General features: G+C 37.9%; 2 protein-coding genes across 4 annotated transcripts; one reads left to right on the forward strand and one right to left on the reverse strand.

The window, feature by feature from the left end:
- Nucleotides 1-2,565: 2,565 nt before the first annotated feature.
- On the forward strand, nt 2,566-39,110 carry PPARA (peroxisome proliferator-activated receptor alpha). Of its 3 annotated transcripts, XM_010575290.1 has the most exons (8): nt 2,575-2,636; nt 22,569-22,647; nt 23,029-23,273; nt 25,960-26,120; nt 27,496-27,634; nt 30,178-30,380; nt 33,312-33,759; nt 35,470-39,110. In XM_010575290.1, the coding sequence occupies exons 3-8, from the start codon at nt 23,066-23,068 to the stop codon at nt 35,715-35,717; spliced, it is 1,407 nt and encodes a 468-aa protein (XP_010573592.1). In that variant the 5' UTR covers nt 2,575-2,636; nt 22,569-22,647; nt 23,029-23,065; the 3' UTR covers nt 35,718-39,110. The 3 variants fall into 3 exon arrangements, with proteins under 3 accessions (XP_010573593.1, XP_010573592.1, XP_010573591.1); XM_010575291.1 differs by lacking the exon at nt 22,569-22,647 and having other exon boundaries at nt 2,566-2,636; nt 35,465-35,588; XM_010575289.1 differs by lacking the exons at nt 2,575-2,636; nt 22,569-22,647 and adding an exon at nt 17,488-17,639 and having other exon boundaries at nt 35,470-36,030.
- Nucleotides 39,111-47,003: 7,893 nt separating this feature from the next.
- On the reverse strand, nt 47,004-65,726 carry CDPF1 (cysteine-rich, DPF motif domain containing 1). The gene is made up of 4 exons (XM_010575292.1): nt 65,700-65,726; nt 55,358-55,481; nt 53,064-53,175; nt 47,004-47,153 (listed from the first exon to the last, which is right to left on the reverse strand). The coding sequence occupies exons 2-4, from the start codon at nt 55,468-55,470 to the stop codon at nt 47,004-47,006; spliced, it is 375 nt and encodes a 124-aa protein (XP_010573594.1). The 5' UTR covers nt 55,471-55,481; nt 65,700-65,726.
- Between the last annotated feature and the right edge of the window lie 597 nt (nt 65,727-66,323).

Here is a 66,323-nt window from a genome sequence, read left to right on the forward strand (position 1 = left end):
GGGCTGCGCGCCGGCTGCCCCGCCGTCCGGGGACCGCGGTGGGCGGCAGCCCGGGGTCAGAGGGGCTAAAGGACGAGCGAGAGCCGGCCCTGGCGGAGGCTGGCGTTTGTAGGTAAAGAGCGATCTTGGAAACCTTGTGGGGAGACCTCAGGGTGCTGGGGGGGGGGGGAAAAGAGGAGAAGACGGTGTCCTGTCAGGTAAGGTGCCGTCTTGCAGCTGTCGTGTCTCTTAAACGCAGCACACGTTGTCCTTAACCTGGTTTGAGAAAGGAACCTGGGCGCCTGGCAGAAAGTACGTGCTTGGAGGTGATCTTTATTGGCTTGGCTTGGTCAGGCCGGTTGTGCTTTTACCAGTCGGTTGGTCAGAGGAGAGTCCTGTATCCTTGGAGTGAGGAGTGGGTCAGTGGGAGCTCCCCCTGTGTTTGCTTTTGTGGTTTGATGAGAAGAACATGTTCTTGATTGTCCATCCCTACGGGGCTGTCCAAAAGCAAGTGAAAAAGAGAGCATTCAAAAAGTAATGGGAAGAAGTGCTAAAAGGTACTGCCTTGTATTCCTGTTAAGATCAGCATAGCCTCACTGACACAAGTAGCTGTTCCTAAGCTCTCTGATGGAAGAAGCGTGAGTACAGGATTCGTCAGACAGGATTATCTGCAATAATGATGTTTGGCACTTTGGTGGCATTGGAAGCCTTAGTAGTACTGCACGAATAAAGACGTTGCATAAGCTTTGTTGGGAAGGAAAGTTTTAATCAAACTGTACATGTATTATAGAACGTGCACAGACTTTCTTGTTGGCATCTAGCACTGATTACTGGGTTGAAATCCGCATGGTCTTTGCAGGTAGCAAAACTGATACGCTATAAAAAGTGTTTCCTTCATAAATTCAGAATCACTGGCTCAATATTGAGGCTACCTGGTCTCATGCTGAAACTGACGGCAGTTGTGGTGCATGTGATGTGGTCACAAGTCTACTCAAAGCTAAACCAGTATCATAACCTTTGTTATTTGGCATGAGCTATCAAGCAGCCATTGGCTCTTAGTTACTTGTAGTGGCAACTTTTTTGGATTTTAAGTAGGGCAATGTAATGTTTCAGAAGGATGAGAGTGTGCGCAGACCTTATCAGAGGTTTGTAGAACTGCGCAGCCAGCACACTCCCTTTCTTTTCCCATGTTTGGAAGGAACACTTGGCATAGTCCAAAAAAAAGTTCTTATCAATCTGCTGATGCCTTATATTGACTGTCATCCTCTGCAATCAGGTGGCATAGGGAGTTTTGGCTACCTATTACAAACCCGTATGGCCTGAAAACCTTGTGGTTTTCTCACTTGCTTTTCAGTCATTCTTTAATGTCTTCATTTTCTATTCATACCCTGCAATACTGTAGTCTTCTTAAAGGGCATTATGAATTTTAAACCATGGAGAAATGGTTGCATTTCAGTTGTGCTTTTGTGCTGTTATGCTTTTAATATGTGCTGAGTGTTATAAAAATATTAGAGAAGATAATGACCTACAGGAGAGTAGGTTACATGGCCTAGGCTATTCATCTTGTTCTAGAAAATAGATTATAGTGCTCACTGTTGACCCAAAGTGGTCAAGGAGGGCAATGTAAATTTTCTTAGTATTTTTTTAGAAGCAGCTCTTACTTCAAAATTGCAAGTAGCACTATTTTTCTCTTTACTTTGCATTCGCTTACCTGCTAAGATTTGAGTTCCGAGTTCTGTTTCTTTTGCACATGGCATATTTATTGCAAGGTGGAAAAAAGAGAACACCATACTTGTCTTGGAAAATAAATGAAGTTGAATTCATATTTATTATAAGTACAAACATATTTTCTTACAGCATTTTTGAATTTTAACATTTTTAATTTAATCTGACAGCTTTTGCAAAATCTCTCTGAATCTTTAACTTGTTTGGATTTTAGTTGAGTGGACAGGGGAGTCAATTTAATCAAACCATTAGCTATGTATGCTTTTTTTTCTTTTAACAAGCCTTATAAAGTATATAAAAGTAAAATCTCTACTTTTGGGGTATAAATGGTACTTAAAAGGCCAATTGCAAAGACATCTTGTGGCGCATGTGTGTATGCACCTTGCAAACTGTAACTACTCTAACAGTTTGTCCACATAAAGACTCGGACATTTGGGAGAATTCTCTTTATGAGTAAAAATATTTTGCTTTGTAAGAGATAATTAAAATAGCACAAGGCTTTCACTGTAGTGGTCTTAGTTGAGTGCTCTTGAATGAAGAAAAAAGATCAGAATGATACTGGGGTGTACCAGTTTTATACCCTAGTTAGCTAGATGTCAGTGTAGTCCTGCTGTAAAACTAGGTATTGTATTAAAAGCCTCAGTCATTAAAAAAATAATCATAGCCCAAGTGAAATGACAGTGGTTTTTTCTGAAGAAGCATAAAGAAATATGAAAAAGCATTGTATTACATGATATCAATATAAAATTAGAATAGTAACTTTGGGAAATTTGTTGATTTTTTTAAATTTTTTTTTTTTTTAAAGAAAGAATGTCAGCAGCTTTTTATTAATGAAGCACTACTTGTTATGGCCAATGTGCACATGAAATGGAAAGGAAACAGATTCCAGAAAACAACTTCTGTTTCAACCTTGCAAGATGCAGCACGAAGTGGTGAGTACATACATGGACTGTGAGCTATCTTGGCATTGTTTTTGAACAACTAGATAAGAAAAAAACATTTGAAGCAGAATTTCTGTAAAGGGTGATTAATGTATAGGAATGTATATCTGGCAAAGAAAGAAATCTAAGCAAGTAGTGCCAACAAATAATTGATAAATTGAAAATACTAGCACAGTCAGGAGAACAGAGTAAGTAAAATTTCCTCATGTTCTGATATCTATTGCTGTGTTAGACTTTTGCGTAAAAGTTGTATAAAGATGTTATTCAGCAGAATTCTGAATTCTTAATATTTTAGGAGTGCTCAGCATTTCACATTAAATATTGAACGACTTTTTATGAAGTAGAATGCTGAATATTCACCGAATGAAAAAGTACTTATCCAGTAAGGTTAGGCTCTAAATCATCACTATCCTCAGCATAAAACTAAAATATCTCAAAGAGTGTGATATGTGGCATGTTTTAAAAACATTAAACTGATATGAGGAGATTGTTGTGTGACCAGATTGCATGTGGAATTGAGATGTTGCCAAATCTGATTCCACTTCCTCATACCAGTTCTCATAGTTTCTGCTTATGAAACAATATTTATTTATAAGTGCATTGCATGTGTCTTTTACGTATCTAGGAAGTATAATTTCTGTGTCCAGTGAAGGGCTTCTTGTGTACAGATTAATACAAATTATAAAATACAATTCATTGGTATTCTAATCCTGACTGAGGCTTGAGTTGTTACGTGACTGGTTTATGTGGTTGTTTTCTGTGTTTTAAAATGCTGTGAGCATAAACTGTAGGAATTTTTTTTACTTTGCAGATTGAAAGATGAGAACTACTAAACAGGCATAATTTGTTCTGTGGTACTATATTAATCTAAATTTATTGTTTTAAGTTAAGTTGTCTCATGCCTGTGGAAACACTAACAGTATGAGATAGATTCGCAAGCATTTGGCAGATTACCTATCCCTTTCTAGAAATGCTGATATACTATCATGGCTTTTAAAAAATGTATAAACTAAGAAATTATTCATTTAATCTTTCCAAATAGTAAAAGAAACTTGTTCAAAGATGTGTCTGCCTTGAGGAGCTCAGAGTAGTTAGCAGCTACTGAAGTTGTAAGGTTCTTTGGCATTTGTTTCCAGGCAGCTGAAATACATGTGAAAGTGAGTTAGTCCAATATTTTTGTGTTTCATATTTTCGTATCTCATTAGTCTATATTCAGTTTGTTGATAAGTATGTAAAAGGAAACCAGAGCTGCTGTTTGGTGTGCAAATTAACTGCTGGTTGAGTAACTTCTTACTCATCTATGAGTGTATAATATCCTGGAGCTGAGAGCGTTTATTGTTGTGAACAGTTCAGAGTTTGTTGTGTTTTGCATGGAAAAATGGTACCACAATCCATCCTAATTTTACTTAGATTTAACAAAAACATGGATCGTTTGAAACTATTATACAGCCTATGATTAAGTTTTGAAGGCAGGGCTTACTGTCTTGTTGTATGTATCCATGCATCCAGCACAGGTATGCTGTCTGAGTAAGTTCTGTTATCTGTCTGCATATAGACTTGTATCACCATTCATTTTTTGTTACGCAAATAAGAGCGCTACATGCCTGTTTTGTTTTAAATAATTATTTACTGGAAATGCTTGATACAACAATTCACAGAAGAAAGCACTGCATTTAAACCAGAATATGAATGTTCAGATGGTAAGAAAAGCTTTTGTTTATTTGCAAAATCTATTTGAAAATGAAGACTTGAATTACTGTTGACATTTCCTAGCCTCCTGTTAGTGTTACTGCTTCAGCAAGTAAGTTATAAAGTACATGGCATTGGAGTCATGGTGCAGGTTCATATTAAACAAAACCAAACCTTCTTGCATCTTCATTCAACATGTATGGAAAATGTTCCCTGGAGTAGTAAGGCTGAAGAATATAATACGGAACCATTTGGATTTGAAGGCGAGGAAGAGGGAGAAGGTGGGTGTTGTGTCAACAGGCTGCTTTGGAGACTCTTGGATTTATTAGCAGGCAGTGCTTGACGGCATTCTTTACAATAAGGCTGATGAATACTCTTATTACACTGGTTGATAAATTCACCCACTCTGATGTTAAAATAAAATAAAATTAATTGCAGCCAGCAGGTTGTAGTGAATATTGTTGGCTTATTGGCAATTTTCAGGGGAAGATTACAAGAACTATGCATTGCTAGCATAAAAATTGTTTCTAATAGAGGCTGGAACTAGATTCTTGATGAAGGTTAGGAGTCCTAAGAATAATTTTAAAAAGTAGCCAATGCAAGTATGCACAGAATATTGGACACTGAAGTTTATTCAGCAAAGTTGAAAATGGTTAAGTGTGGGTTTTCAAATCTTTTTTCTTAGTCTGTAGGTAAATGTTCAGTTTGGAGCAAGTGTGCTGCATTGTGAGGGAGTTTTGAGTGGTTTTTTTGTCAGTGTAAGATGCTGTATGGATGTAGTTTCACTATGAGAGAGCTATGTAAACAGGAGAATGTTCTGTCTGTGGTTGTTTCTGACGGTTGTTGGAAAATTTGCTCTGTGAGCGTAAGGTAGACTTAGGTTGTTATGCTGTATATATGTGAAATTTAAAAATGGTGTAATGTGTTTATTCATATTCCACATAGCTGCCCACAGAGAAGAGCACATAAGAAATCTGGACTGGTTTTTTACCTCTGAAATTAATTCTTTTATATAAAATTTATTTATCCTTATCCACCTCGGGACAAAAGAGTGCTGTATGCAGTTAAGCAGGCCAGTCTGATTAGAAGCAAATCAGGTAGCAGCTTCAGTATCTATGTAACTAGGAGACAAGCAACACAGGATACTGCTTTTGAAAAAAGCGGCAGCTGTACATTTTGTGTACTGTGCTTCCATAGAGAAGTAACTGTACATAAATAGGCTAATATTTTCAAACAGCTGTCAAACGTTCAACTTAAATGTATGTTTCGGGCACCTGATCTTCAGCATAGTGAGCTGCCATAATTCTAACTAAATTTACAAGGAGTTGCGTTTTCTCAAGATGATAAATCCTGTAATAAATCCCATGGAAATGTAATAGTGAATATCCTTTAAGTATATAGAATTGTTCAGTTTGCAGCTATCATGTTTTATTTCTCTTCTACGTGGCATGCGTGTGTATGTATAGATATATATATGAGTGAACACACGAATATGAAAAAAAAAAAAAATAGAATAGGGTGTCCCCTCTCTGTGTTGTTCCTGATAGCCCTGCAAATATAAGGCTTACAGCGAGAGGTGTGGTTACTCAGCATGGCCTGACCTGATCTAGCAATTGTTGTTAAAAGATCGGTCAGGCTCCCTCTTCATGCTTCTTTCCTTTGCTGTCATCCATGTGTTTCTACCCTTACTTTTTGCTGCCCCTTTAGTGAGTCTGTTCAGCTATCTCTAGCTGTGTTTTTCCTGTGTTACATTTCTACTGGCTTAATAAGCTGAATTGTTTCACTGAGGCTATGTCTACACTAGGGAATAAAATATACCGGGGACTGTTCTCTGGACCCGGAACAAAGTGGCAAGATTGCACACACCTAACAGTCTTCCCCCTGAAACAGCATGGTCGCATCCAGACTGCCAATGGAGAGCAATTTGCTGCTTTGCATGTGCTGTGCCCTTAACTGTGCTTGTGCATTTGTCTGGGAAAGTGCCAAGCTGGTATGGGCCAAAATGGTGTCAGAGAGGACGCTAACAGCATGGCTCAAGCTGGTGCTCTGGCCCTGTTTTATTTACTATTACAGATGTGACCAGAGAGGTCAGACAAGTGCGAGAGCCAGCACAGGCGGGATGGAGCTGTGTGGCTGGAAATGAAGAAGGGAGAGGGAAGGTGCAGGGCTGACAATGTCAGGGAGCTACGGAAGGGATATCCTTTTGATGTCAGGGAGCTATTACATTACTTAAGCTGGCTTGCCTAACTGTACCCTTAACAAGTTATGTTATTTTGCAACCAACAACTTCAGTTTGGCTCAGCAGAGGGCTGCAAGTACTGTCCCCCTATAATTGCTTTTTCAAAAGTCTGATTCAGTCAGCTAAAATGCCTTACAAAGTGAATTAAAACTGCTACATGAAAGTACATATATGACTTTTCAAACAGGTTTTCTTATCCTGGCTGTTTCATTGGGCTGTTGTTTTTCTGTAATTCAGGTGCTTCCTTAGTTAAAAGAAGTAGGGAGGAGAAGTGGGGTGCCAAGCAGGCAGCAATGGTGATACTATTGTTAATATGGGGCTGTTAAACAGGTAAGTAGACACCCTTCATGTCATATGAAGGATGAGCAGAGAGCTTAGATGTCAGGAAAATAATTGGTTATATTTTGACATTTTTTGATCATGCAGGAGTATGAGGCTTGTGATCTCTATACTGTAGCAAGTGACTTGATTTAGAACTGTGAAGTCATGTGTCCCAAGTATATCCTCTATCTGACATGTCAGTAGCTTGGAAGTACAAGTACTTGATGTCCATTTGCCAAAAAATGTGGATTCATTGCATTCATACCTGTTGCCAAGACTCCTGTCAGCAATGCCAATTCAGTGTAAACTTTGTTTTTGTGATACATTTATCACAAAGAAAAACTTTTTAAGGTAAGAATTTCTAAATTACCAGAACAGAACTGAAGGCCTTTTTCTTAAAACAAACAAACAAACAAACCAACAACAAAAAGTGAAAGAATTCTGTTTCACATTCCACTCTGGGTACTCTGAGTTGTGGCATGCCATTAAATCAAAGTTAGTTTATTTTTAGCAGTCTTTATTTATTTAAATGCAATGGCTGAGCAACAAGAGCCTCTGAAAAAAAAATACACTGAAGAATAAGTAAACTACACAAATCCAGGTGCTGTTTATAGAAGACATTAGATTTTGTCTACTGGTAGAAGAATATGAAAGCTAGCCCATTGGTATTACTCAGTTAATTTAAAAAAAAAAATACTTACAAGCAGAAGGGGCCTAAATCTGTAATATCTTGTTTGAGGGTCATTTTCTTTTATAGGATATAAACCCTTCTGTTAAGCTGAATTTAGGTTATCAAATACGTCTTGTTATTGTGTCTAGGCAAGGGAATAAAGTTTATCAGTGAAATAAACCCACTGAAAATACACAGTGATGGTGTTCTCTGCTAAGAAGGCGAATTCAGGCTTCTTGAATCTCTTCCAGAAACAGATGTAAATTCCACTGTAGCTTTTCAAATAGTGAATAATCATGGTCTGTTATGTTTGGTGATGAATCATGCAAGGGGTTGCAGATGGTGAGAAGAGTACAGCTGTGCAGATACTAGAGGGGCGGAGGTAGAAGACTAGAGGACCCGAGGGGATGAAGGAGGTGATTTGAGGATGGCTTGACATGGCTTATGAAAGAGAAGGGTAGGACAGCTGAAAGAGTATGGAAGCTGAGTGTGCCAGGGTAAAGCCAAAACTGAAACGTGAGATTTGGGGATGGGGAGAACGATAGAGACTGAAAAGGAGGTATACTTGAGGCAGAAAGATATTTTTGCTTGTTGTTGATCTTTGAAGCAAAAGTTGCAGCGTCAGATACCAAAGTAACTGGACTTTTGTCCCAAGCCAAAACAAGAAGGACACCAAGCTTACACGTGGAAGCTTAAGCTGTAAATGAAAAGAGAGAAGTAAAAGGCTTCATGTTCCTTTTAAAGGAATGCTGGTCATAAGTAGGAGGGCTATTGTAGTAACAGATACAGATGCAAAGTTGTGGGGATTTTATTTCAATTGTTCTGAGCAGGACCTGTGTAATGGAACCAGGGTGGCAAAATTTAGGGGTTGGCCGGGTAGAGAAGTTGTGTCTGACTAGGTGTTCTAAAAAAGGGGGATCGCAAGGCCTAGGTTACGGTTGAAGGGCAGGTAAGATTCAAGTGAAGATTTTCATGATCTTAAATCAATATGCTAAAAAGTCCAAACCATCTTTCAACTTTTTGCATTAAGTAATTTTAATTTAAGATATCTTTTTCTTTTTTCTCTCTCTTTTTAGATTAAAAGTATTGTTCCAAAACAATAGCTCTTTATTCAGGAAGAATGTTGCCATTAAGATGTTTGTAAGAACTAGTATTTTTGTCCACAGCTCAGAAATCCTCAGCCAAAGTGAATATTTAACCACTATTTCAAGGACAGCCAAGTATTTTTTCTTAATAAAGTATGTGATTAGGAGTCAAAGTGAGGGACTCTGGAAAACTGTAGAATACTCCAAGTACTGACATAACTTCAAGCATGCATTGTACTGTTTTTGTGTTCTACAAACCTTAGTAAATATAAACCAATATTGAAAGCGAACATCCCCCACCCCCCCCCCCCCAAAAAAGGGGGGGGGGGGGGCAAAAGTCCAGATCTGTCTTGGAAGAGAGTTATGCTCCGAAACTGCTATACTGGAAACCGTTTTCAGGATTGTATTCTCATCTCTTTTAGTCTAGTTACCTGAGAAGGTCAGGTATATGCAGTATGGTATGCTGTCCTCTTCCTCTACCCGTTAACTTTGAAACTGCAAGTCTTGTCAAATTTGACAGAGGCGTAGTGGTTGCAAAGGCATTAAAGTTCTGTAATTTTTATGAAAGTTGGTAACGAGAAAGAAGAAAACAAAACACATTATTGACCCTACTGAGGAAATGATGCAATACGAATTCAACAATTATCTGTTCTGTTTGGCCTGTCAATTCCCAATCAGCATAGGAGCACTAGTGAGCCAGTTGCAACATGTAGCTCTGAACCAGCTACAGCATGTTTGCTGTTTGCGTAGTCGGTAGTTCAGGGACGCTGTGTGGGGAGGGGGAACTGTAAGTGTAGTGACAAGAGGAAAGAGCAGGGCGACATGATAGGACAATGTGGGGTGACAGTGGTATGAAAAATTTACGTCTTTGGGAGCAAATCAATAGAAGTCAAAGCTTTTTTTATTTCTTCTCCCCAAAGTTGCCCTTTTCCCAGTGTTTTAATGCTGGTAATAGTAAAAACCGATATGAATTCTACCTTTCAAATCTGAGTACTGTCACAACTTAATGCTGTCAAGCTTTTATGTTATTTAAACTCACAAAATTATATACAACTTCAAAAATTTCATTACCAGTCAACAAACTCAAAACTACTTGGTATCTGTAAAATATTAGATTATCTAGCAGAATAATAATATATTATTATTATATATAATATGTGGCCTTGACTTAGGCTGTATTCTGTTGAAGTATTTGTCACAGGAACATTTCTTTGCTCTTCTGTCGAACAGTAAGCTAGGTTAAAATCAAACAGGAATAATAAATATGCTCACAGAACAAAAGATTAGTTAATTGGTTTTTATCCTTCATTTTACTATAAATGTAAACTTAAGGCAGGTATTTTTATTTATAACACAGCAAGGAGTCTAAGTTCTAAAGAGTATTATGTTACTACCAGTCCTGCCAATAAGGAATTATTGACAATATATACCAATTGCTATCACACATAAAGATCTGTGGCTATAAACCAAAAGAGATTCTTTTATCTTGGTTTATAAGAACACATTTTAAGGTGTCCATAGATATACATGAACCCTAAAGATTGTTGAAATATTATCAGGGTTTTAGAAAGTGCATCAAAGTCTTTGCTTGACTCTATAAGTTAGTGACAATTGTTTTTTCTTCCTTTTCATAAATATAGTCTGTCTAAAATTTCACATTTGTTAGTAAGAGTTACTGGACAGCTTTGCTTGTAAAAGTTATGTCTTTCTGGATAGAATAGAACATATATGTTGTGGTGTGGGGTTTTTTTGGTTTTGTTTGGGGGGAGTTGTTTGTTTTGTTGTGTTTTTTTTTAACAAGCACGTGAGCAAGTAAAACTTCTGGGTTAGAGAGGTTTATGTAATAGCACAGTCAATATGTTTAATGGAAAATGGCCAAAAATTTTGCCTGGCGCTGCCTCTGTATGTATTAGATTATAATTTTAATTGACAATTTTAGTTGCACAGATGTCTTTAATTTGTTACCCTCTGAAGTTTATTTTTACCATATGTAGTGAAAATGTACTCTGCAGGAGACTTAGCAAGGGGCTTACATTTTATTTACTTCAAAAATTGATTATATTGGAGATAATCATTTAGTCACCACACTAAAATGCAATTTGTATTTGCCTTTTACCCTCAGATATTTTTATTCTTCAACAAATGAAGTCTCTGTAGACTATCAGGGTATAGTTGGAAAATTGTTGAGAAGCCACTTTGCATAATCTGAGACGCCGTGATCACATGTGTAAGGAAACAATCACAACATTCCAATTTGGTCTTGAGGATCTGGTTTCCAGTGAGCAGCATGTTAGGACAGATGTGTAGGCTGTTTGTAAATGCTGTACACATCAGAATCAACTTTGACTTCACCACTCAAACTTATTTTTACATGTTATTTTTAGAAAAGAAATGGATGATGGTTTAAGACATCTGAAATATGTGCATGCAGTTCATAAGACATAGGTTTGTGGGGTTTTTGGTTTGTTCCTTTTTTAAAAATTCTCTTCCTTCTGGGCATACTGTGCAACCAGATTTAGCCTCAAACTGAGCACTGATTTCTGAAGTCAAGGTATCCCTAACTGTTAATCACTTCAAAATCTTGGCTTATGTAATTAGCTTGTCAGACATTTGTAGAGTATTGCAAAACTTAGAAAAAACAGGTCACTTCCAAATAAATGGGTAAGGAGTTTTGGGACACATGGGGAAAGTAAGAGAGCTTTGAGTTCATTACACAGTAATAAAAATATAGCAAATACTCAGATGACACATTTGTGTGAACGTGACCTTGGATCAAATAGCAAATACTTAAATGTCGTGTTTGTCTGAATGTAACCTTGCATTGGTTCAAATATCAATTATAAATCAAATCCTAGCTTTTAATGTACATATAAAGAAAACATCCTCTTAAATGATGCATCAAATCTTTCTTTCTCAGTAGTTGTGGTCTTCACATCTAAGTGTTCAGCAAACACACAGAGCATCTGTGTGCTATACACTATATTGTTTTAGCTTCATTGCCTACAAGATACTGTCATGAATGATTTAGAATCTCTAAAAGTTTGAAGCACAAATTGCTATGGCTGCTATGATTAACATGTGTAATCATTTGAATGTTGCTCAAGTATGGAATAATTTGAGTGGAATATGACAGTGACTTGAAGAGATACTGACATTGAAACACACTGGATAAAGAGCAAAATGTGGAGATTCTTTGGAGAGAGGAAAAGAAAAAGGGAGAGTGTGTCGCAAGCATAAAGGTATATATAACAGTGAAGTGGGGTTTTTATTAGAAGCTGTGGTGAACTGTAAGTAGTACTTGTGGAGCTGTATTTGATCTTGAAAGAGAGCACGTATCAGAGAACCCAGAGTACTCTATAACATAGTGGTTGCTAAGATGTTGCCATGGCTTAGTTTCTTGCGGAAGAAAAATCCTATTGTTCTTTTGAATCTCTTGTTAATAAAATATACTTGCTTTATTGATCATGCCTCAAAAATACTGGATATTATTAACTCCAGTCTGAATATTTGCTTTGCATGCATTAATAACTAATGTAATAAATTGAATAAACCTCCCTCATACTGTTGTCCAGGCTGATTTTTTTTTTTCAAATGTCATGTTAATAATAGTATGCTTATTCTATAGGTTAAGCTTGTAGTCTATTCTCAACCATGTGTCAGAGCTCATTATTTACTACAAAAGTGGAAACAGAGGCAGGATACATAGAGAAAGAAAAAAAATTACAAATTGCCAGTTTTTCAGGATTTCTAGGCATCTTGACAATAAAAGTTGAAGCAAGACTGAAGACTTTAACACAAAGTTTTCCACTTAAGTCTTTGACAGTGCTTGCTTGGTTTAGAGTCAGGAATCATCTAGACATCAGACTGGATTATAATGTTGTTTAAAAAAAAAAAACAACCAAAGAAACCCAGAACCACAAAAAAACCCAAACGAAAAAAAAAACACCCCAAACCCAACAAAGAAAAGACCCCACTGAAAACACTTGAAGAAAATAGTAAAGTGAAGGAGAACATTGTAGGTTACCAATAAACCTAATATAATATTATATAGTTTGTTAACTAATATTACTGTTGACTGATACTGAAGTCCTGACTAGTCAACTCTTACAAGAATTTAAAGGATTCAGCAGACATAGATTTAAAAGAGGTATTTGAAAGCTTTGCTTTGACATATAGGTACTTCTGACTTTTGCTTCAGTTCAGCTTTCATTAGAAAGAAATGCCGGTCTTCCTATTCCCAATTACAGAAACCACCAAAGTATCCACTTTTTGGATATGAAAACTCACATTTAGAGGAGAAAAAAACAAACCAAAAAATCTCAATGTCATATTGATATTCTATGCAGACTTGAATCTGTCTGAGCTTGACATCAGTTCAAGCCAACAACCCAATCTGCACTCTTTTTACTGAAATGAGGTAGGAAAAATAGATTTTTCTTTTATTAGCAGGACCTTGCTGCAAATTTGAGTAATGTCACATTTGATGCATCTGATGTCCATTTGTGTGGAAGAAAGCAAGCATGACTTCAGATAGATGTAAACTTGAGGTGATATACCTGTAAGTCTTGTCTCTAGAGCCTGAAGGCAAAGGTTGCAAAACCTTTATGTCCCATTGCTGATGAAGTCAAATCTGGCTCCTGTTGTTAAAGGGGTTAGCAGTGGCTAATTTAAAGACAGGCTTCAGATCTCATTGTACTGATAACCTAGAACTGTGGTTACATCTTAAGTAAGTTGAGCTCTGTCTGCTAAAGGTTGAGTAGTCTAATGTTGTGGATCAAATATGATGAAATATATTTTCTGGTCTAATATAAAGTCAGTGTAAAAGTCATGTATGTAAATGTAAAGTGTTCTCAACTGAGTTCCTAGTTACCAAGTTCTTGAGGAGCTTGTTGAATTTAAAATTTCCTATTAGAAAGCCTTTTGATGCTAGAATGTTGTTTTATTCTTCACAAGCAGCTGAAGTCTTTCTTTGAGTTAGATTCTACTCTCAGCTTGAGTTTCCAACATTGGAATTACGATTTTATTTATTTAATTTATTTATTGGAGCATGTTGTTTCAACTCAAAGTAAATGCCTGTATCTTCCATTTACTGGATTTCTGTGGGAGTTTTACTGCTTGGAAGGATGATGAATAACTGTGGGATCTGCATGATCTCCCCAGCCTATATGACAGTTCCGTGGCCCTGTCAAAAGATGATACCGCTTAATCTAATAGAGATGCTGTCTGATCTGTAGAGCAGTTTTCAGCTCTCATCAGAGACTTACGAGCCATGGCTGCTTTACTTCAGGCAATGCAAGTGCCTGGTTTAAAGGCCCAGCCTGTTGATAGAATCACTGGATTCTTCAGAGGGGATTCAGGCTGCACATAGCACATATATTTATTGGCTGGGCAGCACGGGTATCCCTCTCCCCAACCACTTATTTCTGCTCCCTCCATTGAGCAAGCACAAATATTTGTAAGGCTTTGCAGTGAACTGGATCAGAGAAATTATCTGATTGAAAAGTACTGCTTTTTATTTGTAATCGTGGCCTCAAAGATCAGTCATGCCTCTGGAAAGTCCCATTGATTTCTGCTCAACCCAAACATGTAAGTGAGGTGCTTGACATTAGGTGAGATGAATACCCCTCTTATGTCTGTTTGGTGAAAATTAATTTCTGCTTTGTAATTTTTTTCTCCATTAGTAATTGCATCTGTTGTGTGAAAGTGAGAGGGTATGATATTTGGGATGAATAGTTTAATTACCTCTTGAATAGTTTTGTTGCTGTCCTGTTATTAGTTACTTCTTAAACAGTAATCTTGGCAAAACAATTTTTAGAACTATTTAGAGTATAATGAATGCGTTATGTAATTGAAAGAAAACATTGGAGGAAATCGTGAATATATAATCATGAAGGTATAGAAAGCAGCTGCATAGCTTTAAAGCAGAAATGATGCATTTAAAAGGGGAATGAGGGGCCCCATTCAGGGACATTTATCTTTCTTTAATATATTCTAGGCAATGAGACTCCACTTCAGAGAGTCAGGACCCATGAAGTAGCTTCTACCCTGTGCCATTAAATCTTGGAAAGAAGCTAGAGGGAGATGCCAACAGGGATTGAAGCTGGCTCAGTAACTGCAAAGTAGTTGAATAATGACTGTTAGCGATTATGTCATTGTTCTCTGTATTCTTTTTCAGTCTCTGCTTTCCCCCACTTCCTTGGGTGATAAGTTGCTTTTTTGCTGTCTTTTTCTGTCTGTTTCTATGTAGGGTCTGCCCAAATTTTCATAGCTGAGCAGTGTTAAGTAATCACTTCAATAAATATTTTAGGCTTTTTGGTCTTTGTAGGTTGTGATATTGGTGGAAATGCTCGATTTTTAACTGTGTCTTTGTATATACTGCAATTATAAGCAATTCAAAGTTCTCTTTCATAAGGAGATATGGTAGTATTTTGTCTAGCAATCCAAGATGACTTTGTAAGTCTTGCCTTTAACTGAGTGTTTTTATAATCATACAGATTGAGGTTTTAGATTTTTGCTTGGGAGGGACATAAATGTTAAACAGATGTTCTTAGAGGCTTGAATTTCTATTAATGCAGATTCTGCATTATGGCTACTTGGCACTTGAATAATATGTAAGGAACCTTTCATGTTTACTATGGCTACCTCCTCTTTGACAACCCTTGTTTGTTTTCTCTACACAATTTGTATCCTGATTTTATGCTTTTCTGTTGGTAATACTCTTCTTGCCATATTACAGGTGTTGCTTATGTTTGTATCTCCTTACATATGTTTTTACTTCTAAAAGTGATTTGCACCAAGAAAAGTGTGGATTTGTAACACTGACTTGTAAATTACATTTTTTAAATTCTATTAAGTCATTTCCTTATTTTTTCAAAGTAAAAATAACTGAACAACTAACAAAACAGTGACATTCTAAGAACTGCGATTTTTGTTAAACTAGTGGGAACCTGCATGCCAAATACCATGTATATTGCATGATACAAGAGTTTCTGGCAACATCACCATACCTTTCTATGCAGCTGGAAAATATCTGTTCTGCATGCCACAAAATAGACTTAATTTTAAAATCTCGACACTTTGCCTAAATAAGCCACGTTGGCATTATCATTACATTTTCTTTGACTTGTGGTGGGCTAATAGGAGTTGGTGCTGCAACATGGAAGAGTCGTATATGCTCCTGACAGTCTGACAGAGTACATCTAGTTGAAGAATAGTTCTGCTTAGTGTTAATGTACATATAGTCTATTGCTTGTGTGGTACTGTTCCCGCCTGACCTGTCATTAATCAGCACTGCTCTTGTGTGCATCTTCTTACTGCTGACAGCATGTTAATTCATCTGGTTTAGTCCTGTCTTTGAAAGCACTTGCTTATGGTGTTGGCTAATTACTTGTACAGAAAAGTTGATAAAAATTGTTAATTTTCAATAAGAATATCTTGCCCTTCCTCTCTCTTTTTGGATCATGTATTTTAAAATCCAACAGGACAGAAAGTCCTGGGACCAAAGAAATGCTGCTGCCTGGCTCAGTAAATTCTGCTTGGGTTTGGCTGAGTAATGCAAAACCAAAAAAATATTCCTATATTGTTTTTACCACTTTTAATATCAACCAGCAAAATATTTGCAGTGTTTCAAAGCTTTATCCAACTCTTCCCATGTGAGATCAGAAGTGTTGTTATCTCTGCATCTTCTGATGCAATTAGAGAACTGTGTTCAGGGAAGGAAAGTAAAACTCATCACGGTCCCCACTTTCTGAAGCCAGTGGACTTGCCTCTGTGGCCTTTATTCTTCCTTCAGGAAATTCTCTAGTGTTCCTCCAGTGCTGCAAGTACTTATGGATCAGAGAAACAGGATTGTCTTTTCTCCCTTTTTGCTTAGACAAAGAATGTTCTTCCTTTTTGACGAACCAATAAATTAACAGCTTTTTTCCTGCTGCAGACTAATACAAGCAAAGTTGCCTTACAAGCTGTGTAATTCCACTTCTGTTTAATGCACTGCCTAATTATAATGGGAGTGATTTGGGGAAAGAAGAACATCGAGCAGTATATAGGTACATTCCACCACAGTGCATAAAAAAATAAGGTAGCATAATCAAGGTTGCATAGAATTTTTCATTACATAACTTTTAAGAGTTTAACTTTGCAATTTTAGTATCATTCTTCAAAATTAGGGTATGTGAATTTTGATTTGTTTAAAAGGCAAGTATGCTTGTAAGTTGCATATGATATCTTGGAGTACAACTGTGTAGAGGGAAAAAATAGAGTTTTTATGATTTTTTTTTTTTTTTTGGGGGGGTGCAACTGGCAGTCTTGTTGAAGAGGTGGCTCATGAAAATTTTTCAACTCATGCATAGTAAATTCTCTTTGTTTTAGGTTCTTAATACTTTGTAAAATATAAAATATTACTAGTATGTAAGGTTACAAAGTATGAAAACTGAATCAAATGTCACAGGATAGAGGAGACAACATGCATCCTTTCCAAGATAGGAGACTGGACTTCATATTTTAGGTGCCAAATTTTATTTTCAGTTAGTTTTATTTTCAGTTGTTTATGTGTTGAATCAGGGTATTGGAAATATCCTGTAGCTTACATATTTCAGGTTTTTCCTATACACCCAAGTTTTCTAAAAGAATCTACTGCACCTGGTAGTTTTAAATGTGCTGTGTTCAGCCACAATGTTCTCAAAGTGACCTAGAGGTAATGATTGTTTCAACTTTAACCTTGATATTTGCAAGCAAGCCCTTTACACGATCAATTTGTTTATGCAGCAAATCCAGACTTTGGTACTGCTTCTCAGAGACCTTTGCATCTGAGAGACCTGTTTCCTTACAGGGATTATCCCTAGTGTGGCCAGTATTAAATGTGGAAGGGCCAGGGGTTTAGTCTCCCACCATCCCATTCCAAAAATGAAGCAAATAACCGATCGTGGCGTGCTTAGGTATTTTTCTTCGATAATCTGACTGCAGTTTCTTTAAGACCTGTTTCAAGTTTATAGGTAAGTTACTCATTGGGCATTTGCAGTGTGGTGGAGGGAAAAGAGGACTTCTGAAAATAGGCATGTTTTAGAGCTAACAGGCTGTGAGAGAGCACCAGCAAAACCTGTTTATCCCTAAAACCATAATTACATGAAATTGTGTTCTTATTTTTCTATGTCATACTCTCTTGTTTTCAGTTTACTTTGCATGTGTTTGTATGTGGGTGTAGGAAAGGGGGTATGGAGACTAAAATATTGTATGGGAAACTGAGAAAATCCTCTGCCAATGTCTTTGTGGCACAGAATTTTTCTAAAGCCTTAAAAGTAAGAAGAAATGTTGGCTTATGCAGATGCTTGAGTGGAATCATCATGCTGCAGCTACCACATCTACTGTTGTAACATGTACAGCTTTTTTTGTAAAGCAAAATACTCTCTGTGAATATCACTTAAAGGAACTTCATACTCATTACCCTTTCTATTTTAGAAGCTTTATATTCATAGAAGCAAGGATCAATGCATATTAAGTGAAACCTGCCAATGAAAGCATATGCATGTGTAAACATGCACAAAATACAGAGAAGACAGAAGGCAAATTGTTTATTGCATGAATACTTAGATATTTTACTTCAAGGTTTTCTGTGCTTATGAAAAAAAAATTAAAGATAACTTTTCCAGTAATGAAAATATTAGTATATTTTGACAGTGTTCAGAAATGGTTATGTAATGGCTATGCTTGCTAAGGTAGCTAGTTAATCACTGACAAGAGCTGTAATTATTAAGCAGCTATAATTTACTAGTAGTGTTTGAAAGTACAAAAGGGTATGTAATTTAATAGTTAAAACAATAAGCACTTCATTTATGTTTCACTAGCTGTTAGGCTGTTCTTATATAAATTCAGCTAAAAAGGCTGCTGATTTTTAAATACTTACTGTAAAAGTGGAAAAGCATGGTGCAATTTGGGCAATAGCAGGCATGCTGCTGAAAGAGCTGTTGCCATGTTCAGAGTTCAGCTATCAAGCCTTTCCTTTGCTTTCCTGTGAAACAATGCCCATTTTGTTTCAAGGTAGACTTCAGTGTTCACTTAATCTTTTAAAAATACTTGTGCTGGACAAAGAAGTGATGCTTGGAGAGATGTACGTGATTCAGTAGGGGAACTTGAAGTAACGCTGGGTATAAGGAGCCTAGTGCCTCCTGGAACTTCCCCACCTATCCTGGGGCAGGGTACTTGTGCTACCTGTCTGCAGAGGAATATAATGTTTCTGTGCCGTGAAAACTGTTTTAGCCTGGGAGAACATCACGAAGAGCACACTGGAGGAGCAGTGCTGATCATATGCTCTGCCATTCCTTTCTTCCTTTTTTTGTTGATGGTTCTTTTCGGAGACAAATTTGGTAGCCACCTTTGGATTGCTGGAGAACAGTTGTTATTATTCTTGGCTATCATTACAAACACAATGTACATCAAGGTTTCTTTACTCTTTTGCCTCACCACAAAATAGCCATGTCACAGGGATAGCAATTTACCATTGTTTTCAGAAATAAAATAAATAAAAGTGATTTCTCATTTCTTAACTGGAGTATATTATCTTCCAGTTATATCAGGGATATCAGCTGCATAGTGTAATGTTTTGGACTCTGTTGGATAACTAACAGCAAACAGCAGTTAGCTCCAGGTCTTACTGAGCTGGTTCATGCTGCCTCAACAGAGAAACTGTGCAAAGATATTCAAGATTGAAGGTATTGGCAGAGAATAACCCATGATGTTAACCAAAAATGTTTTCAGTTGATACTTTGTCTTTCATATTTTGTGAAAGTAATGTTTCGTAAGGCACTGCATCTGCAAAATTACTCTGCATCTTGAGTCTTCATGAGATTGGAAGTGTTGTTCTGAATACATCCAGATGGTTTAGCAATAAAATCTTTGTCAGATAATTTACAATGATCTGTGCTGTTTTCCTGTGGTAGGTGACCATAGATTCCTAAAGCATTAGGGTAATTTTTTAATTTTTTTTTTTTTTTAAGTAGTCTTTTATTTAGAGTCCTCATTCATATAATTTCTGATTATTTTTTTCTTCAGTGACTATGGTCATGTATGTTACAATCATTTTAATTTCTATTTTATGTCTTCTGACAGGCTTATGAGTATCAAATTTCTTAATATTTGGTCAGGTTACAAGCCGGTAGGATTTATAAGAGAAACAAAGGTGGTTCTTGGAGACAGGACAACTGTTGAGCTTTAAAAGAAAGTGACAATTGGAATTTGTTTTACTAAAGAGTTTCAGGTTATGGAAATTTGGCAGGGACTATAACTGATAGCAATTACACTTCAGTCCTGTATGGGAAAGGAGTTATTTTGTTTCAGTTTTCCAATATAATGTTCTGTTACATTGTAACATAATTAGGCATCACAATCAGCATTGCTTGGATGCTCTTAAAATAAAAGCTGCGCCAGCCTTTCAACTGATCCCTACAGAAAGAAGTTGAGATGTGGATGAAAACTCTTGTATTGCTTATAAATATTGTATTACAGTGCTGGCAATCTGGTGCAATGTCCTAATGAGTATTTAATGTATCAAATTGGATAACTTAATTTGACAGTTATTTTTAAATACAGCCAAGCTGTGCATAGTGATAGAGTAGCAATGTGACACGTCCAAGTAAAATCAACAGTAACATACCTGTTGTCTTGTAACTGGTGTTAGAAATTGTGGATAAATTCCCATTCTTAATCTCCTGGATATTCTTATTTGCTACACCATGTGATATAGAACATATTTTCCTTTTCTAGTTAAAACTATCCTGTTTTGAAGAAATTGGGCAAATGGATCATTACGAAGGGTCCTTGTCTGGTTTTTTTCCTGCTTGGGAAAGGAGAGTGGAATTCTATCTCATTTAGTTTATAACATCAGATATTTAGAGAGATGATTCTTATAACTTGTGATTCCTTTCAGTCTTCAGGCTTCAGAACTGACTATTGTATTTGACTTGGTTTTAATAGTCGAAATACAATGAACCTTCTGAAAACTTTACCATCTCAGTTATGCTGGTCAGATCCTGAAATCTTCAGTGTTTACCTTCATAAAGAACTCCATTTTAGTGTGTGAACTGAGTAAAATGAGTAGAAGCTCTGGATTTTGCTGTGTGTTTGTGTCTGCTACTCCTTTAGTTCTATCTTTCCAGGTATCTGGTAAAGTATAGCACTGGAGGGGGGGGGGGGGGGGGGTAATCTGTATCTTTGCTCTACAATGGTATTTGAGTTGGAAAAAATGTGTCACAAGCTAAATACTGTAACTATTCTTTTCATGAATTGCAGGAAAAAGAATCTAACTAGACACTGTTTAAGTAACCTCTTTTTTCAGCCTCAAAATAGTTTCTTTCAAAAACAGGTACAATGATGCACAGAGCTGTAATGAATTGCCCAAGGATATATAAAACATACTGTTTTGTTCTAATCATCAGAGTTTATGATTACACTACAATTTCAATCTGTCCTTGTACCTGAGGGTTTAACATTTTTATGTCTATTCACTTGGCTAAAAATGAATAATGGGTACATAGGATGTACCACTACAGCCATTTGGTATCACAATTAAAAAATGTGGATACTCTGAAAATCAAAGGAAAGTTTTGCCAAGTCTAATTATATATATTAAATAACATTGATTGGCTGGAAGGAAGCAAATTGTGGAATAGCAAGCCTTATGCAATACAGATTTTTCATTTTTAAAATTGTTTGTTTTGCCTTACAGTCATGTAATGAACACATTGGAAAACACTATAGGAGTGATATATATGTATCATTGGTTTCCATGAAATAACAGAAAGGAGTGTGCCCTGATAAGTGCACCTGAAAAATAAATAATTTTAAAACTGTGTGTGCATTGCAGGTTGTTATAAGCATAACTTTTAGTCTTTAGAGCAGGTCATTCTGCCCTCAGTTACATCTGTGTAGTACCTTGTAAAATTATGCAAATGTAATTGAAGGCAGACTTTTGCCATCAGCCTGGGAATAAAAGGCTTGATTGTAGATATCTTGCTTCAAAACTTTTTGATTTATTTTTTTTTATATATAACTGAATACAAGTGATGGCTGTCTTTTGCCATTAGTATGTAAAGCAGTAGTCAGCACTTTGTATTACTTTTAACTGTACCCTTTTGGTCAATTACATAGTAAAAAAAATATTTTTTTTCTCTAGAATAAATGCCTGATTTTCATAGGATGAGTCTGTCACAGATAATCAAAGAAAAGGATTGATTTCTTGATATAAAATGTTTAGTGTTGTAGGAATCAAAGTAGTTGGTATTTGAAACTTTAAATAACATCAAGGAAGATTTTTTTTTTTAACCATAACATAGCAGTTCTGTTGTAAAATCAGCAATTGTATATCCCCAAATAGCCAGCTATTGGCAGTTTCAAGCTTCACAATAAACTGCAGTGAACGCATGTTCTTTGCAAAGGCCAGTGTTGAGCGGTAACCACAGTAACAGTCAGAGCTTCTCTAACTGCCCGTGCATATTCATTGCATGGACAAGACTGCAGCAGTATGTGTTTGTACGCATACTGAGCGTAACACAAGTATTAGTTACTCATTGTAGAAGATGAGTTTCTTTTAGCAGAAGTATATCTGTGCAGCAGTAGTAACATTCTGCAGTACATTTACTAATTCCTTACCTGACAAGTCAATAGAAGAAGAATTAAAATTTGCGACGTTTTCTTAGGAATCTGTGCTGTTACTCAAAGTTGATGACTCTGGTGGCTCGTTTTGAAGGCAACTTTAAAAACTTATTTCACTATAGGAAATAAAACAAACTCTAAGAATTACAGATATATTGGATTATATATGCTGGAGTACATTTGCTGAAGGTGTTCTTTGACCAAAGTAGGTCAAAAAGTATTAGTTTGGCCCACTTCTACAAAGATTTTAGTATAAGACAGTATTTTGTTCTCTGCAGTGTCATAAGACCTATCAAACAAATTTAAAAGGGATGAGAACAGAGGACCAAATCAGCGTATCTAAAGCTGTTAGATAAGGTGAGCAAAGACTGCTCAAACATAGTATGTATGCATATTGATATTTGTTATTTTTCTATAAATTTTGGTGGGAAGTGCATAATGCCTGCTATAGAAACACAATATATAACTTTTATCAGCAAAGGAGAGAAAACAACAATCTACAGATTGATCTTGTCATAACTTTAATTCATATTGAAGTATTTTGGGGATTTTTTTTTTTCCATGTCCTGTTGATGATTCGTGTTGCATAAAGCTTCCAGAGGAACAGAATGTTGTATTATTTCACTATTGGATTATAATTCATGTATTCAGTGTGCTGTAACTGATTGAAGTATTTTTTTAAAAAGTAATATTCTGATACTGTAAATACAGGGGTTTTTTTAATTATTCTTTCACCAGTGTGAAGAAGTTTAAGTGACTGCTCTACTTGATCAAAATGGTGGACACTGAAAACCAGCTCTATCCCCTTACTCCTTTGGAAGAGGATGATATAGGCAGCCCTTTATCTGGAGAGTTCCTACAAGATATGGAGAACATTCAAGACCTCTCTCGGTCTCTAGGTGATGATAGCTCTGGAGCTTTAAGTTTAACAGAGTTCCAGTCACTGGGAAATGGTCCAGCATCTGATGGATCAGTTATAACAGGTAAGAGAGTTTTAGTTTACCATAAAACTTTTGTTTATAAATACATAGTGATAGAAATTAAAAACTTTTAAAATGTGATAATTGTTGTTTATGACTAAGTGACACTAGAAATATATAAGCTGATCATAGCATGGTCTTAAAATATTTAAGGCCAAAGTTAATTTAGTAGAAAAATGTCACAGAAAAATTACTGTAATGTAAAGCTGCTGTTTTAAATTATCATTAGTATCAACACCTTTTTCAAAATAACTTTTAAAAATTGCTATTACTAGCAAAGAAGTTACTGTGTATTGTAGTCATATAAGAAGTCACAGTATTGCACTAAAGGTATTCCCCATTTTTTAAAGTTTCTTCAAATCACGTCTATTTGAAAAGTACTGTGAAATGTTTGCCAAAAGTTTATAATCCAACCCTTAAAAACTCACCTAGAATTCCAGTATATTTTAGTGTACTGATGTTTTGAACATGCTGTTTTTTCCCCCTTCTCAAGACTAGCATTGTTCAGGTAATGACTCCTACCCTGGTTAAAGTAACAGTCTCAGAGAGCTAATACATTACACAGTCTTTAGTTAAAAGATCTTTGTGAGAGGCTTTGTTTGAGAGCTCAAAATGGAAATAACTGCAGTAGTATGGGACGCTGCAATAATGTCAGTAAGGTATTCCTTTTGAAACCATGAATTTACAAATCCTATAGCAGTAGAGACATTTTAAGCAGTTTATGATTAACTTTCTGGTTGTTTTACATTATGTTTTGTTTTGGGAGTTTCTTACTTTAAATTGATTCACAGACTGTGATCACTATTTTACCTTACTAAAACTGCAGTAATACAACTGAGGTGTGCCTCTGTGCTGAAGTGGTTGAAATCAATAGTGTGAGTATTGAAGGGAGAAGGGAGACCTGCCTCTTGGCACTATTGCCCAAAGGAATGTTTGTAGAAGTACGATTTGGGTCCCTTTTGGTTGCAGACCTTCACATTGGAGAGATGCCGTCTACAGGAAAAGTTGTTATGTGCTGGGTTTATAACGTAGTCCTTCTAAGACATGAGGTTTTTTAATTGTGTGTGTGTGTGTGTGCGTACAAGTCCTACAGTAATCTAGATCAGCTTCTACCATCAAATTCTAATTTGAGTATTGAGTGTTCATTGCAAAACGTTCTAGTTTTGCTGTTAGAGAAGATGGAAACTGTAAACTTTTAAGGCTCAAATTCCATAAGGCAAGTAAAAAGAAATGAGAATCACACTTTAAAAAAATCCTGGGTTTTAGGCTGTTCTTGATGACTCTGATGCCTGTGGGCTTGGCAGTGCTGGCAATGCAGACTGAGTTCTATGCCAAGGCTTTTTCCAACATAATACTTGCTGACCTACATTCATGAGTTTCTTAATCTTTCTGTTAAAATAACACACCCATCAATTTGCTGAAGTCTTGTGGTGCAAGTTGCAAGATGGAAGATAAAAGAAATTCTGGCCTCAGAAAAATATTTTCCTCAAATAAGGTGGAAATATTAATTGAAATAATTACAGTTGGAATGTGTTAATTTTGTAACGTGTTCATCTAGTAGTAAAATGTCTGGAGAGTATTTCATTGTACAACAATTCAGAAATGCTTTTCCCATTATAATGAAAAGGTAAAATATCCAAGCAAGGCTTCTATTGCTGGATTATCTTAGAAGCAGACATTTGTGTTACCTTCCTTTTAATACCTGTTCGACCTTTCTACCAGTGTGCAGGAGCATGCTTTCACTTTGAGAAAATTCTTTAGAGACAGAAGTTGTCTAACTGCTTTTTAGGCCTCAGTTTAGATTGTCATTTAAAACTATGAGTAACTCTTCAAAAGTCAAGGGGACTTCAAGTATATCTTAACTGTAACTCAGCATGAGCTAGGAATATGTCTCTTGTCATATCATAGCAATAGATACTATGATGCTCGACACTATAGCACAAGAGATGGAAGATATAACAGCAAGATGAGCTGTTAGTAACCTTTCTGGAAAGAGCGAGTGACAGGTTGAACGGATGTTGCGATACTCAACTGAAGTCATGGGGGGGTTCCATTTCATTGTGGTGGGTTTTTTTTCTTTTTATATTTTGTACTATTTGTCTTGAGCAGTAGATATATGTTGAATACTGCTTTTCAGTTTAAAATTTATGTCCTTTGTGAAGACGATGTATGTGCATTTTTATGGTTAAGAAAATTTCTTTGATTTAAAAGAAATACTAATTCAGTACTTTTTAGTTACTTATTTTAAGTTGTGGGATAAAATAATTTCATGTTCATATCAAATTGAGAAAGATTTGGAAAAAAAATCAAAGTGAAAAATGGAATACAGGAAAATCCCCAAAAGCTTGGTTTGCTCTTATTTTGTGTGGCACATATTTATTGAATCCTCAAGAACCATTATCAGCCTTCTAGTTCTTGTTATCAGGGTTACTTTGGTAAGGCTTTTTGTTTGTTGACATTATATGTCTCATCAAAATTAGCAGGGTACACCCTGTATGTTGTGTGTGTTTGCACTGTTAATATAAATATTACTTATTTTTCAAACACGTATGGCCAAATTATTAGTTCATTTAATGACTATTAACTCATGATTATTTTTTAGAATAAGCTCATTTTTGTGTGGATTTAGTATAGAAATGGTATCAATCTTGATAGTATAGTATTTATGAAGTGTTCCTTTTTCTTTTAGACACCCTTTCACCAGCATCCAGTCCTTCATCCATTAATTTTGCCACAGCTCCAGGTAGCATAGATGAATCACCCAGTGGAGCATTAAACATTGAATGTAGAATTTGTGGGGATAAAGCCTCAGGCTACCATTACGGAGTACATGCTTGTGAAGGTTGTAAGGTACAGTCGTAATTTTCTTTTTAAGAACCTAAATCATGTTGCTTTATTTACAGGGTTATATGAAGATAAACATTTGTTATATAAATGTTTAATTAATATAATTCTAGCCGTTACAATTATTTAAATAATAAACATATCTGTCATCTTTTTTCTGAAATAAATCATTCAGGTACCATAACTGGATACCATAACTCAATACCAGACCTTCATCAAGCAGGGGCAATTCATAATGATAATTTTAATGCTGCTTTTCTGGATATAGTTACTTAAACACTAAAACAACTTAAAACACTAAACTGTGACTAAAAGCCAAGCCTACTTGCTCCACTAGTGTTTTATTTGTGTTGGGAGTATTGCTGTGAGAAGCATGAGAGTTTGCTATATTTCCATTATAACACTAACAAATCCTGAATTTCTCATCTCCACCACATTTTGCCTGAATCACTTATTATTGTACCTCTTGTAGTTTTGGGGCCAGTGCACGTCTCTGGAGCAAAGTAATGTTATCATTAATGTATAATTTTGGGGATGATATGGCCCATGAATTATAAGATTCTTTTCTTTTTCCTTCTAATGTTTTAGTTTTCCATTTTTTTCTACATTATAATGTAAGGTGAGAGAAATAATTGTATATGTATACATTTTTCTTCCATGCACAATGTCAGAATATGATAATTCCAATATAAATCTTACGGAATAATGCTAGAATATCTATTAGAGATGGGGAGCCAGTTCATAGTCAATTGTGTCCCACAGTCTTAAACGACCTGTTGTTATGTCATGTCAAGCAAAATGTTGCCATGTCTCCAAATTTGCTAACCCTATGATTTTGTAGTATGAGACTAACCTTACATTGCATTATCGAAACATCACGGTAAGATCTGTTGAATTACAGGGTTTTCTGTAATGCTCATTTTTGTGCCCTTGGCTTTTTCTATACACTGTGCTGTGTTGTCATACCCCTCACATTTGCTGAAGAAAAGGTGTGTTAAATCTGTGTGGTTTTGTGACTTACACATATGAAAGATGAAGGTTATTTCTGACAGAGGACACTGAGAGAATGCGTACAAAAGCAATATGTGACTGTTTGGCTTAATCCTTAAGAGCAAATCTGCTCAGGTGCTCTGGGTGCTTGGTCCTCTCCCAAGAAAGAGGGGCTGAGAGCTACTCTCTTCTTTCATGTTTTCCATTCTATACATGCCTTCATACACACCACTTCACTGCATAGATTCTTACCTTTGGACAGGTTATACTTCACGTATTGTTTTGCTAGCGACATCAATAAACAATAAAAGAAAAAAATTTACCTGTATGATTGAAGTTTAGTAGTCAATATTCTTTAACATTACATATTGTTTTCTCAAACTTTTTATAGGGTTTTTTTAGAAGAACAATTCGGTTAAAACTCATCTATGATAAATGTGATCGCAACTGCAAAATTCAGAAAAAAAATCGTAATAAGTGCCAATACTGTCGTTTTCAAAAGTGCCTTTCAGTTGGAATGTCACATAATGGTAGGTAAGAGTGCCCTTAATAATATGTTTGTTCCTACCCAGAGCCTGCTTCTGGAAGCAGGCACTTGGATAGCATTTTTGCTTATACGTATGGGTTGAACCTCAGATTTTTACAGTATAGATTGTGGCAGGGGACACCAGTTTCCCTAATGAGTAGTTAATGTAGTTGATACACAGCTGCCAAATGTACTGTTATGAGCTCTACACAATTGTGCTGGATGTCTGTCCGTATGAATGTTCATTTAGTTGCTTTCTTCACCCAGAACTTGGCACCATTACTCCCATTGAAACAAGTTTCAGTACTGGATGAATTCTGACCAAGGGGATTGTAGAGGAGTAGGAGGAGAACAACTAGCTCATTGTGGAAGGGAATGATGTAGGACAGAAATTGGTAGGAAACCAGACTTCATTATTTTTCAGATTACAGTGCAACAGGTCTTGGGCAGATGGTTCAGGGAGTGTGGGGGGAGGGCAAAGATCCGTGCTGACTGTGGAAAAGGAATCTGGTAGGTTGCTCGTTAAATGGAGTGGTAAAAACTCAGAGCGTTTAGATATCCAGTTTAAAAATTATGTTATTATTTGTGTTAATGATTTAAGATAAGGCTGATAGGCCTGTGGCTTACAGGCCAATTTCAACTCACAAGGCAGTTTTATGCGCAGTATGTAGCTTGCTAAGCAACTTTGGTAAAGAGGGAGAGGCCAAGCCATGAGAAAGCACATTTTGGTTGGCCAGGTGACAGTAGTTTGCTTTCCCTATGTAGGTCTGATAGTGTCAAGGCTAAACTTGGGAGCAGGTGCAATTTGGGATTAGGTGAAAAGTAGGTGAAAATGCTGGGCTAGGTGAAAAGCAGTGGGTTAGGAGAACTTCCTAAGGAAACTATGCAGTCAAGATAGCTGGCTTGGGGACTTGGTTGGGGAAACTGCCTGTGACATTGTTGTCTAGAGTCCTAGCAAGAGACGATGGGAGAGTTGACTTTCTGATTCTGGGGAAGTCTGGCTCCCTTGTGGTGAACCTTGACTGAGGTTAAGGTCCATTGGGAGAAGGTTGATAGTCTCTGCAAGACTGGTGATAACCTTCCTGAAGCGGCAGACTTTGGAAGAGTGTGCCAGCCAACAAAGTAACTTCTCGGGGCAGGATGTTGAGCAGGGAGCTGTGCTGGTTGTCAGGAATTAACATTCACTTGAAGCTCTTTCATCCTACTAAAATGCTGTGGACACCTGTGCTCCAGCTGAAGGGAGTAGTAGCAGTTTTACTGCAGCAAACACTTGGAAGGCAGTGGGGGAAGGAGATGACTGCTAACTTGCAGGTGATACTTCTAATGAAAAGAGCTAGAACTAGATTTAGAGCCATGACCTTAAAACTGTAAGTTTCAGTTTAGAGCAGATATTCTTCCACTTTTCCAATAGACCCATGACCAGATTCCAAACAGGCCTTCCATGTTGGACTTCCATCGAAGTCCAAAACTGTATTTCAGATCAAACCTAGAGTCCCCTCCTTATGTCATGAGAGAATTCCTTGGGCATGTTGAAAGGCTAATTCTGCACATGCTCTGAATTGCTTAGTCTAAGCAGTGAGGTTCTGTCCTCTCACTGGTTAGATGCTGAAATGCAGTAAGAGTAACCAGCTGTATCAGCCATCTCAAAACCTTGCACACCATCAGAGGGTAAGGCTCTTTTTAAAATGGAGCTGGTTTAGTTTTAAACTGAAACTGGAGGAGGATGTGGACATGCCTGTTTTATTGCTAAATGGCAAGACCACTTGCCCAAGAACTGGGAGACCTCTATACCCAGTGGTGTTTTGAACTCACATCTCCTGCCTCTCAAAAGAATATCCTATGACTAGATTGGATACTCAAAATCTATTCTTAGCCTTTCCTGTCTTGAAGGGCTAATCTAATGAAAAAAGAAGCACAAAATGCTGGGCCTAGGAGGAGATTTTCTTGACTATAGCCTTTGAGCATAAATGTGGGTCTCTGGTCTGTTTTGTTCTCACTAGACAGTACAGATATGTTGAACCGAACATTCAGCACATAAACAAGTGAATGCCCCAGCAGGTTCAGATTCAGCAATGGGATTCAGGCGCAACTCCGTTGCAGTGTTCCCTGTAGAAGAACTCCCCAGGCAGGTCTCCAGCTGGTGCATGTGCTCTCTGCCAAGCTCCTGACATGAGTTTACTCAGTTTTTTAGAATTCCCAAGGTGGACTTTGAGTTTCACACTGGGAGTTGCAGAGCACAATGAGGAGAAAACAAAATACAACTACTTAGGTAATGTAGAAGGAAAAAGGCATGTGTTCTAGCTCATTGCAAATACCAGTTTGTGTTTTGAAACATCCAATTACCTTCAGTTTAGCATATTGTCTTGATAATTAGTCACTATGTTGGAAAGGATGAGACTTTTTCACTCATGCATTTATCATAATAAAGATACTACCTGTACCTCAATTCTTCTAGACAGGAAGTCTTACTGCCCTAATCAGCAATGGTAAAAGGCATAGGTTTTTGTATAACTTGTTTTTTGTTTTACAATTATGTCTTCCCATCAGCAATACGTTTTGGACGAATGCCAAGGTCTGAGAAGGCCAAGTTGAAAGCAGAAATTCTAACAGGTGAAAATTATGTAGAAGATTCAGAAATGGCAGATCTTAAATCACTTGCCAAAAGAATTCATGATGCTTACCTGAAAAACTTCAATATGAACAAGGTTAAAGCCAGAATCATCCTTGCAGGGAAAACTAATAACAACCCAGTAAGTACTTTTGCTGTAACTTTAAGGTAAAGCTGGCAAGTACATAAGGTGATTATAATAATTTGTTAAACTCTTAAGCAAATATTTTAGAAAATAAATATCATGCTAATACAGACATGAAATATGTAAGAAGAATACCTGTAGTAAATATGGTTGCTTTTAGCCACTATCAGAATAATAGGAAGCTTTAGGAAAAACAGGTGATTAACTTGTAAATGGTAGCTCATAACCTTAAATTATAGTAGACACACAAGGGAAGGAAAATTAGTTCTTAACAAAAAAAAAAAGTGACATCTGAATATGAATACCTCTTGGTGTGTGTGGGGGGAAATGGTTCACAATTAATTTCCTATTATGACGGTGAAAAAAAAAATTATAATGTTTTTCTGCCACAAATGCCAGGATAAATACTGTTGTCTTTTAGGGTATACAGGAGCTTTGTATGACTTTTGTTTTAGTCACAACAATATTAATGGCAGGAGGGGAAAGAAAACTTGAATTTGTAATTCTTTGTTTACAGTTCTGGCCATTTCCTCACCCAGCCTTCCTGGTCTTTACTGTATGGTTACTTTGAAAGGGAGAAGCAAGCAAGGTTGTGAAGACGCGTATGCTGTAGAGGCTATTTTTCTTTCAGGATAATTTAGCCAAGGTCTACCTAATGCTATCAACTGCTTTTTGTTTTGTAGCACATGAGATTGTATAACCATTGTAAGGACTGACTTGTTTCACTTTATGTACATTTTTTAAAATTCTGTTGTGATTTATGTTAATTATATGTAGAAGATAAGTATCTTACTTTACCAACAATTTTAATTTCAGTAAAAATTTGCAGGGAAGAGGTTTTACATATGCCATAATAAAAACCATGCGAGTGTGGGGATGAGTTTTATAAAAATTGTAAGCAAGCTGTCTTCTAAATTATGGAATTTGGCATATTATAGTCTAGTCTAGCCAAGCATGGAGACTTCTACATTAAAAGAGAGACATATGAATAATCCCAGTCTTTTTCACTGGATTAAAGAGATGTTTAAAATTAAGCACAGGCTTGAACTTTTTCTGGGGTCCAAGCTGACATAAGCCTACAGTAAATACCATGCTTTAACACCTCACCAAGTAGGTATCTGCATAACATCCTTTTCAAGCTTGTTACCACATGTCAGAATCATAAGTTACAATATGTACCATACATGCAGGGATTCTAGATCACTGCACCCTCATTTTTGTATTTGCCTCCATGAGATCAAAGCTCTCAGATTATAGTCATCCAATTGACTAGCTAAAAGCGGCTTGCACGTATCTTGGTGAATTTACAAGTAAAAATTAATGAGGAATCAGACCTAGTACATTATAAACAGGCTGCTTCCTCATTCTTCAATATGCAGGGGAGAGGATAAGTTTTTTAAGATATTTCATCATCTCTTGGGAAAACAAACATTTTAATTTTCTTTTGACTTTTTAACAGAAAAAAAAAAAGAGGGGTTTGTTGGTGGTAATTAGTAATCCATCTGTTTCTGAACACCATGTTAATAGCGGATTTCAGCGAATCCTAATTCTTGTCACGATTATAATTCACTTCAGAATGAACTAGCATTTTTCATGATGACAAGGTATCATTTTTAAATGTAGCTCCTGTGTCCTTGGCCATACCTATTTTCTGCATAGTGAAATGATGATAAATTCCAAAAAGTTTTACAAGATAGTCTACATCTTTTAAAGGGTTTAGAAATGTGGTGGGTTTATTGCTTTGCCACTGTCTGCCCATATCCATATGCACATAGAAAGTTCTGTTCTGTATAACTCTGAGTACTGAAGTGAGATGGAATATGTAGTTGCATAAGCATTTAAAAAGTGGACAACTGTGGGAAAACAGCATGTTTTCTATGTGAAATGCGTGAATTCTATGAGTTTCTAACAGAACACCAAGTGTTCCTCATGATATTTAATCTGAGATGAGCAAAGCAGCACAGGGACGGTGCTTTGCTTAGCATTTATGGAACTCGATTTATGTTCAAGGTCAATTGCCATGACTTTGGTAGGCTGGGAAACATTGGGTTTTGTTGTTTTTCTTTAGTGGATTGTCGTCTCTTTTGTTTACTGCTCTTCAGATATGTATCAAAATATTTTTGAGTTCTGATTGTTCTTAAGGAGGTCTGAATGCTTTTTTTTATATGATGTTTTAAGAGATCGACTCATCAGTTTGTGATGCACATACCTTTTTAAACTAAGGGGGTTATGGAAAAGACCATGATCAAGGCTGAAATTTTGTATTGTCTGACATTCTAGTGGGATTCTGGGTTTAGAGATGACTTAGAACTAACTGTAGCTAGAAAGAAGAGCTGAATTTCTGCGGTAGATCAGCTGGGACATAGTCTATGAATAACATTATAATAAAACACAAGAGTAGTACAGGGTTCACATTCTTGTGCAAATATGCTGTCCTATAATTAAATGACTGTCTGTATTCCCCCTAGGATACTTCAGGAAAGCATCATGATGTGCATCAAGTGTAGTTAGTTTAGGAATCGATAGGAGTGTAGGCAGAATAACCTGGACTTCTGGAGAAGGTAATACAAGTCTTTTGTGAACCTTCTGAGACTTGCTCTGAGATGGATATATGCATACTAAGCACAGTACTTCTGGATCTTCACTATAACTACTACATAAAACTAGATTAACGATAATGTCATACATATTTACATTTTAATATTTGCATTGTTGTTTGCAGAGCAGACTTTTTCTTAGATATTGCAGTTTGTAGTTCTGTAATACATGGCTTCTCTTTATGCAGAAATGTGAAAGAACTCAAGGTTTATTGATAGTTGAAGACTGATTAGTGTCAAAGTTAAAGTTTATCAAAATTCCTATTCTTTAGGAAACCAATGATTAATAACCATTATTTTGTAACTGAATTAGTATTTTTTTTCTCTGTAGCCATTTGTTATACATGATATGGATACCTTGTGTATGGCAGAGAAGACCCTGGTGGCAAAATTAGTAGCCAATGGAATTCAGAACAAGGAAGCAGAAGTTCGAATCTTCCACTGCTGCCAGTGTACATCTGTAGAGACCGTCACAGAACTTACCGAATTTGCCAAATCTATTCCTGGCTTCTCCAATCTTGACTTGAATGATCAAGTGACACTTTTAAAATACGGAGTTTATGAAGCCATATTTGCCATGTTAGCATCTGTGATGAACAAGGACGGGATGCTGGTAGCCTATGGAAACGGTTTTATAACCCGGGAGTTCCTAAAAAGCCTGAGAAAGCCATTCTGTGATATAATGGAGCCGAAATTTGATTTTGCAATGAAATTCAATGCACTAGAATTGGATGATAGCGATATATCCCTTTTCGTTGCTGCCATCATTTGCTGTGGAGGTAAGCATTACATATTTGTTCTTTAAGGTAGTAAATTTTAAAATTTTCTTCATGTGAATTAATAATTTTAATCGAGAAGCTTATATATTTCTTGAAGATTCAGTTCTACCACTAACAATATCATTTGCCCTTTTAGCATGTTTCATGGAAGATACTGTGTAACTGTTAACAGTCTTGATCCTGTATTTTGCTTTGCAGAATTGTAGACTTACTTGGAATCACTGTTTAGCCTCCCTTAGAGAGAGGGCGAGTTACTCTGTTTTTAAAAGTGGGATGTGAAGAGTGTTGGTGGGTTTTTTGTTTGGGGTTTAGTGGATTTTTATTTTTTTTTATGTTTAAGGCTGGCTTGGAAACAGTACTTGTATCTGCCAAATGGGCAGAAAAATAGTATGCAATGAGACTGGAGGCAGGTGCAGATTATAGCTTTGCTTATCTTTGACACTTGCTGATTGCATCATGTAATGAGTTCTGCACAAATGCACAGCTCTGTTGATGTGTTCCGATTTTAATGTCACAGGGTGTTTTAAAAAAACAGCTTACTTAGCTAATTAAAAAAATATCAGCTGATGGTATTTTTAAAAAATATTTCATAGTACCTAAGGATATGGGGATTTTTGTTTGTTTTTTTTAAATGCCCATTGTTTGAACTCTTTGAGTAAAGGAATACAAATATAATAAAAATTTATAATCCTTTCTTTCACCCAGAAAGTAAGGACATTCATATTTAAGGTTAAATTCAAAACTATCCATAAGCATTTTGAGAACGGGAAATAAAAGATCAAGAAAGTTCCAACAACTGCTCCCGCTTGCCTTTTTGCATTCTGCCAAACTCATAGGATGTTTCACTGCTCTGTATCTTTCTTCCGGTAATTGCTGAGGATGCAGCCAATCTGTAGACTGTCAAAAGCTTCATTTTTAGTTTAGACAGTAAGTTCCCATCAAATCTTGAATTACTTTTGCACAATAAGTTGGTATTTTGATGTTTCCAAAAGTCAAGAGAGTTCTTTGCAGGCAAAATGTTTTGGGGTTTGGTCCCATCCCCACCCCCGATCCTCTTCCATGGAACTAGCTTAAGTTTTCAAGAAACATTTTTAGTCTGTTGTCCCAGACTTCTTACAGAGAAGTTTGGTCTGGAGAGTCTTTGAAGGTATTACATGAAAATGAAATCATATACTAGAAAGAGTGAAACATCCTTAATAGATGCTTCTCTATGTCCTGTCAAGAACTTGTGCTATGGAAATATACATACAGGAGCCAAGAGTGAAAGCCTGTTATTTATGTCTTGCTGTATTGCTACCAAACTTCAAGAACTCTAGAAGTAGCCACAGGCTTTTTCTTCTGTCCTTACTGTTTGGATTCTATTATCAGGACATACAGAATATAGAACTGGATTCCTAGGCTGGTTACTTCTGCTGGTTTTTGGGGTGAGAGGGTGGTGTGGGTTTTTCTTCTTTTGTAGCATGGGTTGTATTTAGTAGTATGAAATCTCTCCTCAAATAACTGTGGGCATTGACAAAACTTTGGCCAAGGGATATGGAAGACTACTTTTTTTTTTCTTTTCTCTTTTTAAGATTCATTTTGAGCCTCATTTCCCTCAGTGTATAATGTAAATATACACTGTAGCCTACAATATAGAATCTATAAAGTAGCCTACTGTAAAGAATAATTATAAAATTATGACATGTATTCTTTTGTTTGTTTTGAGAACAGATCGTCCTGGTCTTGTAAATGTAGGACACATTGAAAAAATGCAGGAGAGCATTGTGCATGTACTGAAACTTCACTTGCAAACCAACCATCCTGATGACATCTTCCTCTTCCCTAAACTTCTCCAAAAAATGGCTGACCTCCGACAACTTGTCACAGAGCATGCTCAGCTTGTTCAGATAATTAAGAAGACTGAATCTGATGCACATTTACACCCTTTACTACAGGAAATCTACAGGGATATGTATTAAGGACTGTTAGTATTTTTTTCCACAATATTTAAAGACAAGAGCAATACTAATAACAGATGGGAGCAAAACTACTTGCACAGTTATCTGCTGTTCACTCAGCCCAGAGCATGAAAAATCTAAAAGCTGGGTAACTGGAGTGTTACACTTCTTTTGGTTTGGGATCTTTTGTCTTCTTTTGAAAGAGTTCTACAGAAAAATACTGATCATAGTGCTCATGAAGTGTCTTATAATGGTTCTTTTATTTGGAAATTTGAAGATTGGTAAGGAATACATATTTGTATAATAAATCAGAATGCTAAGTAACAGAAATGAACAAAATTGTATTTCCTCTTGGCTTAGTCATTATAGAATTAATATAACAAATTCAGTAAATTCTTTCCAGGTCTATGCACAATCATAAAGATTATGCACTTTTGGCTAATGGTAGTTGCTGAGAACCAGCTAACACTTCTTTCAGTCTAGGTGTATCAAATGGTTGGATATTACTGTACATACACTTCTAAAAAGTTTGAAAGACCTCTGATCCGCTGCTGCTTTAATTCCATGAAATGCAGTACAGCTTCATACAGTATTACATTGGTATACCTTGGGATTAGCACGTTTAAAAGATGGTTCTTTTATGAAACGAAGTAAAATCCGAAGAGTTATCTAAAATACAGCAGAGATGCTCTATTCAGGTGTTTGTTGAAGAGTAAATTTGATAAAGCAATGGATCCCTTTTTTCAAAAGTGTTTTAAGGAAATACAAAAATGTCCCTGGGGAAAAATATATCATACCATGTGTATTTTGGAGAACTTCTAATAGCTCAAGATGCAGCTTAGGCTTAAAAATACTGTTTTGAATTAGCGAGAGTTTTGGAGAGACTGAAAAATCTGACACTAGCCCAGAAAAAAGAATTTCAAGTGCACAGCATTCTAGTGCAGTGATAGCTTACTCTGAAGAAATGATTGTATAGGAAAGGCACCTTCCTTCTTGACAAGTATCTTGGTGGTATGGAGTTGTTTGGACCTGTTACTTTTCTGATTAATACACTTTCATTTTTTCCAATTATCCACTTGGATATATTTATTTCTATTCCTTCTTCAGCCTTGTCAATAGAAGTATTAGCTAGATTATTTCACCAAATTTTGTTCTTGTCCATACAGCCATAGTGGATAAGGTGACAGATACCAAGAACAGGGTTTGTAGATGTCAATTGTGTAATACTATGAAAGAGAGCACAGTTGAGAGTAAGTTTATCAATCACGTTCCTGAGAGCAAACTCTGATTTTACAACAGTACTTATTCCTGATGCAAAATAAGCCATAAGGAAACTGCTTGACTTTGCCATTTTACAGGATCTTTTATCAGAGAGTACTACACAAAAGTGTCAGTTGCATGCAAGACACTGTGCTATTTTGTGTTCTTTTCATTTTTATAATATGGTAACTTCACATTATTATTTCTTTATTTCACTATTTGTTTCATAACACAAAGATCTCAGGAGCCAGTCTTAGCATTTTCACAATAGTTAAGCTTTCAGTGGCACAGAAGGACACTTTGTACTTGTTTTATTGTAGCATGTTTGAAGACCTCAGAATCTTAAACCTTCACTGCAAGAATTAAGTAAGACTGATAAAGTGAGAGCATCGCACTATGATTCTTACTTTAGTCACAACGCTTGTTTCTTTACAGGCCTGCTGGCATGGCTAGATACTGGATAAATTACAGGTTTAAAAGCAATTCGGTATTTATCCAGGCAATGGTCATTAGCAGAGGTTTTAGTGTCAGATATATTTAGTGTAAACTATTGAAGCGTGGGCCTCAAATTTGGTGACCAGCTGGGGCAGGATAGAAACAATGCATGTGCACAAAACTCTCCCCATCCCTGTCGCCAGTCGGCAACAGGAAGAATAAGCCTTACGCTACAGCTACTTCTAACACTTCGTTAAGAGAAGATCGTTGGTCTTACCAGAAAACAGAAGTGATGAGGTTGTCTTTTGTGGCTTACAGCAGTACGTAGTATGCCCTCAGAAATAACAAGAGGATTTTAGCAATGATGCTGCTTTATTCTTGAGGTCAGCCATGTCTCACTAAGGAACTGTGGGGTTTAGGCATAAGACATAGAGCGTTGAAATAATTGATACGCAATATACTGCTTACTCAAAAAAATTGTCAGAGTATCAGCCATTCTGTGATGGCATACTGAAACTCTAATAGCCAACTGTTTTAAGTTTATCTTCTAAAGAAAGTATAAGCTGAAATTTTTTCCCCCAAAGCTCAGATTTATGCAAAGGGCAAATTTAAGGTTGTCTTCCATAGTTTGGGTGTACTGAAGTTTCTCAGGAAAATCATACAGTTGGTGTGGACAAGAACTATTTTTCCTGGTCTTGTTCTCAAAAGTGGCTAAAAGACTTTACTGAAACTTTTAAAAAACATGGAAAATTTAATAATAAATACTTAAATTCTCAGCAAAACTATAAAGAATTGAAACCAGCATTATTCAGTGGAAGGCATAATGTTTAGCTATATTAACAGCTGCTTGTAACAGGTTCCTATTATCGGCATTAGGAAAGTACATAATTTGCATTTTTCCTGTTCCAGATCCATTTTGTTTTGTTATTTGAAAACCAGCAAGCATGTTTTTACTAGCTCCTTGGACACTGAAGTTTGATTTCTGTTTTAAATTAAATTGCAGACCTTTAATGAAAAAAAAAAAAAGGAAAGAATGCATCTCTGAATTACAGAAATATGAACAAGATGTTAACATAGCCTAAAATTCTGGATAGATTCCACTGCCCACACTGCTGCACTGTGCACATACGCACAGTCTCTTCAAAGAACGACACAGGGCAGACAATTCACTTCCCGAGTGTTAATGGGGAAAAGAAGTTCTTAATTTCTACATCACACTTTTAATGAAGTATATTCGCTACTTCAGTAGGTGAGTGCAGCAGGCTTTTGCCAATTAAGATTTCAAAATGACTCAATTTGTGTTCATTTTTTTAGAAGTTTGGAATCTGAACTAGTTTGAGATCTATTACTGAGGAGCCTTCAGCATCTCCACCTTGTACAGATCACCTAATATTTTAAAATACCCATTCTATGGAGGGAAATAAAGTGATCAGATTTTAGGTTTAAAAATTTATTAAAGATTTACTGGCTTGTTAGGTATAATTTTGATCTGATTCTATCAACATAAGTTATTTTATTGTCATAGCACTGAACAACTCTGGTTAGCCACCAGGTACCCACAAACAGCTTAAGACAAGAGACAACAGATGGATAGAGAAGAATCCTAGGAAACAATGGTATGACTTAAGTTTTCAACAAACCTACAGCTTACTCTTTTTTTTTTTGAGGGTTGTTTGGGGTTTTTTATTTATTTATTGGGATGCCCGAGGTACTTCGACAAAGGGGAAGAAAAAAAAAAAGGAACGTTTTGTGCCAAGTGGTAGGGAAATCTGTTCATTTTAATGTCCTTCTTAAATATTTTCTTTAAAGAAAATGTCTTCAGTGTAACAGCACAGAACTGCCATTTAAAAAAAAAATCAGATACTTTGTACCTTTTTAAATTTCAGAATGCCACTTTTAAAAACAAATTGACAGACAATAGATAGGAATATTTCCACTTACAGAAATTGAATCTTTCTCCACATTTAAAGAAATCTTCTTTTTTATTTAATTGCCATTTCCACGTGCCTTTGTGCTTTGCTTCTAGCCAGCTGCTAGAAAGCTGAAGTGTTGCCAAAGAGCATATTTTTTGCATTATTTCTGGCCCGCACAGATTTAGGAAATACCAGCAGTTGCACTAAGTCCGTTCTCATGAGAGAGCTAGCACAAGTTTGCAAATCAAAGAGCTTATAATAAGCATCTAAACATTTGTTTGTTTATTCAAACTGCTAAAACTTGGGGAGATTTATTCATCACGAGAGCTGGGTCACATACTATTAAATTTGAATTTCCTCCTTATTTCTGATGGAAAGCTGGGACAACACGCACTATCTCAGACAAAGCAGTTGGAGAAGATTACACCGTAGCTGCCCATACTGTGAAGAGGAACAATTTCAGCTCTGTCTCTCCTTAAAAGCATCCCTGTTATTTAGTTGAAAATCTGCAACTACATTTAACAAATGCATTTGCAGCTGTTGTGATATTGCTTCAGCATAAGGTCTTACAAGTAATGGTCCTTCCCTGAAAACCCCAATCCTTTAGTAAGTGTTGAAATGTAAGGGGTAATGTGGTATCTGCTGCTTGCTTATATCTCAAGTGCTTTCTTGATAATCAGTTGCATATAATTATTTTTTTTATCTAGGCTTAATCAGCTTTGTTATCCTTCTTCTACTAGAGATTTAAATTATATGTGGGTTTGATCTAAGATTATTGATGTTGTAATGTATTGTGGGATTTTTTTAACTTAATGTAATACCATTTCTTCATGTTTCAATTTGTAAAATACAAGACTATGATTGCAAGGTATAAACTTTCACTAAATTATATTACAGAGGTGCTTTACGAAAAATATGTAAATTATTTAATTTAATTATTTGTTTCATGCTTTATCTTGTGAACCCTTTTGTACAGTGAGGAAAGATTTACTTTTATGGGGTAAGGATGATGGGCCTGAAGTCAAAGATAAACTACTATTTATTCCAGTCTGGTCTTTATTACTGTATCATTTGTGAAGAAGTATCACAAATTCTGCAACTTCTCACTGTTTTGTATTGACAACTGTAACAAAATTTTAAAATATATTTTCACACAGAACATAGACTTCCTTTTATTTAATTTTAATAAAAGTAAGTCTAGGTGAGGAAGAGCTGTAATCCCAAAATTGAGTTAGTATTTGTAACGTTTTAACTCAAGTTCATCAATATGAAAGATAGTTTATAGAACTTCCATGCTTTACAGCACGGTAGTTCATTTTCCTTAAAAGTCTGAAAAGAGAGCTAAAAACAGCTACATTCTCTTAGTACTCCATTACTCATATTTGCTGAGGAACAGACTTGTGGTTTACTAGAAATAACAATGTGTATTCCCTGGATTATTCCCTGCTACCTGCACTGAGGTCGATCTGCAGTTTTTATAGATGTATTTTAAAATACATAATTTGGCAGTGCAAAACAAAATGTTGAAATGCCATTACTGGCTTTTCTATAGGAGTGTGTTCCCTTTATGATTTTAAGTAGAGATGAATTCAGAATCTGTTCATAGGGATTCTGTGTCCTGCGATTCAGGTGTGAAAATCTGTGCTTACAGCATTCCTGCTATAACTAATCCTGATACAGGAACAAAGTTACCTTAAAGGTGTACCTTTTATTTTGCTGTAGTCAAAACATAGCATCTAGTACAAGCACAGTATATTACAAATGTTCCAGCAATGATTTATACTTGCTGCATTTTATTTGTAATAGCTAAAATTTTATTTCCCCAAATCGCTGCAACTTGAAATTTTCACTTGATCAGTATCACCACACAGGTGTTATTGTCTGCTAAGACATTTGTGTCCTATTTGTAAAAGCTCTACTGGACTTTCTTGTGATAACCTACAGCTACTTCTTTTCTCAGTTTCATAAGCGGCAATGAAAAAACCCTGTAAAAGGTACTAACAGGTATGTTGCTTTACACTGTAAATACGTGATACAAATTAATTGTTAACTAAACCCATCCTAGGGCAAGGGTGTTTCCTCTTTTGTTTTCTCTAATGTGCTGACAGGTTTTTTAAATCTTTTTTGGCTTCTGAAGCTGGTTTGGGGTTTTTTGTTCTTGAACTCCTTTATTGTGTTAGTCGATCTTGTCAGATTCCATTGCAAGGATGTTTCAGAACAGAATTCCTATTGCAAGGACCTCAATTTCAGATGAGTTGTCTCTGCCCAGGGAATAGGCTGCATGCACAAAAGAGATTAATCTGATTACAGGCTGGGCCTTAAATAAGCACTGCAAGATCAAGCATAAGGTACTTAAAGTTGTTCTTAAGTATTTTGGTGCATTTTCTCACGTTGGATATGCAGGTTCAGTAATCCCTGTTGTGGAAAAGACACCAGCCTTATGATCAATGCAGGAAGTTTCAAGGCATTCTTTACACTTGAAAGAAAAAAAAAAAAATGGTGGTATGGGAAAATACTAACCAACTGAAATATTGGCAACATGCAAGTACTGCATTCTACTCCTACTGTGTAGGAACGCAGTATAAAATCATTCAAAATCTGTTTGTGATGTGCAACAGGAACTGTAGGAAGGTTAGGAAAACTTCTGGTGGATGACTCGTATACAAATAACCACGTAGAGTGCCACTCAAATCCACGCTTCATTACCTCTGGCCCATTCAGATACTCTAGGTCTATTTTGCCACACGGTAGGGTCGGGTAGCCTTCGTGGAGACATGGTGCCTTTGCCCTCCTGTTAGGAAGAGTGCTGTTTGCCGTGCCACCTCCGTACTCAGACGGGCATCTTCGGGCACTCGCCAGCAGCGCCGTTCGGCAGACGGTTCCTGAGCAGACTGCTGTGGCTTTTCTGCCGGTGGCCTTTGTGCAGGTAGTGGGAGGGAGCTGCTTCTAATCGAATCCTTCATCCCTCTCCCCCGGGAAATGAATCCTGTGGGATAGGGCATGGCTCCATCGCAGTAGCCACAAATACTTTCCTCTGGTTTCAGAAGTGGAAGAACATTTATAGATTTAGTTATTTCTTTAGTGATAACAAATCTAATCAACGTTTTAATATTATGGATTTTTAACAAGAACACCCATCTTAACTGTTTGACAAAGTCTGTTTTATCAGCTTCTCGAATGAGCTGCATTTCATATTGTTCCTGCTATTTCACAGCTTTTACAAACAATTGCGCTGAATTTTCTTTAGGAATGTAACACAACAGTTTAATTACATCATGATGTTAAAACCCTTTGTCACATCTTAAATTGTCTGTTATCTGATATGACACAAAAAAGCATTTTTGTTAACATTGCCAAACCCTAATCACTAGAGCTAACAAGTGTTTAATTAAATCAAGATATCAGTATTAAGGAGAAAAAAACCCCAGATCATTATTTCCAGTCACCTATGTTTTTAGGAGGTTTTGGGTACATTTTATTACAGTAAATACAGAACTTACAAAGAGCAAACATTTCTTGCACAGAGTAGTCAAACCTAATTCTCATGGAATGCTTGTTTCCCAGCAAAATACCACTAATTCAAGCCAAGTTCCCAAGTTTCTTTCTGTCAGAACAATGCAAATGACATTTTCAAGGAAGAATGGAAGCCCTGGTCTCACAGGGATTCATAGGAAAGACAAAGTCTCTTGCACTTGTGAATGTAAAAATTACATATAGCTAAACATGATGATGCGTTCTCACATTACCAGCCTACTGATCTAGGATGAAAAAACTTGAACTAAACATTTTTCTTCTTTTTTACATTCTGATTTTTTTCCATTTCCTTTAAAAATCAGAGGTTGAATTCATAGTGTTTGTATAGAGACTGGTAGAAACCTATGTGCTTTAAAAAAAAAAAAAGTAATCCTTTAAGATTGAATGTAAACACAGTTAATTTGAAATATGGGTTTGCCTTAATGGTTTTAAAAAAATAAAGTATTTTTAAAAGTGAATTTAATGACTTCTGCTGATCTTTTATTTCCAGGAAGGTAATTCACTGTAATGTCAAGAGTTTGAGACAAACATACTTGTTACCCTCTGCTGGCTGCCTCTTGTATGTTATCCAAAGCAGCTGCCAAGTCTTAACCGAGTCCCTCATTCAATGACCATGCACGCATGAGTAACTTTTATGTACATGAAAGTAGTTCTGTTCTGCACTCTTGTACAACCACTTAACAATCTCAACTGATAGCCTGTATAAATGTTTGCAGAATCAGGACCTGGGGGGTGCAGGGCGGTGGCGCACCTGGGAACGGGGACACCCATTGCTCCTTCAGCAATAGTACCAGTGCCATGAACGTGTGTTTTGTGCTGCTCTACTGTAATTAAGAACTTGAATGATTTTGCCTTAACCTGATTTGCCTTAATTTAGTATACAAAGCCCTGCTCCAGAAAACACTTAGCTGCTTAACTTTATACCAGGGAGTAATCATGCTGAATTTTAGTAGTGAACAAGAATGGACAAGCAACCTTTGGTGGGATTGGTGCCCAGATTTTCTGGGGGTTAGCATCAAATATCTGTTAACAAATTGTATTCCATTTACTGCATAATAGGATGTGTGTCTTGCAAGGACATTTTAAAGGTGGAATGATATTTGAAGCATCTTTAAAGTGATGATGCTTATAGATTTACTACTGTTAGACGCACTGGCTAAATTAGGAATGTGTAACATACATATATACATTGCATATATAATATCTATTTATATATACATCTTTCATCAGTTTGTCTGCTGACCCACCATCCTGCTGTGTCCTTCCATTCTCGTTGACTGTACGACCAGCTTGAGACGTGCTGAATTCAACAAACATTGAATGCACTTCTATGTGAAGTGTAGCGTACTAACTCATTCGATGAGCATGGCTGCAATTAAATTGGTTGGGAGGGTGTGTCACCGATAATTGTTTTGTTTCAAGAATCCGGGGATTTATTAAGCTGGTAAAAGAGGGCTGAAGTGAAAATTACAGCAGAGGATAAAGAATCGCATTTCTGCATCAGCTGTGCTCAGGAGCACCAAAGGCCTGATTTTGAGCAGCAGAAAGCACTCAGAGCAAGTAGGCCTGATGGCTGGTAGGTTTGGGCATGAATGCATTTGGTCTGTGAAACACATATATACCCAAGCATTATGGTACAGAGACCATAATGCTTATGTTCAGTGGGAATATGAGAATATGGAATACATAAGTTTTAACAGCTGGGCACAGGTAATAATCCTTTGTCATTCCAGGAAATACCACATCGCACAGAGGTCAGCCTCCTTTCCCTAAAGCGTGGACCAGAGATGACGGAACACATCCAATGGCCCTGGGCTACTAAACCACTTTGTGGTACTTGCTGGAAGTATGCTTTTCTTCACCTCCAAGTTATGCGCAACCAGGTAACTGTGAAGCAGAGTATTCTTAACTTGTCTTTTTCTGTTGTACTCAAGATAAATAAATAAACTGTACTGGGCCAGATTAAAAATTCTGTAGTTACAAATTCTGCTCCCTTTTAATACTGAGTCTACTCCCCCTCTGGCTCAACTTAAGACATACTTAAAGGTAGGGTCATTTCTGAGGGCTTTAAATGATTCTTCTGTCATGGCATGTTGGCAAAGATAATGATTATGAATAAATGAGTTGTTAGTTAACTGCATTTTTCTTAAAGGGCACAGAGGAGGTTGAACAGGAGGGAAAAATGGCTCGGAGACACTACATCCTTCCCAGCATGTTAGTGGGTGCATCTCCCAGTCCCAAGACAGACTCTCCTATCATAAAACTGAAAAGCACATTCTCATTTAGATGGGCACTGCACTAGCCAGGCTTTTAAAATCTGTTGCAAACATTGTGAAATACAGGAAATAAAATCTTTTTAGAAAGACATTTACTGGTATAAACATAATATGTGATCTCACATAACTATGTTGCTTTTTGTCAGCTTGATTATAAGACTACAATTTTAAGATGGAACAGTGCTGTGATTCTCTTTCTAGCATCTCTCATTTTCTTTACAGTTGTGTTTTAGCACAGGATATGCCTCTGTTCTTTGTATAGAGCAGATAGATACACTAGAGCTTTTAAAGTTGGTGTGTCTAACATGGAACTGAAATTTAATACCACCCATTTTAAATAAGTTTAATATCACTTTCTTTCAAAGCATAGTCTCCTTACTGCAAAAAGGAATCTGAAATGTTGACTTCCAACACATATCTTTTTTCCCCACAAAGATGTATATGTATTTTATGTCACAAAGCACCTAGAGCTTGAAAAGGATACTAATGGGTCCATTATTGCTCCTCTAGTAACTGCAAGAAATTCTAGTCCTCAACAGAGGACACTAGTATACTATGTTCAGAAAAAAAAAAAAAAAAAGATTGATTTTAGGACACTCAAATGTCTTAAAGAAATAAATATAACTCATGGAAATAATGCTGATTTCTTTTAACAGACACATGGTTCATTCTATTAAAATGATCAAGTTTAGACGTTGACATATGACAAATGATATGGATGGAAGAGTTGAGAAAAGAGGAGATGTTAATCAAGGCATTAACAGGTTCTGAACCAATGACCAACAAAAGCTTGAGTAAATAACATGATTTGGTGATTAGGGATCATTCTAGACATATCCTTAAGGTGTGTGACTAAGTGGTTTTACACAAATGCCACCTAAATCTTCCTTGTAATTAAGACAAAGTCAACACAGGTAATTGTGAAGCTAATTTTTGAGCTAAACAAACTGCTGTTTCTCTAACAATTTTTTACCCTTTTTTGACTGAAACTATGTTTCTGAAATCCCTATTCTAGCTGCAGTTTAACTGTCCAGTTCTGCAAAGAATTGAGCTTATTAACTGAACTTTTCTATTTCCAGATTAACTAACTGACATGACAGTGAAAAGGAAGTCATCTTTACTCTTAAAGCATAAACTATACATATTAAGGGTCCTCTCCTGTTGCTGTATTGACATGGGCTGGAAGATTGAGTGGAAAGTGACTGCAAGTGCAAGTGACCTGTAAGCATCTTCTTTTTGTTTTGTTTTGTTTTGTTTTTTAATTATATTGGTATTTTACTATAAGAACACCTACCTTCAGAAGTCTTAACGCTGTGATAGTACTGAGATTATAATCTTGAAGAATCTAGATATTTCTGTGGCTATCTGTGACATTTTCTCATAACATTCTTATTTTAGACTTTAAAATAAAGCTTTGAATTCCTTGCCTACTGTAATGTTATCAGGACAGCACTGTCAGGTTAACAATTGGTGTATACTGACTTTCTTGGATGTATACTAAATTAAGCCAGATAAATCTGTCTTGGATTTTCATAACACTGTAGGAGTGTCAAGAACAACACAAAACATTAAAATAACAAATGTGAAAATTTGGACATGGTTCCTATGCTATACACTGTTTAGTTTTTTACTACATGCGTTTTACATGGTGACAACAGGCTTGTCTGCCTTTCTTTCTGGCTCTTCAACACCTTAAGGCCATACTGCTGGCACTGCAATCACTGCATGATGATGTTTGAAGCCAAGCCAATTGTAAGGAAATGTGCTACTGTGTTCTGTAGTAGTGAGCTGATGAAGGTCACTTCTTTAAAAGGAGCAACATGATAGTCTCCAAAAGGAGAGAGGAGAAACCCCAGCCAAAGAACTGTCTCTCTTGGTCCTTCAAGTATTTATGTTCTTGAATCCTTTTTTTTACAGGGGAAGGATTTTTGTTGGGCCTTCCTTTTATCCATATCTTCTTGTATTTCCAAAGGAAAGGCCTTTAGGTTTTCATTCACACAGGGGAGGCAGAACCTTTTGGAGTAGAACAGACTACATTCCTGTAAAGAAAATAACATTATTAGCGGGATACACAAAATGGAACTGTTTAAGTTCTAGTCTCATTAAACCACATTTATATTTAGAATTCTTCTAAATTAAATTCTTCTAGGTTGAAATATTCCAGGAATTTTGCTTCTTCCTGTTCAGAAATTCTAACATCTGGTTAGAACTAACTGGGTGAAAAATAAAAACTGGGTCTGTAACAATCACTAACCAAATCAACAATCATGTTGCTCCTTTTAAAGAAGTGACCTTCATCAGCTCACTGCTACAGAACACAGTAGCACATTTCCTTACAACTGGCTTCTCCTTTGAGCACCATTCATGGTTCTTCTGGTGTGATCACTAAAATCCAAACAGGATTTAATGGGTAAGCTGGAGATGGTGTTGCTGATGGATTATTCTTGGAGAGTTAAACATGAATAAAGGCATCAGTACGGATGGATCAGGACATCTTTCTGGGAGTAATGGATTCCATGGGTTTTACCTAAATAGTGAAGTTTTCCTCTAAAGCTAAGTCTAAGCTTACAAAGATTTCTCCCTCCTGGGAGGATATTCCAAGTTCCTACACTGGTATGTGAGACTTGAAGTCTCAGAACGCTCTTCCTCGCCAATCTCCACAAAAATGGCCTAAAGGCCAACACAAGTACAAAGAACGTAGGCAAGGGGCTGTAGGCTGTCACAGACTTTAGCTGCATTTTCTTCTGTAAATCCCCCAAAACCTACTCTTCTTTCTATTAATCTGTGTGCTTCTATTGCCCTAGAAGAATACTGAAAAGTATAAATATTCTATCAGTATCAGAGAGGTGTCCAATAACCAGAATAGCTAAATGAATTTAATTCAGCTGAGACAATTCAACTAAGACTTCATCCATTAACCACCTTTACCTTGAATAAATGTACTCGCTGATTAAGACCTAAAAACACACATGGTACTAAAGCTTGAGCTGACGTCTCTTCTCTGAATTCATGATGGCAAAGTACAAAAGCTGTGTGCACAAAGAAGGTATTTTCCCTGCCCTCAAAATGGAATGACACTATGATCTGACATGTTTCGTTCACAGTTGGTTTGGTTAGCAAGTGTTACAGACCCAATATTTATTTTTCAACCAGTTAGCTCTAACCAGATACTAGTTATTGAATAGGAAGAAGCAAAACTGATGGAATGTTTTAATCTATTTGCAGTAGAGTTTGGACAACTGGAAGAGAAGCTTATTAATGCATTATTCCTTTGCCCTGCAGTGAGACTGAAGTCCATGGTTATCCTGGCGTGCTGATCACTAAATTCCAAATAGGATTTAATGGGTAAGCTGGAGCTGGTATTGCTGATGGATTATTCTTGGGGATTTAAGCATGAATAAAGACATTAGTTTAGATGGATCAGGACATCTTTTGGGGAGTAATGGATTCCATGCATTTTAACTAAAAATAGCAAAGTTTTCCTCTTGCCATGGTCATTTGTGGCTGGCCTTTCTCTGGGGGTTGGCTTGGATATTTACATGTTTCTGTTCTTGCTTTTGTTTCCCACGTCCCTGTCTGGACTTTAGCAGTAGATTCAGCAGATGACTGTATCAAAATCACAATCAGCCTACTTCTGTGCGACTTTCAAGCCTGAGGAACAGCTTCTCTTCACCTATTGTCCTTTTCTGCACTAACTGCCAGGCACCTTCATAGTCAGAGCTAGTGTGAGGCCTTGGTATCTGAAAAGCCCTGAAACTGGATTTCAGTTGCACAACCTCCAGAGCCTATTGTTTTTTGTCTCTTGGTATCCTTAATACTTTAAGCTGCCAATTAAAAAGGGAAGATTAGAGTTTAAGTTGGCCCTGCTACTCTTGTTTGTATTGCAAAACGGCACACAGCTCCCCCCGCCTCCAGGTTAAGTTCACGCCTCCACACTGATGGACACTGCACCACTGGGCAACGGCAAAGGAGGGGAGAGGCTTTTCCCCCTGTTCTGCAGATGGGGAACTCCGACGTTGAGACGCAGCTCCTCACAGATATATACAGGTGCTCAACTTGCATTATTTTAGCTGAAATGAGTTGCCAACTTTTGCTGATTTTGGCCAGTGGGACTTAGGCAAATCATGGATATGAACCATTGCACATCTGGGCACTGTTTCCATGTACCCTTAGTCCTCCACCCTGTCATGGGATTATTCAGCCTAGTTGTTGTTTTAAAGCTCTACAAATTACACTTATTACATATAGTCAAGCCCTTCTTTGACCATTATCCTGATAGGGTTCTGTGTTTAATCGGATAATTCTTTAATATGTTTCACCCCTTCTGTGACCAAGGCAGGAGGGGGCCATTTCAATTTCAAACTTAATAGTCCAATTCAGGCAAAACTGAGCGGCCAAAGTATGCTGCCAGAGTTTATTTTTGTTTTGACACGGATCATGTCTGAAAGTAATATATACAGGGATAGTATCTTTATCACACTTGTAAAGGAAACTATGTAAAGGAAAGGTTCTGCCTAAGCATATCCAGGATTGGCCGTGCATGACTGGAAGTTGAGTGGAAAGTAGCTGTAGTACTACGTTTATCACTTACTACCCACTATCACGTCCAAGGTCAGTGTTTAGTCACCTTCTACTGAGGTGCGCAGTAAGGGATAAAACTTGCTTCCTTTCATCCTTTCTTCTCCAAAAACCACCTCTTTTCTTTTCCTATGTTTAGTAAGTGTTGCAATAAAAAAGAAATAACAGTTTTAAATTACTAATATGGTCAGATTATGTAATTTCCTTTCGCCTTTTCTGAAAGGGAAACAGGAAGAAGGGCACTTGACCTTCCTAAAAAGTATTTTTATTATCTTCCTTTTTGTGAGGTTTTGATATGTTTTAAGATATTACAGATAATAATTAGAATTATTTCCAGTTGGAACAGAAATAATGGCACTTACCGATACACTGTACTAAAGGTTGGTTCAGTAGGGTGATGTACGCTGCAAGCTGACTGGAGTAAATTAACTAAGTGCGACTTAAGAGCATATTTGAAGAAGTGAGTTTACGAGCATTATACAAAACAGTTGCTAAGTCCTGACTCTTATTGGCACAGCAACTGAAAAGAACGACACTTCAGCCAGCATGGGTTGTCTCATGAAAGCTTAAAATCTGATCTGTATCTAAGTCTCCTTAGATACAAAAGCTAGCAAATTAAATCCAATCCCTTTGCCAAATCAAAGGTCAGAAAAGTCTTAATTTTGCCACAGGTTAGTCTAGTACTATTTTCAATTAACATAAAAATGAAAGCACTGAAGTCACTGAAAACGTCACAGCGAATTGGTCCAGCTTCACTGCTAAAGAGGCCCAAGAAAGCATGATTTTCTTCAGCTTCAATTCTTATGTTGTAACATTATGGAAACAGTCAGTGCAGGGCTGAGTTGATCTACTTCGGTCAAGCACAAGCCCGGACCAAAACCAATCCACAGAGATATTATCCTAACTTCAGCTCTCTGCTGCCTTGGATAAGTTTTTACTCCTCTGGATTTTTAATTTTCCCTACATGAAAAAGGAATAGTATGTGTTTACCTACTTTGTGGTGTGGGTGTTTAAAGTACTAATTATCATTTCTGCAGATCTCTTTCAATGTTACCTAAGCAGTATTGCTAAATACATTTTGAAACCATAGTCATATGTGTGATTCACTATCTGGCCTGGCCAGTTTGGTAAGAAATTTATTCTAATTATTTACAATCAAGGTTTTGCTTTGAGTGATACCATCAGGGGAATCTTGAAGACTCAGATAACAAGAAGTAAATGATTGACATATTTCCACAATAGGCAGGAATGTCAAAAAGATTAGAAGAGACTTCTATTAGCTCACTGCTAATATCCTCTTTCTTTACATTGCCATGCCCTAGATAAACTGAAACAATTAATAAATCTTTTAAAAGAAAAAGCCCCACCTTCATTCAGAAATGCACACTGTGTGGAAAGATACTGAGAGGCTGAAATGCTGTATTTCCGACAGATGTAACTGCCAGACTTGGAAATATCTGTTGAATCCTTCATAAATTCAAGACACTTCATTTGGGAATGAAAATAGCTAAATGTGCTCAAGTTTGCCCAAAATGTGTCTTAGTTGCTAATCCTCTGCTGTTAAAAAGGAGGGATAAACCTGACATGTCAGGGCAGGAATCAAGCTCATAAGTCCAAACTATCTGACTAGCTGCACTTGCCTCTTCCTCTGGCTATGCGTGGGAGTTAGTCAACTACCAGCCAAGACAGGGCCATTGTCACTAGGAAGATCTTGCTCACATATGAGCTTTGTCTCCACACAACTGCCTTGAGCTACTTTGCTCTGGAAACTTGAGCCCAGCTATCAAAGATGTAACCAGAGAGCACCGGCACTTCATCTCACTCCCACATAGTCCTCAGGTAGTTCCAGAAAGGAAAAAAAAATAATCTCAGTTGCGATCCCTAGTCTGACCTTTTTGTGATTTTCATTCATTTAATGACAGAAGAGACTTCAGAAATAGGAAACAAACCTAATCAGGAGAAAGGTGCTATTGCACACTCCTCTTAGGACATTGGACCAAATCCATCCTTGGTCCTGACTCCCTGCAAGTCAGAATAGCAGCTAAACTTGTCCAAGTGTGCCACTTTCCTTTTGGCTGTGTCTCTCCAACCCTCTAAATTTTGTCAGTGTAATTTGACCCTCTAGTCCCCACACAGAAACTGTCTGGCATTGGCATATGAGCTGTCTCAGTTGCTCAGATTATCACACCTCATGCTCTGAGGAGGTCAGAGGTGTTACTTTGTCCCACCAGAACTATAGCTGGTCACCAAACATGAAAAAAATTCTGCATCTTCACCAAGGATCATGTCACTGGAGCTGGGCCCGAACCACTGCGATTACAGAATGGGTAAAGGTTGAATGAATGGTTGAATGAAAAGTTTGAATTTGAAAACTGCTAAAGCTGACACTTAAGACCAAGGTGTGCTCTTGCTAATAGCTCATGCTATTAGCTGCACTCTAGATTTAAGCATGTTACTCTAGGATAGCAAACAACCACTTTGAAAGAGAAGGCCAGGATCTGGCTGATATTAGGGCAATGGTGTCTGGTGTAACAAATACATGCTGTTGTCCATGTAAACAATCAATCAGGTGATATCTCCCCATGGGTTGAGTCATGCACGAGTCCTGACTGCTGCATGAGTCCTGACTCTCTTTCAACCACAGAACTGGCTTGCTGAGGGAAAGGAGGGGAACCTAAGTTTCCTCAATTCATTGTACTGCCTCAAAGCAGCACAGTACAGCCTCCGGACACTGATAATTGTGTAATAACTTGTCTTCATTTTTGCTTTGAACTCACAGCAAACAAAGGGGCCAGTTCTGCACTGAGTAGAAGGAATTAAGACAACTGTAATTTTATGCCACCTTTCTAGACAACACTCAGATTTCATAGTTTTAAGGTTGCCTACCAGCTGCTACTCAAATTCATTCTTTTTCAGAGAGCTATCATGGCATTGCACAACTCTCCTCCCTGCTCACTTTTTACATTAGCTTTTGCAAATAGGATGGCAGCCCTGTGCTGTGGATGCAAACCTAACAATCCATGGACATTTATATTTTCTTTACAGAAAAAAAAAACCTACTGCTGGTATAGTATGATCTATTGAACCTTAAAGGTCTTGAAGTGGTATGTGATCTCCCTTGCATTTCCTTGTGGTAGGGAAGTGGAAAAGAGCACTCGTGTTTGTGAGGCTGGGCTGTGCTTATCTGTAAACAGAACACTTAAAGTTGCTGATCATTTTCATTTAATACAAGAAGAGCTTTATCTGGGGGAATCCACAAGAACATACAATTAGCTTGCCCTAAAAATAGGCTGTTTGGTCTTTCTCTAACATGTCACCAGGCCTGGAACAAAAAGAAATGATTCAAGAAGCTTGTTTTGCTCGTTACTTACTGTACCAACGCACACTGATCTTCTACACAAACTGCAGTGAGACCCAAGGATGAGGAATTTGTCCTTGTCAGGGGTGAAAGGATCCTTCATGACATAGCTTTCTTCCAAAAGCCTATAAGAGAATAATTTCAGGCTTTTAAGGGTAGATTTCACAGTAGGGGGGAGTCGAAGTGGGGAAATTGTAGAGGCTGAAAAGGTATCACCCCTTTCTACTTGATTTGCTTGGCCTGGTGTTGTACATGAAGCAATGTAGCAGCTATGCATCTCCCTTCCTCTTCAAAACCAACACTGTGGCTGCCTTCAGTCCTATACTGCACTTTCTATCTTCCAAAATTACATCAATGGGTGGTCCTCTCAATGTTATCTTACTAGGTTTTTCTGAGTGCTCTACCTTAAAGTATTTTTTTATCTTCCATTTTTATGACAGGCACTCCTTAGCATGGCCAGCTTCAGTACCTTGTCAAGTTATCATTTCAGTTGCACAGCTTTTAATTAGAAGTTCTTTTCTAAAGCTGTGTGCATGTGAGTATAAAATTAAAAGTTTTTATTGCTCTTAGTTATGTCACTGCTGTAAAGCTAAGGTTCCCACCTCTTGAAAGCAGGAGCTACTGGCACAGCATTGCCATGACCTGAAATATGCTTACTTTATGTCACAGACTGTACTGTTTGCTCCAGGGTATTAAGGGAGTGCATTTATTAATAATTTGGCAACCTGCTTGGGAAAGACTAAGGAGCTCCAGGCAAAGTATTACAGAAGTCAGTTGGGTGTCTGCACAGGGCACCCTGCAAGGCTGGCTTATTCTTGGACTTAAACTTGGATTCTGTAGTAATATGGAGTACAATATATATTTAAAAGGTATTCTCTTAACTCATACTGCCTTCTCCTTGTCTACATACACACACACAAGCATGTGTGCGTCTGTGAGTGTATTCCTTTTTCCTTTTCCTCTCCACTCAAACCAAAAAATTATATGGCTCAAGGCTTCCACTGTTAGGAAAGATCAGACATCTTAACATGGCAGATCACCTTGTCAACAAGTCTGCTAGTGTACAAAGACTGGATTACCTTTGCAAAGTTTCCCTTGCAAGATTCACAGTCGTAATGTAGTCATCATCAGAGTAGAGACCTGGCCACCGTACAAGCCTTCATGTCTGGCATATGTTTCCTGAAGCATTGCATTTAGGACATGTGAGTAGGCCAGAAAGCAAGCCAATAAAGATAGTGTGTGAAACTATTTCTTATATGCATGTACAGAAGTGTTGTGCTTCAGCATTATTGTTTTGCTTTTTGAGTGTCAGCAATCCAAATAAAGCCAAGATGTTAACACTGAGCTTGGATAACCTAAAACAGCTTTGATTCAGGCTCTTTAGGAATGGACCTGATCAAAAGTGGGCCATTGTTCTGCTGAGTAGAAGAGGGAAAACCAGTAGCACCATGGGATTTGGAATGATAAAAATACAGCTGCCCAAGGAAAACAGCCCAGGCAGGTGTGGTGGTCAACAGCTGTTTCCATTTTATAAGAAACCAAGCAGTCCTAGTGGGGTGAAATGCTGAGTATATGCCTGACTTCCAGTTTCAGTAAGTTCCTGACCATGTTTGCCTGATGGGTTCATTGACCAGGATGGCCTCAACAGAGCTACAGATTTAAAGCTAAAAGTGCTTTCTTTTATGGGGAGTTTAATGTCTGCAGACAAAGTTGTAACTGCATAGCTTCTGGTCAAACCATCCCTACTTAACGGAGATGAAAAAGGCTTCGGTCTACCAAAATGTAAATATGTACTAAATTTCCACATTACTTCAATGGCATACAATCTGCCAAAGAATTGTCTCATTCATGCAAAAAAGCATTGCTGTTCAAAACTCCATGTCATGTCAAACAGCTCTTAAAAACTGTTTTTACCATACGTATTTAATTCATGCGGTGTTTACATGTTGCCCAGCTGACACAGCTGTGAGGAAAGGGCTATTCCCAGAAATGCTAGGCTGACAGTCAACAGTATTCTAGTAAGAAAATAATGGTATAGGTAAATAGTGGGGTTAGGAAATAGGTTAAATAGAAATCTTTGCATTGTATTGAAGCAGGATGGGAAAGTTGATTTTTTGTCTTTCCTATCAATGCTGACAATTTTTAACATTTCTCCCCTTTGGAAAAAGGTCACTTTAAGTACCAAGCCTCATATTCAGAGGCAATATGGCATGTTATTGGGTTCATGCAGTGCATGTCGTTCCACAATACAAGGCTTCTAATGCTCACAGCATAAATGAAGTCTGTAATATGAAAGACTGTACTTACACAATAGAGCGTGTGTTTGGTGGCTTCTGCCCATAGTACGTGTATGGAGCTGTTAAGCCACATAGCTGACACGTGAACTCTCCTGTGGGCTGAACTTCTTTGGCAGCATCCATCTTTAAGCTACCTACAAGAAACACAAAATCTTTCAGCTCCAAAATGCAATACTGGGAACATGCCCACAAGAAGATTAAACTGATGTGGGATATCTGGCTATGCAAACTAAAATCCAATGGAAAATTGACTATTGCAGACCTTGATTAGTAAATCTTTTCTCCCAAATCAAGTTGGTTTCCCATGTCCCAGTTACATTTCCAAATTCCTTAGATACATTTAGAAATTGCAGCCTGGTAGCCTATCTATAAAGTTCACCTATTAATTTGGAATTTGATCAGTAAAATAATTTAGGTAATGAAGCACATGGCTGTGATATGGCAAAGAGGCCTATGCTGCCCAAGTGCTTCCCAGGAAACAACTCCCTATCTGCTGTGCAGAATCCCAATCCAGCTCTGCAATGCCTGTCTCCTCCCACAAACTACAAACAGAGCCATGAAAGGGTCTGGGACCCCGCTCAGGAGGCAGGTACCAGAAAGGTATGTGTTGCACTGATTTACTACATCCTTTTCTTTGCTTCCGGTTCACCTTCGAATAGAGTTTTGGAAGCTTAACTCTGGCTCCCTGTTCTTATCTGGCTTCCTATGGAAATGAGGCTGACATAATTGCCCTGTGCCTAGATAGAGTGTTGGTCCATTTGAGCCACAGAGGAAGAGGTACCTTTAAAAAAGTTTAGGTCCTATAACTTTTATGAAAATAGGCTGAACAGGAAGACTCTGCTTTATCCTCATGGAAGATACCCATATATTTCTATAAATCAGAGAATCTTGCACATAGGAAAGCTACTGTCCATCTGTCTGAAAGACTTCAGACACCCATTACGAAGGTGTAACTATCAGTCACGAGATACAAAACATAGGAAGCTATGCTTCATCAGCTTTGGTGCTTACAAGATGACTTGTTTAAAATCTTGGCTATTGATTTACATTTGGGAGCTTACCCTTCATAATACCACTTTAGTTGAGAGTCACACCCTGAGTTTTTCAAAAAGCATGGTGTGGCAAGTATGCTTTTAGGACTGATTTTGGTAGGTATGCACAAGCAGATCAAACACAACTAACCGTATACATGCCTCAAAATTGCACCCATCCATGAATGAAATGTGATGGCTTGTTTGTAAGTTCAATATCTTTGCTCACTTGCAGCATTTTCTTGTGCAGTTAGCAAGAAAACTCAAGCTTTTAGCTAAAAGCCCTCACACTTTTCATGACATGCAGTTTTCTGCTGCAAACCTGTCAGCTTTTTTAAGTGAAGTAGAGCTGGCATCAGGCTGTTAGGGAGGTGAGCACTAAGAACTTGGATTTGGGCAATATCTCAGCTGTTAGGTTGTGTGTGCTCATAGCTGAGCAGATATACAGCCTGCCAAAGGACAGCAGGCCATTCCCACTCTTCTAGCTTTGCAGCCATACCCTTCCCTGGCAGAGCTGATTCAGTTCACTAAGGCCATGTCTCTATTTATGTTTTAGCTCAGCTCAGGTGTTTTCTTTGGGAACAAATTGCCTGACTGGCCCCGCTTACCGCACTTGGTTTGCATCATGGAGCAGTCTTAAAGCACACAAACCCAACAGTTTCAGATGAAACTAAACTGAAAGGTGTGCTCCAGAAGCACACCTAATACACTCCAACCTGAATGCCCAACTAATAGCCATGCAGTCTACATGTTAGGACCAGAGGTAAGCTGAAACATCCCGAAACAGAGAGTAGGCAGCTGGTATCCAACATCAAACACCTTGGTCTGCGGTTTCACTCTTACTGCATCACACTAGTTACTAATGTAGTAACAAATAAAATAACTACCCTTTTTTATTTTTCCTTCCAATGTCTTTTTTTCCTCTTGTTTTAGGGAACTAAATTGTCTTGCAGAGGAATCCAACAACTGCTAACAGTAGTACAAGGTAAGAAGCAAAACTGCACAGCCAGGAGAAAGGGCGGGCTGAGATAAGGGACCTGTATTTCCCTCTTTCAATGACAGTAAGCTGCTATTTCTGCTCACCCTATGTGGTGAAACTGAATCCTTAGAGACATATGCTGCTAAGGTGAATTAGGGGCAAGGTGAAGCAGAGTTGTGATGACTTGTCATCTAATGTTCCAGAAGAACAGGGAGCCCCAAGATCCTCAGAGGTTACAGAGGCTTCGTAACAGACACCCAGTTCAGAAAGCCCTAACCTGTTAAATCCTGAAACTTAATTTTGGGAATAACCTCCCTTACCCCATCATTCCTTCACCATCAGCCTTTCCACTGCCATTCCTGGCATTTCAGTAGTACAGGGAGTTCTTCAGATGTAACACAAATGGGGCTGGATACTGGTTTAATAAATAAATCCAACTCGTGAATACCTTAGGCAACTACATTTTTTCAAAAGTGATGTAACCCTTAGATATCATGTATTTTCCCTACCTCACAGGGATGCTTGAGAGAATTTAATTAACTAAAGTGCTTTCAGATTTTTCAGTTAGATATAAGGCATATACAAGCTACCTATTTCTCCCTGTTTATTACAACTGGGATTCTTCAAACTATATACAAACTCAACTAAGAAGTCTGCTTTTTGAACCCTGCATTTTAGGATTACCAGATAAGTCCCCCAAACATACCTAAATTTATCTTTTCTGTAGGTAGTAGCAATACCAAGACACCACTTGTCTGAATGAGATTCAGTCCAGAACCTTATATGCAATTTTTTGTTATCAATCCTTTTTAAAAAGGGGAAATAATTAACCCCACAGAGGTAGAGTACGGAAAGTCACTTGAATCAAATAGAGAAGACCATCATGGTGATCTTTTCTTTAAAATAATGCAAAACACTAAGAACAACAACAACAAAAAAGAGTATTTATGGAAGTGAGGATCATACACTTTGGAATGAATGTGTCCTGATTCCAAGTCAAAATAACAGCCCTGGGTTCAGAGCTGAAGTACGTTAGATATAGAAACACCTGCTGTCTTATAGACCATCGGCATGTAGAGCAGAATCTGTTCAGTGACTACCACTGGGAAGGAATGATATCTATGTACAAACAGATTTTTGGCTATGCCAGTTGAAAAGCATATGATACTGCCTGCAACGCACAGATGAATTTATGATGCCTTCCATTTTACTCCCAGCTTACAAGTCACTGATATCAGCTGTACCAAGTTTTATTTCACTGGGAACATCATTTGTCCTGAGAGCTTGTCTACATAACAGCACTTGGGAAAGTTAAGGTCACTAACTCAAGGTGTGAAGTTAATGAACGTACAGATTTCAGAGTGAATGCTCCCACTGAGAACTAAAGTTTGCTATATAACAAAGTAAAGCCATTTTCCTTCTGAAGAAAGAAAGTTAATGGTAAATGTTATAAGCTTTTAGTTTATGCATGTGCTTCACACCTTTAGTCTAAACCACCAAGCAGACAAGTCCTAAGATGCACTCTCTCACAAAGCTTCTTGTACTTCCAGAAAGCTCGTATGCAATTAAAAGAACTGTATCTTTATGTCAGATAGCAAATGCACAGAAGCAATTCTGGGATAAACCAATGTCTGTCTCGACTGTGGTTTTATCACAAAGTAAGCTCATTGGTTTGGCCCTGTATACCATCTTAGCAAGATGCCTGATATGACAACTATGACAAGGTGTCTGCCTCCCCTCCAAGCAGACATATGAAGCATGAGTGAGAACTCATTTCTTTCTAGCATACCAACAACAGGATGAAGAATCTCTTGAGGATATAAAAGTCTAGGGCACTAATCCCTTCATAATAATGACAGGCAAATTTGTGACCTCAAGTGACTCAAATCATCCCCAGTGCTACCACTGGCTTTTTCTCTTTTCCTTGAAAAGCTTTGAAGCAGCACCATGTCCCAGTAACAGGTCAAATATCTGGCTGGCTGGTATGTACTGAAGAAGTCTTTTAGAACAGCTTGTTTAGAACTGAATTCTGCCCAAGCGTTTGCCATTTTGGCTGGAAGCCACAAGGTACTTAAAACACATACTTACTTTAAGCACATGCATAGCCCTTCTGAAAAGAACACGGCTACCCACACATGCTTGATTACGAAGCAAACACTGAACTAGCACACTCAGCAGAAACCTGCCAAGTCAAGCCCAGAATGCTGCAGGACGTGTGTGAGGTTGGCCCACGTGTCACAGCAAAAGGTACAGCACACAGATTTGAATGCCATACTAAGGAAATAATTGCAGTAAAAGAAAGGTGCGGGTTAGATAGTGCTATAAGAGTGTTTCTCCATGCTGCCTGTGACTGATACATGATATGGATGTGGGGAAATGGCTCTCAGTGCAGTTCTCTGGGGACTCCTAAAAACTTCAGGGCAGTTCTGCTCAGAGCATTCTGCTAACAGCCCTGGAAGGCATGCCAGAAATAATAAATCACCATTAAATTGTCAGGGTCAGTGGCAAAGTAGTGGCACAGATAAGTAATCTGATTTTCTTTGCTTCAAACCTCATTAGCACAAGTCTTTACAATGCATAGGTTAAGCCCCTCTTAATACTCTGCAGGAGACTCATGTATTTCTGAGTCACTGATAAACTAGAGAAACTATGTAAGAAACAAACTGCCTAGAACAGACATAGACTTTGATTTGAAAGGGTGTCAGATAAAACCAACATTGACACGCCTTTAATCCTCTCCAATTAAACCCTTGTTTCTTTTACCTGCCAAGATTTTCCTGCAGTATCCACTGTTGATGACGATGACCTATTAAAATATTCACAGCTTGATTCTCTACGGGAAGGAGCGCTCTCTAATAGAAGGGTGGGAGCCACTGAGTTCATAGCCTGGTAAATGCCAAGTTATTTTGCACTGTTTAGTGTGATATAAATTTAAATACATTACAGCGCCAGGAATATACTCAGCTCCTTCAGAAAAATTATCTGTTGCCTAATTGCTCAGGTAATAAATGAAACAGGAGGACCTTCTTACTTGCTAGTTAATCCCCAGCTGAACAACTCTCTCCCTCCAGTTCCTTCATGTTATTGCCCTGAAGTCATGTTTAGGTCACCTGTTGGCTGCCTCCCTGCTCTTCCTTTGAGGTGGGTTACTTTGGGTTCAGCATAACAAATTAGCCCAGGAATGCAATTTCACCAAGCGTGGTCATTTGGAACTTTTGCCTGCATTACCTCTCCCAAAGATCACTTGATTGAATTAAACCCTGACTTGTTGCAGCAACTCCTCCCTTCAGGCTGGGGGGGATTGTGCTGGTATTGCTATGCTCTCTCTGCTCTGAAGAAACTGAGATCACTGCAGCACACAGGCTTCCCTCTAGCTAAGGGTCATATAGCAGGCCCCAAGCCCTGCTTTTTAACGACAGCTTATGTGGATTCCCTGTCGCAGTAGGATAAACAGCCTAGGTGGTCATAGATGTGAGCGAGCGTGTTTTCTGAACAGTTGTAGGGAATGTTTGAACAGGGTGTGTCAAAAGAAAGAGAAGAGTAATACAGACAAGCAAATCAAAATCCTTCCTTAGGTAAAAGGCTTTATGAACACAAGATTAACCTCAAAAAGGGATCTATTGATAAGATGCATAATTTAACAAAGCTGAGAAACCAACACTTAAAAATAAAATCTAACCCAAGTAATCCTTACTTGAATATGGCAGGCAGCCAGCTCTGGATATGACAGCATTTCATAACGAAGAATCTCAAATTAGTTGAAAATTTAACAGCTTCACACAGGAATGCTGCAAGAAGGCATTAACCGGTGTATACCACTGTCCTCTAGTGGTCACATCGGACCTGTACAGCCTCGGTGACTGGCAGTATCACTTACTAGCTGCAGGGAATTCTTGTTTCAGCACCTCAGCTGTTTAGAGTGACTCAGTTGTAAAAGCCCAGCTAAGTGGATCACACAGTAAGACTGAATGACAGAAGAAAGTAAAAGCAAGCTGCCCAAGCATGCATAGTAGAGGCCATCTCCATGTCTGGTTGCAGAAGCACAGCCAATGGTGGATGTCTTTGCTGTGTAACAGAACAAATAACCTGACAGGAAGGAGAACTACAGTGCCATTAGTTCTTCCTTTCCTTCCCCCCAAAATGTATCTATGTTCATATCTGGTTTTCTGCTCGATCCCCCTCATTGCTCTTTCTTCTCCTTCTCTTCCAACAGGCCTTCCTAAGCAGAGTACAAAGCTTATCACATCATCATCCACGATGCCATTCTAACATTCTATACGTAAAATGGCCTAGAAATTAAAGGAAGGCAATGCAAGCTTGTTGCTCTTCTCACAGCACAGTTACAGGGACTTACTGAAGAGGAGGTAATGCTGAAGTGTTTGCTGAAGTGAACATCAGTTCTGGATTACAGTTATTCCTTGCCAAAATGGGGAAAACCACACCTGAAGTCTGATTTCACTAAATCTCTGTTCTGGTATAGCTGCAATAAATAAACATGCTATGGCCATAGGTTACCCCCTGCTCTGAACTGATCTTGTCTTCCTTCCAATTTGTAGCTCCCTATTAATAGCTTTGTTAGACTAATATACATAGGAGGGAAGAATAAGTCAGTAAGGCTCTATTAAGATATAAGTGATGATGATTCCTTTTAAGTTGTCCTTTAAGAAAAGTTATGGGGAGCCACACATCTACCATTGAAAGTATCAGCTTGGTTAAGCACAATCTAAACTTAGCGCAACACTTTCCAACAGAGTCTAAAAATAGGAACACCAAGATTTTGTGGAAATATACGAGGAGAGGCTAACAGTGTTTCGGGAAGTAAGACACTGCAACTTGACATAATCCTTAAAGAAATAAATACAGCTCCAGTGATTTATCTCCTTACAGAAAGCAAAGTTGGTACTGTAAGGAAATACTCAGCCCCCACTATGTGGGGTTGCATGTTACGATGTCCTTGCTGTGACAGCCAGTGCCTACTTTCCCCTGTGACCAGCAAGATGTTCAGTATTAATATACTTGGGGGAGAGAATTCTTTCCAGTAAAGCATGACTGAGGCTCTCAGTTTGTTAGGACTGAGCTCAAGTTGAAGACTGCATAATAAGTAAAGCAAAACCTTCAAAAAAAGAAAAGAAAACACAAAACTACTGGAGGGGTGGAGGGTATGGGGTAAAGAGCATCAGCTTCAAGAAAGCCTGAAATAAATAAAGACCTGTACCAACTATAGATATAACTTTCTCATGCACATAGCCCCACACACCTTCTTACAGGCATGCCCATTTCCTCTGAAAGACGTGTTCCTCAAGTTATCCCAGCTATTGTGAACAGTGAGCACAAGCAAACACCAAAAAGAGGTTATTTCCAGCATAGCTGATAAAGCAAAGAAGTCCACTGTCACTCAACCCTTAGAAAGTTTTCTTTTCCAGGGCACTTGCTGGGAGTTCCCTCACAAGAATTTACAAATAGGTGCCTTGTTTCACACTTTCACACAGAGGTCATTTTGGTTTTGCCCTTTTGATTACAGTTTACAGTGCAAATTAGTCCTTCAGTCAGGTGCTAGCAGCTTCAAGACTTCTTGACTTACCCATATGGTAAATTCCTGTTTTCTAGCCATGTAGCAATATGAAATAATGTGAATTCAGCCAGGCACAAACACTGTGAATTTTTAGCACATTTTCAGGTTAGTCTGTTTGCTCCTCTCAGAAAGACTTTGCTTCCCAACCAGTACTTGGATTACTTTGCCTAAAAAATATGCAGGTACTAAGGCTGCACTTACTTCTTTCAATGCCTTATACTCTCATCAAATAGGTATCAAGGCCTATATACAAGAACCACTTCCATAATTTTCTGTAGGACACAGAGAAATGATACTTGTTCTTAGACAGCTGGAGACATGTTTTACCATAGACAGACAGGCCATTTCTTTTGTTCATGCTCTGCACAGCCTGTTCTCCAGAGTGTGTGTGCTTATACTGTTTCCTTCCAGAAGTTCTTCTGGACAAATTTACTGCTCTATTTATCATGGGTAAAGCAGGAGGAAGGTGGGTTTTTCACATGTGACAAATTTAATCATGACTGGAGATGTGTGGATCCTAGAATTCACTATAACTAGCATGGACTGCTCCTACTGGGTCATATGCTAGGAGGGCAGACATGCAAAATCTTTGCAGTTCTGCCTTTTTGCGCAAGAAGCTCAAAATCCAGTGAGAATTAGCAGCATCCTCAATGCATCACAGATATTTAAGTAACTTTCATTTGGCTTCAGATCTCTGTCTGTTCAGCAAGCATAGATGGGTCTGACTAAGATTTCACTGACGTCCAAGAGGAAATTGTGGACTGCAGAGTGGAGCTAATTAAGCAGCAGAGTTGATGGGGTCTTGATACAAATTTTATATGCTGTATGTTTATGTTAAGACTTTTTAAAAGTACTGTCTATAGCTATAGAGAGATAGATAAGGCTTAAGAATGCTGTGATGTTTGTTACAGATTTAAATGCATGTAAGCAGAAAGAGACTTCATAGGAGGCAGCATTGCTCATGTGTTTGCTGGCCAGTAAAAAAGAAAACAGAAAGAGCAGGTGAAAAATGCTTTCACCAGGCATTGAGAAAAGGAACATAACAAAACACTCACTGACCCTCTCTTGCTTTATCCTGGCCTAGAGAAAAAAAAAAAACAAGGAACCCCAAACTGTTGCAGTCACACAGATAATGAATTTATTTCTTACTCCAACTCTCAGGTTTGTGCTTATCTATTGGGAGTTTTGGGGCTCTTTACAACTTTTTTGGTTTATTGATTTTTGTGCTAGTAAAAGCACTGCTTTAGCGAACAGGCCAGTGCAAAGGTAATGTACAGGCTAGAAAGTTTATAATCTCAACAAGCCTGGGGAGTAAATCTCCATGCCAAGTCAGGTTAACAGCGGGATCCAAATCTTTTCCTACCGTTATCATCAAATAAAAACCTTCTTTGGTCAGTAGACCTCCAGGGAATCCCAGAATGCTGCATCTGTGCAGAATAAACCTTTCAAGGGATCCTCCCCTGTTCTTGATATCACCTTGTCATATTTGTAGAGATGACAGATGTACATCTTGACTCTATTTGAGGCAAGACAAAAAGTGAGACAAGGTGTAAAGTAATGTTCTCATTATAACTGCTCCTTTGCCTGGCAAGCTTCTCCCTTTACGTGGGAAATTAAGGCATGAGGAAAACATTTTTTGGCAGGGGATCCAGAAGCATGAGTTCTTAAATTTTGTTTATATAAAACATAACATTTCAATTGTAAGGATACAATTAGTGTACCATTTTCATGTTATAATTAGTTATGCTGACAAAAAGGGGTTCATACCAATACAACTTGTAAACTATACCAATTAAGGGAAATTAATCAGCATATGGTATCTTTGCAGTGACATACTTCTAGTGGTCCCTTCAAGGTGGTATATTGATAACATTACAGCAGGGGAACAACCCTAACTGGAAAAAACCATAACCAATGCACAAACACATGAGTACTGGTATAACTAACTACTAGTACATAAATCCAATTCTTTGACTCACAGATGCCTAGACATGGAAGACAGCTCAAGAGATTATTTAGTCTATCACGCACAAGGCACAACTGGCTTTATTTTGATGGCATTTTGCAGTGTTTATAGAGGCTCCTACCACCCAAGTGCCTTAGGGACAACTAATAGGTCAGTGAGCAAGCCTGGATTAAGTGTGAAGAAAAGCCACACGACCAACCTCTCTCCTTAAGCAGAGAGGCCATTTCTAGCATCACTGAGATAGAGATATTTATTTGGGTTCTCCGAGCAGATTCAGAGAGAAACTGTGGTATCCTATCTCTCATACATCTTGCAAACTTCCCACCTCCCCCTTGTTTTTCAAGAGGAGTTGAGTTCTTGATTGTTTCCATGGCTCTACGGTCCTCTGAGTCCAAAGCTGTGATCCCAACACCACCTTGTTCAAGTGCAACCTCATACTGGAAATACCTACATGACAGGAAACAAGGGTTTCCCTTAAGTTCCCTAGACTCCTCAAAGCTCCTTCTTTGTGTACGTCCAAAAGCAGTCCCCTCAAACAGCACTGAGTTTCCCTGGAATCCTCTCCCCAGTCCCCTTCGAGGCTGCATCCTGTAGCTCCAACCTCAACTCACAAAGTTCCTCAGAAAAAGCCACTACATTCAATTAAACAAAGAACATACTTTCCATTAAAACCCTTGCGCAGGAAAAAAAAAAATCAGAACCAAGCTTTGGCTCTAGATCCAGAATGACGAGTGTCTCCCGTTAAGCAGCCCCTGTGGTCAGCAGGCCCCCCTCACGCTCTGTCGTGACCCGGACTCTTCTCACCTTTGCTTCTGCGGTTTGAAGGGGAAGGTCCCTCCACTCAGTTTAACTTAAAAAGCACTCCGGAGGCGGGAAGCGCAGGTTTTGCAGGTGTTAAACCTTCCCCGCTCCCACCAAAGCGGAGGTCTGAACTCTGCTCTCCCGCCTCAGCAGCCAGGCCTCCTCATCGCCTTCAGTTGAGCCAGCGCGGGTCCTGTCCTCAGGAGGGCCACCGGCTTCCACAGAGGGATCCCGGCTGGTCAGGAGAAAAGAAAAACCTTTTTCACATCCCAGGGCAGGCGGTCTGCCGAGGAGAGCTTAAAGATTCACCCCTTTTATTTTGAATAATATGAACTACTCGCGGCCACCGTTCCCGGGGAGCTCGGGTTTCCCGCGCAGCCTCTACACCGAGGGCCCGCCTGCTCCTCTCCCGGGGGGGAGGGCAGGAAAGGCCGCCGCCCGCTTCACCCACAGCCACCCACAGGCCGCCACGGCGCAGAACCCCGGCTTTCCACCCACCCGAACTGCGCGGACACCCACCGGGGCCGCCGCGGCCATCACCGGCCCACCCACCAGGCCGCTTCCCGCTTCCCGCCGCTGCGGCCTCAGGGCCCGGCGCCCTTCCTGCCTCCTTAAAGGGCCAGCGCC

Source organism: Haliaeetus leucocephalus, unplaced genomic scaffold, assembly GCF_000737465.1.
Source record: "Haliaeetus leucocephalus isolate CR32 unplaced genomic scaffold, Haliaeetus_leucocephalus-4.0 Scaffold473, whole genome shotgun sequence".
Taxonomy (NCBI): Eukaryota; Metazoa; Chordata; class Aves; order Accipitriformes; family Accipitridae; genus Haliaeetus; species Haliaeetus leucocephalus.

What these genes read in the sequence shown, in the direction of transcription:
- CDPF1 (XM_010575292.1), bottom strand. Translation starts at nt 55,470, where the DNA reads ATGGATGCTGCCAAAGAAGTTCAGCCCACAGGAGAGTTCACGTGTCAG. An exon ending in CCAAACACACGCTCTATTGT is followed by an intron (nt 53,176 to 55,357) that starts GTAAGTACAGTC and finishes ATTCTCTTATAG; the next exon opens with GCTTTTGGAAGAAAGCTATG. An exon ending in GATCAGTGTGCGTTGGTACA is followed by an intron (nt 47,154 to 53,063) that starts GTAAGTAACGAG and finishes TTTTCTTTACAG; the next exon opens with GAATGTAGTCTGTTCTACTC.
- PPARA (XM_010575290.1), top strand. Translation starts at nt 23,066, where the DNA reads ATGGTGGACACTGAAAACCAGCTCTATCCCCTTACTCCTTTGGAAGAG. An exon ending in TGATGGATCAGTTATAACAG is followed by an intron (nt 23,274 to 25,959) that starts GTAAGAGAGTTT and finishes TTTTTCTTTTAG; the next exon opens with ACACCCTTTCACCAGCATCC. An exon ending in GGAAAACTAATAACAACCCA is followed by an intron (nt 30,381 to 33,311) that starts GTAAGTACTTTT and finishes TTTTCTCTGTAG; the next exon opens with CCATTTGTTATACATGATAT.